Here is a 72,089-nt window from a genome sequence, read left to right as displayed (position 1 = left end):
CGATTTTTATAATTAATTAGTAAAATAATCGAAGAATTATTAATTTTTGAAGAAATTAATTTATTATTTAAACCCTTTAAAGTCTAACCTTTTTTTACTCTCCCTTTTTTCTCCTCTTTTCTTCCCTCTAAAACCACCTTTAATAGTAGAAACTTCTAAATATAATAATACTAAACTTTCGTTAATCGAAAATCAACTATCTAGATTTTTATCTAGATTTTTATCCCACCCTCCCTCTTATTATCTGAATATCGATTATCTAAATATCTATATCCTATAACTAAAATACAGATTAAGGAATTATTCTAACCCCTCCCTTATAGTTCTTAGGACTATTATTTATTAAATTAAGAGATAATTAGGAATATTAAACTTATTTACTACTAGATCTATTTTCTTTTAGTTTATCTTCTCCTACTTATTAATATCTGTTGCAAAATGGTGACTCAGAACACTATTAGAAAGTATACTAAGTACCGACAGTGGCGTATAAGGCGTTGCAGAATAAAACAAAAAGCTGGTTAAAGATTTAAAGCGCATAAGAGGTTGACCAGAGCAAAGATGTTAGGGAAATCTGATTCTAATTGTTGGTGACTATTCTAGCTAGAAAGAGGGAATTTTGGGCATATTTCTACCATCTTGAAAAAGTGGTTGAAAATAATGAAAAACCGCAAAAATAGCGAAAAACCCGACGAAAAGTCGGTCTGCCCAACCGTGCCCAGTCTGTGCCCAATATCCTACCCAGTGCATACCCAACCAAGCCCAGTGGCTTATAGCGGTGTGCCGGATGCCCTATAACAGCCTGCCGTACGGGCCGGAAGCCCTATATCGGTCTGCCGTAAATGACCGGTATAGCGGGTGACTGTATATAGAAGGCCGAAAGTGCTAGTATTAGCAAGGTTTGCCCATTTGGTAATCCCGTAGAAATGCGCCGCCTGTTGTGGGCCCTGTGGCCTACTGTGACCGGCCGCTGTGGCCGGATTGTGGGTCGCTGTACCGGTGCCGTGACCGGCGCTGTGGCCTACTGTAATCGGCGTTATAGGGCGCTATGCCCCACTATAGCGCCTGGTATAGCTACCGCAATATCTCAACATAGAGACATCGTACGGTAGCGAGACTAGTACTAAAATACAGCTAAAAAGGCGCTGATTTTAATACCCCCTCTGATTAGCAATATGGCTAATCCTAGCGTTAGAATAAAAGAAAGAGACCCTGTAAAAATCAGAAAAAAAGATGATAATGCTATAGGGATTGCAGCCCTAATAGCTGACGAAATATAGGGAATTTCGGGCTTGGAAGTGGTTTGGTAAGTCTATCCGCAGGTATATCTGTCGTAAGTAAATAAGATATTTTTACTAGGCTACTGTGGGCCTTCTTATGTATATACCGGAATTTAAGTAAGGTATGCTTAGTGCGGGTATGCTGATTTGGGTTATTTGCATTAGAAATAGACCTTTAGTTATCGCAGTATAGTGGTATCGGGCGTTAAATATCGACTTGGATTTCTTTAAATAAATTAGATATCTACTCTACTTTGCGAATCGCCTTAAGCATTACATTAGACTCGGCTTTAAGCGTTAATAAAACTATAGTCGAAGATCGTTTTGACCTCTAGCTAATAGGCCTACTATTTAAGGTAGTAAGATAACTACTAGTAGACTTCGAAGTCAGCCGGCACCTAGCAAAATCGCTATTAGAAAATGCAGCTAATACTATGGTAGCTTTAGCAGCTCGGTAATAAATGGCTATATTTGCCGTACTAGCTAAGTAGCGAAAAGCGCTTTTAGCAGTATTAAGCTGTATAGTAGAAGCCTATTGCATATATCGTGATAGGTATTGCGTTAGAAAGGCAAGGTTAGGTCTTGATATTATTATCAACTATATTGATATCCCTACTAGCTGCTGGAATAAATATTAATTATTAGTATCTAGCGGCGTATCGTTAGCCTTAGCAAGTATACTAGGCTATAGCGGGATTAGATACGGTCGTACGTCCTTAAGGTTAAACTTCTTAAGGACTTCCGCAATAAATTGCGATCAGTGCAGCTATAATAGGCCCTTTTCTCTATCCCTAATAATCTGCACTCCTAGAAAGAAAGAGGCAGGTCTTCGGTCTTCTATAGTATATACCTTATGGAATTTAGCCTTAAGCTAGTTAATATAACTAAGGTCTAGACCGATAATTAAGTAGTCATCCATATAGGTTATAATAAAGGTATGCATTCCTTTATTATAGAAGACGGCAGCATTAGAAAGTAGCGGCGTAAAACCCTCTTATACTAAAAGGTCTTTTAACCGTAACTGCCACTCGCAAAGGCCTTATTTTAGCCTATATAAGGCTTTCTTTAATAGTATGACCTATAATGCAGAGGGGTTATATCCAACCTTAGTAAGCAAGGCTAGAAGTCGTTAACGCTACTGGTCAGACCATAAGGCTGGGTTAGGTAAGAGTAAGCTTTCTGTAAATTTTAGAAAACCAGCTGGAATCTCCATATAAATCGTCTCCAGTAGTTTACTATTTAGAAAGGCACTAATAAAGTCGATTTACTTTATTTCCCAGTTATTTGCAGTAGTAAGAGTAAGGATAATCCTCTATATTAGTGGGATCGAAGTAGAGGTATAGGTCTCCGTAAAGTCTTGCCTAGATACCTGCATAAAGCCTTTAATAACTAATCGTGCCTTATATTTAACCGGGTTATTATTTGCATCTTTCTTAATATAAAAAATAGGCCGGTTGCATAATATCTTCCTACTAGTAAGAATACTAGCCTTTAGTATAAATTAGAAGATATTTAAGTCGATTAATTACTCGAATTCTGAAAATAAGGCCTTAACCCAGCTATCCTTATGTGGGTTATATAAGACTTCCTTCTAGCTATTAGGCATACCTTTTGGGGCCCGTTTTGCAGCCTTAATCTTAGCTATATAGTATATATCGTATATTTGCTGGTAGAAAGCATAGGAAGGGGGGAAATCTTATATGGGAGCCTCTAGGGGGCTGCCTAGGTATCTAAAAATTCTGTTGTTTTTCGGCTGGGTGGGTAGGAACCCGAAAATACTATTATTTTCCGGCTGGGTGGGTAGAAAAATGCCATTATTTTCCGGTTGTATAGGTGGGAAAAAACCCTATTAGTCCGCTTATAGGCCAGAAAGTGACCTATAGTATCCGTAATTTAGGATACCTTATACATCTTATATCTATATATGCGTTCTTCTTTTACCCCTAGTGGCTGTAATAGGCCTATTTTCTAGTATTCGAAATATTTTCTCCTATAGTCTCTTATTTGAGGCGATATTTAGACTCTCGAATTTCAGATATTTTAGTATAGGCAGCGTTTTACTATAGCGAAATACTATATTTACTAGGAAGCCAGGCGAAAAGGTAGAATTTATTATATCGGAAAGTCGCAGAAAATCAGTATGTGTAGGGCTTTAAGATTCGGACTATTGAAAATTTGCTATATAGGGCGAGTTAGAATTTTTATATGTATGGGGTATGCCTACTTTTGTGACGGATTCGGAAAATCTTAGTAGTTAAGATTCCTAGTGACGAAAGCTTTCTGTATTTCTTAGTATTTGCAGCCTTTTTATATAGGAAAAGGCTATATTTTCCTTAGCTGGTGAAAAAGGACCGTCTTGCCTAAGCTAAAAAGCTAAATTAGGCTGAAGCAATTTAGAATCGAAAGACAGCGAATTGCTAAGAAATATTGCAGAGTGCTGTGGCGGGCCAATTAGTGGTAGGCCCACTGGTTATGGTGGATCTGTATGCTGTATTAGGCCTATTAGTTGTAGTGGGCCTGTAGGCTGTATAGGATCTAAGGCCTATAGTAGGCCTATGCCTTCGATTAGGCCTATACTGTTAGTCTTAGACGAAATAGGTATATTTAGGCGAGGCGACTTCTAAATAGGCTCTTCTAAAGTGATTTAGTCGGCATTTACCCCCTCTAAAATGGAAGATGGTAGGAAGTCGAATTTGCCCTTTAGGCTATTTAAAATAGGGCCTATTCCTTTATTTTGGTAGGTAAAGGTAATAAAAGAGGTCTTAGTAACAATCCAGCGATATGGGATATAGACGAGGTAGGTGCTATTACCTAGCGTAGCTAGTAACCTATCTGACTCGGTCCGGGGGGCCAGCTTATGGCTGATAACCCGTTTTTCTAGAGGGATTAGCACCTCTATAGCCGCACTAATAGCCCTAAAGCTAGTAAGGTCGGGTAGGTAGTAGTACGTAATTTCCGGAAAGTCCTTTTTTAATTCCTCAAAAGGTAATAAGGAATAGTTTATAACTACTATTAGATTTACTAAGGTAGTAATACTAAGAATTATTGCAGACTAAAGGTAAGAAGGTAATTAAGACTAAAGCATAATAGCTCTAAATCGGTTAACGATAACCCGTATAAAGCGTTCTGCTAACCCATTTTGCTTATAAATATAAGGAGAAGAAGTTAAAAAATCTATACCCTTAAGAGCTAGCTAGGCTATAATAATATTATTGATTTCCTTGCTACTATTATAGTGGAATTTAATAGCTGATTTGCCGTAGCGATTCCTAAGACTTTAGAAGAACCCCTATAATACTGGGAATACCGTAGGTCTTTCCTTATTGGGTAGTAAGTGCACCTAATGGAAGCGTGATTTCTGGTCTACTAAGATAAGGCAAATGGGGCGTTTATTGTATAGTAGAGGGTTAATTTAGAAGATATCACCCTCTATAATATCCAAATAATGCATAGGGTCTAGTATAGCCCCTGATATAAAACGCCGAACTGACTTTACCCTTTTATAGGCGATGCAGTTAAAATCAGAATCCTTTACTTTACTAAGATCAGGTAACCCTGTAGTTGATATATAGGTTTTCTTTAGAAGTTGGATTCCGATATGCCTAAGCCGGATATACTAAAGTCCGGCTAGTAATAGCAGCTTTTGATACTTAGTATTAGCTGCTGGTACTGGGGTAGGGTTAAGGGCGACCGGGGTCCTCTATAGTAGTTGAGCTGTATTAGGAATAGCAGCCTCTATTAGTACTACCGAAAAACTAGGACTAGCTGGTCGGTCAGCTTGCGAATTAGCTAGTAGGTTAGCTAGTGGGGTAGGTAAATCCTCTAGTAGGGGATATTCCTTATATTCTTTTAGGTTAGCTAGGGCAGGTATTTCGACCGAGATATTATATATAGCCGGGTGATTTTAGCTAATATAGTGTAAAAACGGCGAATCTACTCCTTTTTATTGTAAAAAGAAGCTATACTTCTTAAAATTAAGAAGCCTAATGCACTTATTGTTGCTATTAACTAGGCTTTAGCCCTAAATACTGCTACGATTTAGATAGTATTTAACGCTGCTAAAGATATTAATATTAAAAGCTAGTATAAAAAGGGCGTTAGTTAGCTCTAAGGTGCCCTACTAAGGTGGGTTAGTGCCCTATAGTATAGTAAAACGCGCTATGCCCTACCTACTAGGCTTAATTAGGCTACTACCTATGCTAATGACTAGTCTATTTCCGGTATAGTATTGGAAGTAGGTGAAGTGCTTTTTATCGTTAATGATATACACCATAGAACTAGTATTATAGAGTAAAGAATCTATTGGCGTTTTCCCACCGGATTATGCACTATAGCTAGTAGCTAAAAATTGTATATATTCGCGGTCCTAGAAAGAAGAATAGGCTGTTTTACTAGGTATAAGACTTAGAGTATTATAATTCCTTAGTACGAAGGAATTAATAGTCTTTTCCTTTTCGTCGGTCTTTTATAGGGTATCTGCTTTATTAGCTAAATCTTTCTTTTCTTTCTTCTTTTTATTTTCCGGCTTACTTTATATAGCTAAAGAAGACCCTTATTGGGTAGAAGACCCCTGTTTCTTTTTATTGGCGTTAGTAGTAGTATTTTTACCATCCTTGCTAGTGTTATTACTAGCTGGCTTGCTACTGTTATTAGTAGCGGCACCTTTAACCTTTGCGAGGTGGGTGGTAGCCCTTACTACTAATGACCCTTTAATGCGTTATTCTTCTAGTAAATTAACTATATAAAATTGCAGGTTAATATTTGATATATTTCCCTGAGTATAGGCGATTCTTATTATTGTGCGGTGCTGTTCTGCCTACTGAAAAAAGACCCCTTCTATAGTATATAAATACTAGCTAATTTAGTCGAAAGGTTGTATATAGGAGCCTAAAATTTGCAGCCTGGATAGGTAGCTATTAAAGGAGGCGTTAAAAGATTCTAAGGTACCCTTATAGCCTATAAAATTTAGTTGATGGAAGGCAGGATATAGGTGGGTCCGCTATACGTCTGATAAGTGAGAATACTATTTAGTGAGTAATATAAAGGCTGACTCTAGGTTAGTGCACTAGTTAATAGCGGCAGCTAGTCCTTCTATGTAAATATTTTTAATAAGTAATAGTAAAAGTGTTTACTCTAAATCGTTGAAACTATTGGCAATAGAAGGATTTTCGATAAATTTGGCGATATTAAGTGCCCTAAGTTGAATTATAAGGGCCTATTTCTATTGGTTGAAGTTAGATGCCCCTTTTAGCTTTTAGGATTTTTAGAATCTGTTGGCTGTTTTGGCTAGTTCCTTGATAGCTATAGCGCTAACTTGGCTGCTAATGCTGGATGGAACCGGCAGGGGTTGCTAGGCTTTAGGTAGTGATGGTAGGTTATTTCCTTTACCTATAGGGGTTTAGAAGGTATCTATATTTATTATATCTTAGGATGGTAGGCTAGTAGTAGGCTTGATTAGTCTGTCCACTAAGGTGCCCACCTTATTAGCTAAAAAATCGATTTTAAAGTTTATTTAATTAAATTTATAACTAAATTCTTTTCTTATTTCCTGTTAGTCTTCCTTGAGCTGGGCAATTTCCTAGTTATTATTAGATTCTTCTACCTCTACCGTATTAGGGACTTAGTAGCCTGGGTTATTATAGCCTAGGTTATTATGGCCTAGGTTATTAGTAGGAATGTTCTGACTGGCCATTATAGGAAGAGAAAAGGTGCTAGAATATCTTAAAAATGCGAAGAAAATTAAGATAGAAAATCTAGATAAAACTAGAAGAAAGCTGCATTAAGGAATAACTTTAGAAAATCCTATTACAAGGATGTATTGCAGCTTAGTGTGGTAGTTGGGTTCTTAAATCTAGGATGATCAGTCCCTTACTGCAGATTAGTAATATCGTTAGTTAGATTTCTAGAAGGTTAGCTGCTAAATGCGTTAAAATCCTAAATTAGTATAAAAAAGTCTTAAGCTAGAAGCCTTAAGACACCGGGCTTATAACCTATTGCAAAATGGTGACTCAGAACACTATTAGAAAGTATACTAAGTACCGATAGTAGCGTATAAAGTATTATAGAATAAAATAAAGAGCTGGTTAAAGATTTAAAGCGTACAAAAGGTTGACCAGAGCAAAGATATTAGGGAAATCTGATTCTAATTATTGGTGACTATTCTAGCTAGAAAGAGGGAATTTTAGGTATATTTTTACCATCTTGAAAAAGTGGTTGAAAATAATGAAAAACCGCAAAAATAGCGAAAAAACCTGATGAAAAGTCGGTCTGCCCAATCGTGCCCAGTCTATACCCAATATCCTACCTAGTGCATACCCAACCAAGCCTAATGGCTTATAGCGGTGTGCCGGATGCCCTATAATAGCCTGCTGTACGGGCCGGAAGCCCTATATCGGTCTGCCGTAAATGACCGGTGTAGCGGGTGACTATATGTAGAAGGCCGAAAGTGCTGGTATTAGCAAGGTTTGCCTATTTAGTAATCCCGTAGAAATGCGCCGCCTGTTGTGGGCCCTATGGCCCATTGTGACCGGCCGCTGTGGCCGGATTGTGGGTCGCTATACCGGTGCCGTGACCGGCGCTGTGGCCTACTGTAATCGGCGTTGTAGGGCGCTATGCCCCACCATAGCGCCTGGTATAGCCACCGCGATATCTCAACGTAGAGACGTCGTACGGTAGCGAGACCAGTACCAAAATACAGCTAAAAAGGCGCTGATTTCAACAATATCTTTATTTAGTTCTTCTAAAAATAAAATTTAATAGAGAATTAGCAAAAGAATCCGAATTAATAAAAGAATCCGATTTAATAAACGAATCCGAATTAATATAATAACCGGCAACTATATAGAATATAATACCTTCCCCTTTCCCTATAGCTATAGGAATAGGCGTAACTTTATTCGCTAGATATCCTAAGAATAGACTACCGCAGGATTATATCGATAATTATTTAGTAATATCTACTATAGTAGGCGGCTATATAACCGCTTACTATAATATTATTATAAAGAATATTTTTATTACCGGCCTAAGAGGAAAGGCCCTTACTTAGTATAAAAACTTAGATTATAATAAACGAAAATAGTCTAATTTAATAACGAATTTTATTAAGAAATTTAAAGCTCCGGACCCTTATATTAAGGTAATAATTTAAAAAGAAGTTTTCGATTTCTATCGAAAGAAGGGTAAAATATTAAAAGCGTATATAACCTATATAAATAAGCTTTCTGCAAAGGTTAAGTCTATTAATAAATAACTACTATTTACTAATATGGTTCTTAGTATACCTAATAGAGAGGTTAATTAACGCTTATATAAAAGAGTCGCTAATTGCCTTTATAATAGAGGACTTTAAAAAGGCACTATAGCAATAACTGATTTAATAATATTAGATTTAAAAAGTATTATTTATAGATACTGTTGAAATCAGCGCCTTTTTAGCTGTATTTTGGTACTGGTCTCGCTACCGTACGACGTCTCTGCGTTGAGATATCGCGGTGGCTATACCAGGCGCTATGGTGGGGCACAGCGCCCCACAACGCCGATTATAATGGGCCACAGCGCCGATTACAGTGGACCACAGCGCCGGTCACGGCACCGGCACAGCGACCCACATCCGGCCACAGCGGCCGGTCACAGTGGGCCACAGGGCCCACAACAGGCGGCGCATTTCTACGGGATTACCAAATGGGCAAACCAGCACTTTCGGCCTTCTACATACAGTCACCCGCTACACCGGTCATTTACGGCAGACCGATATAGGGCTTCCGGCCCGTACGGCAGGCTGTTATAGGGCATCCGGCACACCGCTATAAGCCACTGGGCTTGGTTGGGTATGCACTGGGTAGGATATTGGGCACAGACTGGGCACGGTTGGGCAGACCGACTTTTCGTCGGATTTTTCGCTATTTTTGCGGTTTTTCATTATTTTCAACCACTTCTTCAAGATGGTAGAAATATGCCCAAAATTCCCTCTTTCTAGCTAGAATAGTCACCAACAATTAGAATCAGATTTCCCTGACATCTTTGCTCTGGTCAACCTCTTGTGCGCTTTAAATCTTTAACCAGCTCTTTGTTTTATTCTGCAACGCCTTGTACGCCACTGTCGGTATCCAGTACATTTCCAACAGTGTTCTGAATCACCATTTTGCAACAGATACTAAGTATTATTTAGTAAGAAATTACTTCCTTTAGAAGATAACGATAAACCAGCCTTAAGCTTAGACCCCCTTCGAATAATACTAAATTAGTAGGCTAAAAGAGATAAAAAAATAATATATTAAATAGAATAAAATATAAAGATAGAAGAAAGGATATTCGACTTTATCTAATGACTAAAAGCCTTTAATATAATACTGTAAAGGACTGGCCCTAGGGCTATTGCGAATAGGCGTCGAATAAATATATTAAATAGACTAAGGAGGAAAAAAAGAAGACCCGAATAGGGGCCTCTAAGTAGTCTATTTATGCCCGTATATAGCACGGGCCGAGTCCTTAGCGAGCCCTTATGACCCCATGCCGATACTCCTTAGGCTAGTCGCGGGCGTAGCCCGAGTCCTAGCCATATTATGGCGCAGGTATAGCCTAAGCCCGTAATATACCCCCCTCCTCCGCCTTAGAGTTAGAAAAATCGCCTTCCATCGTTAATAGGTATAGGAAGGATTCGTCTGTAAGCGTAGTGGATATAGCCATACAATTGATAGGAGTTGTATAGTCGTTAATTAGGAATAATATGGTAGAAGCGTATAGAAGTTCGTCGTCGCGCTATTAGCTGGAGGTTGATTGGTATAGCTAGGAATATTATAAAAAATTTTTCGCTAGCTGCCGGCTAGAAATCTCCCTATAGTCTTTATTATTTTTCGCTAGGGGCTTTTTTCCTTCTTCCCTTCTTCCTATTAAGGCTATTATTAAGTATTGAAGGTCCCTATTATCGTAAGTTTTTATCCCGCGTTAAGCCTATATTGCATGCTAATCGGTTGAAGCATTATTTCCGCCCCTTCTGTATTAGTATTCCTTACCGAATTCTATTTTTATTGTAATTAGCTGCTAACTCTTTTCGTAGTGAGACCCGATCTAGCCTATATATAAAGCCTATTAGTAAGTCTTAAGTCCCTACCTATATTGCGAGCGTCTTGTGCTGATCTTATTTAAAACCCGAATATATCTTCGTCTGCTGCTAATAGTGCCTTTACTAGGGGGGAATTAGGTCTTACTCGTCCTTAGAAGCTATACCGCGCTACTAGTAATTATCTTCTAGAGGGGGACTCCTTAGATAAGGAGTATTAATATACAAAAGATAAAGAATTCCTATACGATAGATGTATTAAACATATATAAGCGACCGGAGAGCTACCTATTTATAAGTATTATAGAAGAGTAAAAGGGTGTAAAAGCTATACTAATTCCTATGCATCCTATATATAGTTTAATTAATATCTTATAGGGAACCCTATACTATAATATATCCTATGCAATTAGATTAAGGCAGTAAAGGAGGGGAGGGCCGTTATAGAGCCCGCCTATCTTAAGATAGATATATAGAAAGTGCGTACTACTATCCTAACCCTTAAGTTTTAGGCTTTAAATAATTAATAGCGTTATGCTTTTACTGCCGAGTAGGTAGCCCCCCATGCCCTATATTTGGCATTTAGGCTATAAAATGCCTCTAGTGTGGTTTCTACTATATCTGCGGTATTAATGCCCTCCTAGCGCTAGGTTGGGTCTATTATAGATCTCGCCCCTATGCTGAATATTATAAGGGAAATATAAGTAGAAGCCTGGGAATATTATGCTAAAATAGAGTAGTATTAGGTTAGAGCTTAATATCCCTAGCTACCTTTGCCCCTATTTTATCCCGCCCTCCCTATATATTATATAAAGGGGGAACTATTGTATAATTAAGGCGGCTAATATTATATAGAGGCTCTACTGCCGCTAGCGTAAGGTTATTTATTATAACCCCTATAATAGTAGGCAGAACCCGCTTTATAGCCCCTTATGCCCTCGCTATCTTTATCGTAGCTACTGCTGTAGATACCGTATCGCTTGGCCCTATCTTATTAAAGGGTTTTATTATCTCTTAGTGCGCCCCTGCCGTATTCGCCTTATAGTAGCCTATAGATTCTATTACGTTATAGATATATAGGGAATTATCCCTGTCTAATATATAGTCTGTATATATATCCTGCCCTACGAGGACCCCTATTGCTACTGGCCTATATACTATTATAAGGATAAGAGGAGGCTTAAGGAGATAAAGAATAGCCCTAAGAGGGGGCATATTAAGGGTAAGCCTATATCGGCTCTAGTTTAATTTATTATGTTTTTTTTTTTTTTTTAAAGTATTTTTGTTGTTTTATATTTTGCTTATAGTAGTAGGCGTTTGGCGTTATTTACTGGTCTAATAGACCCTATTTTGAGACCCGGCTAGGCCTATTATAAGTCCTAATATCCCCCTATTTGGCTTTAAATATTTCTCGTGCGGTAGTATCCTTAAAGTTTTTTAGGGGTTCTTATATTAGTAAGTTATACCCTTTCTACTTTATAAGTATATTATATTTCCGTCCCTAGCCTTATATATTCTTCGTTATAAGTATCTCCTTAATTTTATACTTTTTATATAGGTTTGTAAAGTCTTAAGGAAGGACAAATAGGGGCCTAGGTTATATATCAGTTATTACCTAATTAGGTAATAGATCGGAAGCAGCTTATTCGATTAAATTAATATAGAAAACTAAATAGATACTTTATAGGATATTAAGCTAGATATTAAGCGGTAATAGGATAGCAATAATAATATATTTAGTAGAGACCTAATCGAGCTTTTTATATAGGCGGTTCGTTTTAATATTCTAGAAGTTTAATTATACCTAATTACTAACCTAGAAGCACTTAGCTAGGCGTTATAAATAGTTAGTAGTATTTTACTATCGTTATTATGCGAAAGCGATAGCGGCTTAGGTTAATTCCTATCCCTCTTTAAGGTTACTAAAAAAGAGGGCTATATGCCCTTTCGGGGTAGTTAAGCTTAGGGTTACCTCTAAAGGTAGGGCGATAATTAGAATATTAAACCTATTAAGCAGCCGGTTTAGGCTAAACCCGGTAATAGATAATATCTAGTTATTTAACGCGAGTTAATATACCGCGAGATAGTATGGCTAATTGTATTAATCAAAGGAAACTATAATATAGAGGACTGCCTATACCTTTTAGTTTATTTGCTTTATGCCGCTATTAGTTTAGGGGTGGTATACTATTAATAGAAGTTGCTTAGTCCTAATTAATTTATATAGTATAGACTAAAATTAGCCTACCTAATCTGAACCTCAATCGCTAATAATCTCCTTAGGGAAGCTATAAAAGTGCTATTAGTACTATTAGAAGTATTCTATATAGTCTTTTACTTTCATTAAGTATATAGCCTTAAGCTAGATATATTTCGATAAGCGATCTATAATAACTATAAGGAATCGCGGGTCGGAGGCATTATAGGCAGGAAGGTCGGTTATAAAGTCGACCGATATCTACAACTAAAAGTAGTCCGCAATTAGTAGCGGTTATAATAACCTTTAGTATAATTAGCGGCTTTTATACACCCCGCGGTATTAGCAATTCCGAATATATCTCGCTACCTTAGATAATATATTATTAAAGTAAAAATCCTATTGCAATAGTTAGAAAGTAATGTTTTTCCCTAGGTGGCCTATAATAGGCGAGTTATAATAGCATTAAATTACCGTAGTAGTTAAAGGCTCAAACGATAGAAGCTATACCTATGCCCGGTAAAGGAGTATGCTATATATATTTAGGGTATAGTCGGCAATTTATTCTTATATTGCTGCCTCTACTAGAAATTATCGTTCTTTATTTGCGATTACTATCTATTAGGCCTAATATATGCTATCTTTAGATATTATTTAGTCTTAAATAGCTTAAAGGTAGGAGTCGGTAAAGATATATAGGCTATAAGGTAGGGTAGTCTATAGGGCTAAAGTCGGTATCGTCTCGCCTTTTATTTTATCTATATTAAGTGCTAAAATAGATAGCGGTTTTAGGATCTAACTGATTTATAGCTTTGCCCTATCTGCCTTTTATTCCTATCGAGAAAGCGTATTAGGGCATTAGGCTTATAACCTTAGCCTATACTAAAGATAGAAATTAAAGAGTACTAAAGTCTCGGCCTATTAGGCTTATCGCTTAGATATTTCTTATAGTCGGGCGAAATACTTTAGGTTTTTATAGTCGGTAAGGATAATAAAAAGGGAGGCTATTAAGCAGAGTTCTATTAACTATACCTTAAGGCAAAAGATAATAGTAAGGAGTTCCTTATTATATATAATATAATTCTATTCTATATCTAATAAGCGAGTAGAATAGTATGCGATAGGGTAGAATATATTATCTTCCCCGATTTACGATAGATAGCTACTAAAGGCTATACTAGAACTATCTACCTTAAGGACCGTCTTTTTATTAGGGTCCTATTAGGCGAGAACTAAAGATAATATAAAATACTACTTAAATGCTTAGAATGCCGCCTCTTCTTTATCTAGCTATTAGAATAAGACCCCTTTTTTTATTAACCTAACTAAAGGGTCGATAAGGCGGGAAAAGTCTAGGATAAAGTTGTAGTAAAAATTAGTAAAACCGAGGAAACTATAAATATCTTTTAATTTTATAAGTGCTTCTTAGTTCTAAATAGCCTTAATCTTTTTAGGGACTAAATAGATTTCCTTTCCGGCTATTACAATATATCCTAGGTATTAGACCTCTTTTATTACGAAATCGCACTTATTAAGATCTAAATTTAAGCCGGCTTTTTGCAATTATTAAAAGACTTCTTTAATACGCCCCATATAGTCTGCCTTTAATCCCCCAATATAGATCAAAATATTATCGAGGTAGGCAGTTATAAAGTCTCTTAGTATATTCCCTAAGGCCCTATTAATATATCTTTAAAAGGTTATAAGGGCCCTAATCAGGCTAAATAGCATAATAAGCTATTTAAATAGTCTGAATTATATATAGAATGCAATTAAGTATTTATCGCCCTCTATAATATATATCTTATAGAATGCTATGCGTATATTAATCTTAGTAAACCATTTCGCCTAGGATAGGGATTATAAGGTCTCTTTAATTAAGGGGAGGGGGTATTAATCTTAGATTATAACTTTATTAAAGGCCTAGTAGTTAATGCAAAAATACTACCTACTATTCCCCTTTCTAGCTAGTAGGACTAGTGCTACTACTAATAAGGAGCTCGCTTAGATCTATCCTTTATCTATTAGGTTAGTTACTTATCTCCGAACCTTAAGTAACTAGTCTTATAGCATATTATATAATAGGCCCTAAGATAGGTCTAGCTGGCTCCTATCTGCAGTCTTTTTAAGCTGGATATAGTAGTCTAATATACCCTAATACAGAGGGAGACTAGAAGCCTTCTTTTTATTAAAGAGGTTAATAAATTCCTATAATTCTATTAGGAGTACCTACGGCTCCTGCGATTATAGGGTAGAGTCTTAATAAGGTAGCAGTATAACGCAGAAGATATATATTATCTCCTATAAGCTTATTGTAATAAAAGAAGTCGACCGGTCCCTAAAGCGTTTTGCCTGCTTTAGTATACTATAGAAGACCGAGCTAAAGATATTTACTATAATCAGACCCTATCGCCTTCTTATCGATTTTTTAATAATAAGGCTATCTATCGATCCAATCTTTAATTAGTGCTACTTCGCCTATAGTATAATATTATAGTGCTCTATCTAAAGCATTCTAAGGATAATATCGTAGGTAAGGCCTAGGATAATATAAAGTATAACTATAAATAGCTATCTATCGATATCGATTGCTATACAGACGATATAGGTAATAGAGGAATATATTACCTTATATTCTCCTAAACGGCTCTAAATATCTACTACCGTTCCGATTTCCCTATATTATAGCAGGCGGATAAGTTAGAGGCCTAACTATTATACTATCTTTTCGCTTATAGCGCTATAACAGTTACATCCTGAGTCGATTAAGGTATTAATAAAGATATAGGATTTATATAAAATTAGTACTAAAAAAGGGTATTTATTTATTTATTTTACGATCTCCTTTAATTCCTTTTATAATTAGGCCGGGGTCTATATGCATATCTAAAGCCTTCTAATAAGATTAGGTTTAAAGGCTATTCTTTTTCTTAATCTTTATTACTACTTTTAACCTCTATAACTTATAAGTTAAGTAAGGCTACTTTAGCTCCTTTGGGTCGGATTACCAGCAGTAGGTAGTATATAAACATCCAATAATTAGGAGAGCTATACTAAAGATAAAGGCCTTTCTTTTTATAATCTTTATGCCATTCTTTAGAGACCTATATCGCCTTAGGTATATACTAATTACCCTTCGAGTCTAGCTTATTAATACCTAATATTTATATATCGCCCTTAGAATCCTAGGTATATATTAATTGGGAATAGGTCGAACCCATATAGTAATTAATAGTTAAGCTAGTCTTAATATCGATAGTAATTTATTGGTAACGGTCTACCGCTAAATAGTAGTTGTAATAGGAGACCCTAAGGCTAATAATTTTATTAGCTATACGAGTATTAAGCGCTAATCAGAGGTATTTAAGCTTAACTTCCTTAGGCTAACTAAGACTGCTAATAAGCATAAGTTTTTCTTTAAATTATATAAAAAAGGCGGCAAAAGGTTCCTTAGGGCCCTAGCATAAGGAGTGCTTAAGCTTAATAATAGCGCGATCCTATTGGTATAGGTCCTTAAAAAGATATTAGAGGTATTCAAAGAACTTTATTATATTATAATCGTAAGCCGTATTATTCTTAAAGAAGGCCGCGACCTATAATTAGACTATAGACAAAAGGTTCTAAAAGATAAATATCTATTAGGTCTTCTTGTCCCTAATAAAGTCCTTATCGACTTTAAGCTTATATTGCATAAAGGTCCGCTAGGCTGTAAATATAGCCTTTTTGCCATTAAAGGGGTCCCCTATCGGGATCGGCTTATATTTTAGCTAGGTATCCTAAGCCGTAGGGAGGGGGGCATTCTATTATACAACCGGGGCTAGTTAGGGAGCAGCCTAAGAGCTATTTAACTAATTCGCGAAGAGGGTCTACAGCAAGGCAGTAACGGTAGTAAGGTATTACGTATTAGTCTGCATCTGCGCCTCTATCTATTATAACCCTAATACAAGCTGCTCTACTTAGGTATATATATTACATTGGGGGCGTTGTAGTCTCGGGTTGTCTATATCCGTTTCTCTAGGTATACTTATCTCGATATCTTATATAGCCTGCATCATCGGCTCTATAATATAAGGTTATAATAGTAAGGCTGAGAGAGTCTATTTAAATATAAAGGACTGGCCCTAGGGCTATTGCGAATAGGCGTCGAATAAATATATTAAATAGACTAAGGAGGAAAGGAAGAAGACCCAAATAGGGGCCTCTAAGTAGTCTATTTATGCCTATACGTAGCACGGGCCGAGTCCTTAGCGAGCCCTCGTGACCCTATGCCGATACTCCTTAGGCTAATTGCGGGCGCAGCCCGAGTCCTAGCCACATTATAGCGCGGGCATAGCCCGAGCCCGTGACAAATACGACTAGCTAAAGGCATAAAACCATATAGTTAATATGGAAAATCTAAATACGATAATATACTATCGACTAGTAAATTAAGTCCAAGACCTAATATAAGTGCTTATGCTAGGAATACTAAATTTCGACTAAATATAGATTATTATTAGTACTTTAACTGCAGAGAATAAGGCTATATAGGCTACTAATATTCCTTAAAGAATCGTACTAATTTAATTAAATTTAATAGATATCGACAATAGTAGATAGAAACTAGTGAATAAATAAAACGTAATAGACGAAAGGAACTAGATTTAGTAAAAAACTAATAGACCCCTTTAGTTGCTAATTTAGTGCAAATAGTTAAAGATGCGATAGATATTCTACTAAGCGGCTTCGAAAAATATCTAGCTTATATAGCCTATACTATCGGAACCATTCTATATCGATCTCTATATTATATTAAGATTAATAATAAAAGCAATAAGAAAATTATAGCCGCTATAAGAGGAAAGGAAAGTCACCCGGTAATAACTAGGGGCCTAAATAAAGTAATATATAAGAATATACTAAAGGCGATAATAAATTTCAAGGGCATTAACCGATATCGCATTAAAGAACTTTTAAACCTAAAGGATGAACTAGAAATATAGATATAGACCGTACGATAATCTATTCTAATTTATCTTTTATTAATTATCCTAATTAATTATAGATAGGCTCTAGCTCAGGCATAGATAATACTAAAAATTATAACGGAATAATTCTAATAAATACTCCTATTACTACAACTATATTTAGAGTATATATATATAAAAAAACTCTTCGTGATTTCGCCCGCACCTAGGTAGCGGCACGGAACCGCCTCTAAAATCAATTCTGATAATCCTAATCGCTTCCTCTTGTCCGTTTACCCCCCTCGCCTATAGCGTATCGCGTCTAGGGAGTAGGCGCGGCGGGCGCGAATGAAGTAATAGATGTCGACGGAGGGAATAGGGGCGATATTGCATACAGCCGCTATAATCCTACCACCACGATCGCGAATAGCACGCAGTATAACCAGACCGAAACCGAGCCTGCCTAGGAGCGGAAGCGACCCGCTGCTATTATAATTAAAGAATCGATGAAAGAGCTTTAGGATTATATCCCCCTAGCGGTACTAAGACGAGTGCAAGAAATTATAGAAACCGTAGCTAATATAGCCCGCAGTAAGGCCACCCCAGACCCTATTGGCATCCTTACCGATATAATTTTAAAGACTATCGAAAAAGCTATTAAATCGGCCCTCTAGGATATCCTAAAATAGGCGCTGGCTACTACCTAGGCAAATATTGCGGTACGAGGACACGCCGCTACTGCTATACCACCCTAATATACTATCGCTCCCCTTTTAGTCCCGCTATATATCCATAGGGAAATTTTGATCAAAAGCAATAGTATCAGTAAGGTCCTATGCAACTAAATACCGGTCGAAATTATAGATGCCGTCAATAGAGCTACCACTAGGAACGCTATAGTCGCGGCACATAGGCTATACAGCAGCGATACTATTATTACCTTTATAGAAGAAGTAGTAAAAAGTCTTATCGCCGATACGACCTAGGTCCGACCTGCCTTTAGGTAAAAGGCAGAATTAAACTAACGCTCATTCAGTCTTATTATTAAGAATTTCCCTACTAGCTATATAGCGAATATCGCAACTAAAGAAATCTGCCGAAACCTTACTAAAGTAAATAAAAAAGGCTTCATTAGAGCCTCCCCCTGCTGCCTATATAAGACCGTTATATATACGCCCCTAATTATAGGCGTAAACTCTATTAACCTCGCTAATAAGCTTTATAAGTCTAGTATTATTTACTAGGTAGAGATATTCGAAACTAAACCTTATAATAACGCCCTATACCCTAAATAGTGCTATAACTGCTTTAAGTTTAGATATATCGCGGCCTATTGTGTAGTGGCCTTATGGTGCGGCTGATATAGTACGGAAAGGCACCCGGAAGGGGAGTAGGCCTGCCTAATAGTCTCCTATAGATAAAGGGAGTTATATTTTAACTATAAAAGCCTATACCTAGTATAGTCCCGCCTCTATAGAACCTTAAATAAGCAATAGGAGTTAGCTAGGAATTCTTATGCTAGCCAACCTAGGCTCTTTATAGCGCCTCCTATAATATCTATAAATACTACTCTTATCGCAGAATAGAACTATCGCAAAGCAGCTAGCGCCTTGCCCCTAAGGGAACTAATTAAGCGTATTATCTTAAAAGGATCCTCTCTATATAAATATAGCCGCCGCCTTAACTAAGGGGGCTCTATCTCTAGAGGAATATTTAATGCTAGACTAAACTATACCTTTACTGCGTTTTTATAACCGGTCCCGATATTAGGACAGACTAGGACCCTATCGGCCCTAGAGCCTATACCTACCCCGGCCCCGACCTCTACCTCTACTATAACTACCGATATACCGCCGCTACCAACCCCTATATACTTATCCGTATAATATTAGTCCTCTACTAGAATATATAGAAGAAAACCTCTTTTATACGAATAGCACTCTACTACTAAAGCGAACCTAATATTATAGCGATCTAAAAACCTATTATGCCTGGCTGCGCCCCGCCGAGCCCGAGCCTTAGTAAATATATATTAGCAGCCTATAGCAGATAAGCGGCGATATATATCTATAAGCGGTATAGTCCCGGCATATAGACTACCGAGAAAGGATCTAATTAGTATAAGGTCCGCCTCTTTAAAACTAATATTTACTCTATCTACTCCCCAGGCTATAAATACAATTAGACTACCCCCCTTATAGACCTTATAAAGCTCCCGCCCCGACCCTAAAGTGTATTTATTAGGGACTTTAATATATATTATCCCTTATAGGATAGCCTGGATAGAACCTTATTTAGTATTAATACCCTCTTTAACCTTATAATATAGTAGAGACTCAGCCTAGCAACCCCTTATAGCGAAATTATATGGCGAGCGCTAAATAAAAGAAATAGCACTATAGATTATACCTAGGTTATATAAGACCTTACTATTAAGTACCTCGGCAATATAGACCTCGCTAGGTCTGATTATATCCTATAGCTTATCTATATCGATACTAGTAACTTATAAGCCGCTAAAGCCTACCCGAAAAACAGCTAGAAATCCCTCGACTAATACCTTACTTAGGTAGAAGCTAAAAACCGCCTTATGCTTGCCGCTACTGCGGCCCTATTTAGCTCTCCTAAAGAAATAGATATATATACCGAATAGCTTACTTGCTAACTCTAAGAAATTATGGATATTATAGCCCTAAAAAAAACCCCTAGAGCCCCTACTATAGAACTATAGTAGAATAACCGTATAAAAATAGCCGCTGCTGCCGCAAAGAAAGCATACTAAAAATAGGTAGTACGCTGTACCCCTAAAAACTATAGGGCCGCCTAAGATGTAAAAGCTACTTAAACCTAGGTTGTATAAGAAGAGCGATAATACTCCTAAAGAGAGGCATTAAGGAAAGCTATAGTATAAAATACAGACCTCTAGTCCTTAGAACGATAGGCCAGACTATATAGTAGCCTCCCCCCTAAGTTTAAGGAGATCCTATTATTCGAATACGCTAGCCCCGGCCACCTTTTAGCAACTATATATAGCGAAAAAGCATAGGTCCTCGCTTAATATTTCTTCCCCTAATCCTATATAATATTTAAGGATATACTAGACCTAACCTTCCCCTAATTTACTAATATAGAATTCCTGCCGTATAAGAGATTTATATATAAAGAAGTCTATACCGCCCTTTATTATATAGCTAGCTAGAAGGCCCCTAGATCAGATAGGCTACCTATAGGATTCCTTAAGGTATATAGCCCCTCTTTAATTATAACTCTTACCTATTTTCTTAATAAGTCCTACTGTACTAGGTATTACCCGGCTTAATTCTAAGAGGCCTATGTAATTATACTAAGAAAGCCGGGAAAGAAACTAGAGGAATACTCTAAAGTGGGAGGCTAGAGACTAATATCCTTATTTAATTTAACCGGTAAAGTCCTAAAAGCCGCGGTAGCGCGTTAGCTTACTGCCGCCCTCGAGGAAGGCAACTTACTCCTAGACCTTTAGATAGGAAATAGAGCTAATCGTTCTATAGATATAGCCTTTAGTACTCTCATAAAAATAGTTTATACGGTATAGCACTATAGCGGGATCGCCTCGCTCTTCTAGCTTAATATATCTGCAGCCTTTAATATAGTAAATTATATTCGATTTACCTACTTATTCTTAGAAAAAGGATTGCCGCTATAGATTGCAATATAGGTCTATAGCTTTACTAACTCTTATATAGTGCGAATTCATTTTAAGGGCAAATTAACTAATAACCTACTTATTACTGCTGGGGTCTTATAAGGGTCCCCCTTCTCTTTTATCCTTTTTTTAGTCTATATTATACTACTCTATAAGAGGCTTAAAGAAGTAGCCTCTATTATTACCCTAGGGTTCGTAGATAATACTAATATTATAGCGTATAAGAGGAGTATAGGGGAGACCTAGACCCTATTCGAAAAGGCATAGATAATCTATAAAGAGTAGTCTAAGTAAGCTAGGCTTAATTTTAACCTAGGGAAAAGTAAACTTATCTATTTTATATATACCTATAAGGTAGATAAGATACCAATCTAATTTAAGACTATAACGATTTAGCTAAAGTAGTATGCCTGTTTCCTAAGGGTTAAGATCTACTGAAAACTTTAGTAGTATAAATACCGCGTAAAAATAGCTAAAAAGCTTGAGTAATAGCGACTCGCCCTTATAGCGATAGCAGCCTCTATATAGGGATATTAATATAGGAAGGCCCGATTGGTCTATATATAGGTTATTTATACTACTATTGCTTTTGGCGCGGGAGTTTAATATACCCTTACTGCCCCCGGCGGGGTAGTAAAAGGTATCGTAAAATTACTAATTATAGAATAATTATCTTACCTTCGAACTGTTATTAGGGCCTTTAAGGTTATACTAATAGATATCCTTAAGACTGAGGCGGCTATACTACCTATCGACTTATACCTAAATTATATTTGCTAGCGATTTTTAGAAAGGATGGTAAAGATTGGGATAGCTAAGCGAATTAACCGCGCTTCTACTATAGTAGTAGTAATACTTTAATACTATCGGCGGAGCGATTATAAAAGACCCTAGATATATATCCTATTTTTAGAACTCGACTTATAGCAGCTGATAGCTGAGGAATGCTTAATAAAAAAGTGGCTTATTAGGTAGTCTAAATACTAAGCTGCTATAAGAGCGAGATAGCGGCGGCATAGGCTTATAGCGGTAGAGAGGGCCCTAGACTTCTAATCTATAACTATAATAATTTAGCTTTATAATAGCCTCCTTAAATATAAATTGGCTATATTTACCTAGCTTCGTATAGAAAAGATTAGACTAAACTCCTTCCTCTATTAGCGCTAAGTCCTTACTGTGCCTTCGCCTCTCTACCGATATAAAAAGGCCCCTAAAGACTATTATTATTTAATCCTCTTTTGCCTAAAATATAGACGATAGCGCTAATAGCTATATAGGACCGGCCTAAGCCTCTTCTGAGACCGCTAAAGGATCTCTATTGCCTTTAATAAGCTAAGCCTCGCCTGCCGATTTATACGCTAGATCCTTAGCCTTAACCGCCTCGATTAATTCTAGCTTGCTTAGTCGCTCTAGCGACCCGCCCTTATAAAGGCATTAGGCCGACCCCGACCGCTTAATACTGCCCTTAATATCTAATAATAATATCCCGATGTAGGAGAGAGGAGATATAGTAGGCGGATAAACGCGATATAATATTAATATTAAAGCCCCTTTTCCCCCCCCCCCTCCCCCTCCCCTGCCGGCCCTTATAGTAGCCCCCCCTCCCTCTCCCCCCTCTCCCTCTCCCTTTCTGCCGCCCTCTTCTGCCCCTAAGAAATAAGCAACTCTAATACGGCCCAGATGCCCTCTAATACTTCTACTTTATGCTCCTTAAGGTCCAACGCCTCTTAGGTCACCCTAGGAGCGATACTCCCCCCTACTATTACCGCTGCTGCCGCTACCTTCCCCTTATTGCAGGCAATCGATACCTACCGCGCCTTTAACTAGAGGGCGTAGTAGTTATCGACCTATCTATATTAGTACCTATTCTATATAGTCCCTACACTTCGTATATACCTCCCCTTTTATGGCTAGTACCTCCTAGGCACCTAAGAGGGCGTGAATAGACTCCCGGTTTTTAGAAATCCGTTTAAAGGGTTAGTAGGTCTTCCCTATTATAGTATATGCGAAATACGCCGCCTTAGGCCCTATACGGCACTATACTATATTATTATTATTTAAATGCTAGTCGGATTAGGGTTCGGTTAGTTAGGTCTTACCTTTTTAAGAGTAGTAACAATATTCAGGGTCTTTAGCTTATATTAGGTAAGGGTTATAAGGCCAGCCTTATAGCTCGCCGGGCTAGTAATAATAGGTCAGCAATACCAGCACAGTAGGAGTAAGTAGCACCTACCCCTTTATCTAAAGATGCCGACTTTTTCGGCATACTACTACTATTATTATTATTACTGTTGCTGTGGCTATTACTGCTGTTGCTTTTGCTACTGCTGATGCTATTACTGCCGCTGTCGCTAATGCTAATACTACTACTATTATTACCGCCCTACTGTATAGGTTAGCGTTATCCCTATAGCGCTAGAGAATGGGGCTTAAAGGGATTATATATAGAAAAATAACGGCTATATAGAAAGGAAGAAAAAGGGATTAAGAAGTCGGGGGGCACTTATACCTTTATATTTTCGCCCGATTGGAGGCCCCTATACCCTCTCTTTATACTCGGCTTACCTTAACCCCCGACCCGATACTACTTGCCTTCTACTAAGCACCCCCCCTATAGCCGATGCGCCGCTGATGTGGCCCTAATAATAGAAAATTCCCTTACTTTTGCTTTAATACCCCCGCGCGATACGCACGCCGTATAGCCGGTGTGCGTACTGTATAGCCGGTGCTGCCCTGCTCGTATAACCTCTACTTTACTTTCGATTTATAGTATACCGACCTGGGACCACCCCTCCCCTATAGATACTGGACCTACCTTTTTCTGGATTTACTTTCTCTGGATCGCTCTCGCACTCTTCCTAGTACTGCTGCTAGGTATGATCCTAAGCGATAGCGCACCTATCTTCCCTATATGCTGGAAACCCGTTGGCCCCCCCGGGGGCCTGACTCCCTAGTCGTTATAATTATACTAGTAGGAAGGGTTTTCCCCCTAGACCTTGGGTTTTTCCCTTCCGGATTATTTGCCGGAGTACTAGATAGGCAATTCTAGCTTAAAATAGCCCCCTAGAGTAATTTAATAATAATATTTAGAGTATATTTTAGGAACCTCTAATATGCCCTCTTCAAATCTATAAGTTCTGCCACCAACTCTAGCTATATTAATTTATCTTCTACTAATTATTCTATATTAGATATAAGACGAGGATATAGTTATATAAGAACTATCTCGAAAGGAATTACTATAATTATATCGATAATTAGAATTAGAAAAAATTCAAGCAATAGAAGAATATAATATCCCACCATTCGACTTAAGGCAATATTTAAAAAATATAATTATACCGATCAATATATTATAACTCCTCTAAGTCGTACTAATTATTAAATACTAACTTTCACACCTTATATAGTATAGGTATTGTTGAAATCAGCGCCTTTTTAGCTGTATTTTGGTACTGGTCTCGCTACCGTACGACGTCTCTACGTTAAGATATCGCGGTGGCTATACCAGGCGCTATAGTGGGGCATAGCGCCCTACAACGCCGATTACAGTGGGCCACAGCGCCGGTCACGGCACCGGTACAGCGACCCACAATCCGGCCACAGCGGCCGGTCACAGTAGGCCACAGGGCCTACAACAGGCGGCGCATTTCTACGGGATTACCAAATAGGCAAACCTTACTAATACCAGCACTTTCGGCCTTCTATATACAGTCACCCGCTATACCGGTCATTTACGGCAGACCGATATAGGGCTTCCGGCCCGTACAGCAGGCTGTTATAGGGCATCCGGCATACCGCTATAAGCCACTAGGCTTGGTTGGGTATGCATTGGGTAGGATATTGGGCACAGACTGGGCACGGTTGGGCAGACCGACTTTTCGTCGGGTTTTTCGCTATTTTTGCGGTTTTTTATTATTTTCAACCACTTTTTCAAGATGGTAGAAATATACCCAAAATTCCCTCTTTCTAGCTAGAATAGTCACTAATAATTAGAATCAGATTTTCCTGACATCTTTGCTCTAGTCAACCTCTTGTGCGCTTTAAATCTTTAACCAGCTCTTTATTTTATTCTGCAACGCCTTATACGCTACTGTCGGTACTTAGTATACTTTCTAATAGTGTTCTGAGTCACCATTTTGTAATAGGTTATAATCCCGGTGTCTTAAGGCTTCCAGCTTAAGACTTTTTTATGCTAATTTAGGATTTTAACGCATTTGGCAGCTAACCTTCCAGAAATCTAACTAACGATATTACTAATCTGCAGTAAGGGACTGATCATCCTAGATTTAAGAACCCAGCTACCATACTAAGCTGCAATACATCCTTGCAATAGGATTTTCTAAGGTTATTCCTTAACGCAGCTTTTTTTTAGTTTTATTTAGATTTTCTATTTTGATTTTCTTCGCATTTTTAAGATATTTCGGCACCTTTTCTCTTCCTACAATAGCTAGTCAGAACGTTCCTGCTAATAACCTAGGCCACAATAACCTAGGCCACAATAACCTAGGCTACTAAGTCCCTGATACGGCAGAGGTAGAAGAATCTAATAATGACTAGGAAATTGCCTAGCTTAGGGAAGACTAATAGGAAATAAGAAAAGAATTTAGTTATAAATTTAATCGAATAAACTCTAAAATCGATTTTTTGGCTAATAAGGTAGGCACTTTAGTAGATAGACTAATTACGCCTACTACTAGCTTACTATCCTAGGATATAATAGATGTAGATACCTTCTAAACCCCTATGGGTAAAGGAAATAACCTACTATCACTACCTAAAGCCTAGCAACCCCTGCCGGTTCCATCTAGCATTAGCAGCCAAATTAGCGCTATAGCTATTAAGGAACTAGCTAAAACAGCCAATAGATTCTAGGAATCCTAAAAGCTAAGGGGGGCATCTAACTTCGACCAATAGAAACAGGCCCTTATAATTTAACTTAGGGCACTTAATATCGCCAAATTCATCGAAAATCCTTCTATTGCTAGCAGTTTTAACGATTTAGAGCAAGCACTTTTACTATTACTTATTAAGAATAGTTGCTGTTGCAAAATGGTGATTCAGAATACTGTTGGAAATGTACTGGATACCGACAGTGGCGTACAAGGCGTTGCAGAATAAAACAAAGAGCTGGTTAAAGATTTAAAGCACACAAGAGGTTGACCAGAGCAAAGATATTAGGGAAATCTGATTCTAATTGTTGGTGACTATTCTAGCTAGAAAGAGGGAATTTTGGGCATATTTCTACCATCTTGAAAAAGTGGTTGAAAATAATGAAAAACCGCAAAAATAGCGAAAAACCCGACGAAAAGTCGGTCTGCCCAACCGTGCCCAATATCCTACCCAATGCCTACCCAACCAAGCCCAGTGGCTTATAGCGGTGTGCCGGATGCCCTATAACAGCCTGCCGTACGGGCCGGAAGCCCTATATCGGTCTGCCGTAAATGACCGGTATAGCGGGTGACTGTATGTAGAAGGCCGAAAGTGCTGGTTTGCCCATTTGGTAATCCCGTAGAAATGCGCCGCCTGTTGTGGGCCCTGTGGCCCGCTGTGACCGGCCGCTGTGGCCGGCTGTGGGGCGCTGTGCCGGTGCCGTGACCGGCGCTGTGGCCCACTGTAATCGGCGTTGTGGGGCGCTGTGCCCCACCAAAGCGCCTGGTATAGCCACCGCGATATCTTAACGTAGAGACGTCGTACGGTAGCGAGACCAGTACCAAAATACAGCTAAAAAGGCGCTGATTTCAATACCCCCTCTGATTAGCAACATGGCTAATCCTAGCGTTAGAATAAAAGAAAGAAACCCTGTAAAAAATCAGAAAAAAAAAGATGATGATGCTATAGGGATTGCAGCCCTAATAGCTGCCGAAATATAGGGAATTTCGGGCTTAGAAGTGGTTTGGTAAGTCCATCCGCAGGTATATCTGTCGTAGGTAAATAAGATATTTTTACCAGGCCACCGTAAGCCTTCTCACGTATATACCGGAATTTAAGTAAGGTGTGCTTAGTGCGGGTATGCTGATTTAGGTCATTTGCATTTAAAATAGACCCTTAGTTATCGCAATATAGTGGTATTAGGCATTAAATATCGACCTGGATTTCTTTAAACAAATTAGATATCTATTCTACTTCGCGAAACGCCTTAAGTATTGCATCAGACTCGGCTTCAAGCGTTGACAAAACCATAATTGAAGACCGTTTTGACCTCCAGCTAATAGGCCCACCATTTAAAGTAGTAAGATAACCACCAGTGGACTTAGAAGTCAGCCGGCATCCAGCAAAATCGCTATCAGAAAATACAGCTAATACTACAGTAGCTTTAGCGGCTCGGTAATAAATGGCTATATTAGCCGTACCAGCTAAGTAGCGAAAAGCGCCCTTAGCAGCATTAAGCTGTATAGTGGAAGCCTATTGCATATATTATGATAGGTATTGCGTTGGAAAGGCAAGGTCAGGTCTTGATATCATCATCAACCACATCGATATCCCTACTAGCTACTAGAATAAGTATTGATTACTAGCATCCAGCGGCATATTATCAGCCTCAGACTTAGTAAGTATACCGGGCTATAGTAGGATTAGATGCGGTCATGCATCCTTAAGGTTGAATTTCTCAAAGACTTCCGCAATAAATTGCGATTAGTGTAGCTATAATAGGCCCTTTTCTCTATTCCTAATAATCTGCACTCTAAGAAAGAAGGAGGCAGATCCTCGGTCTTCTATAGCATAAACCTTATGGAATTTAGCCTTAAGCTGGTCAATATAGCTAAGGTCTAGACCGATAATTAAGCAATCATCCACATAAGTTATAATAAAGGTATACGTTCCTTTATTATAGAAGACGGCAGCATTAGAAAGTAACGGCTTAAAACCCTCTTACACTAGAAGGTCTTTTAACCGTAACTGCCACTCGCGAGGGCCTTATTTAAGCCTATATAAGGCTTTCTTCAACAGTATGACCTATGATATAGAGGGGTTATATCCAACCTTAGTAAGCAAGGCTAGAAGTCGATGACGCTATTAGTCAGACCATAAGGCTGGGTTAGGTAAGAGTAGGCTTTCTGCAAATTCTAGAAAACCAGCTGGAATCTCTATATAAATCGTCTCCAGCAGTTCACTATTTAGAAAGGCACCAATAAAGTCGATCTGCTCTATTTCCTAATTATTTGCAGCAGCAAGAGCAAGGATAATCCTCCATATTGGTGGGATCGAAGTAGAGGCATAGGTCTCCGTAAAGTCTTGCCCAGATACTTGCATAAAGCTTTTGATAACTAATCGTGCCTTATATTTAACCGGGTTATTATTCGCATCTTTCTTTACACGAAAAACAGGTCGGTTGCGCAATATTTTCCTACTAGTAGGAACACTAGTCTTAGGAATAAATTGGAAGATATTTAAATCGATTAATTACTCGAATTCCGAAAATAAGGCTTTTACCCAGCTATCCTTATATAGGCTGTATAAGACTTCCTTCTAGCTATTAGGCACACCTTCTAGGGCCCGTTTTGCAGCCTTAATCTTTACTACACAGTAAATATCGTATATTTGCTGGTAAAAAGCATAGGAAGGGGGGAAATCCTATGTAGGAGCCTCTAGGGGGCTGCCTAGGTATCTAAAAATCTAGTCGTTTTTCGGCTGGGTAGGTAGGAAAGCACCCCATTAGTCAATCTATAGGTCAGACTATTAGTCAGGCTATTAGTCAGCCTATAGGTCTAAAAGTGACCTATAGTATCCATAACCTAGGATACCTTGCACGTCTTATATTCGTGGCTGTATTCTTCCTCGAATTCTACCCCTAGTAGCCCTAACCTAGTATGGCTAAATAGGCACCTTTTCTAATACTCGAAACATTTTCTCCTACGGTCTCTTATTTAAGGCGATATCTAGACTCTCGAATTTCAGATATTCTAATATAGGCAGCGTTTTACTATAGCGAAATGCTGCATTTACTAAGAAGCCGGGCGAAAAGGCAGAATCTATTATATCGGAAAGTCGCAGAAAATCAGTATATGTAGGGCTTTGAGATTCAGACCATTAAAAATTTATTATATAGGGCAAGTCAGAATTTTCACTTATGTGGGTCATGCCCACTTTTGTGACGGATTTGGAAAATCTCTAAGATTGAGATTCCTAGTGATAAGAGCTTTCTACATTTCCTAGCATTTGCAGCCTTTTTATATAGGAAAAGGGCATAAATTCCTTAGCCGGTGAAAAAGGACCGTCTTGCCTAAGCTGAAAAGCTGAGTTAGGCTGAAGCGATTTGGAATTAAAAGACGGCGAATTGCTGGGAAATATTGCAGAATGCTGTGGCGGGCCAATTAGTGGTAGGCCCACTAGTTATGGCAGGCCCATTGGTTATAGTAGGCCCGCTAATTATAGTGGATCCGTATGCTGTATTAGGCCCATTAGTTGTAGTGGGCCCGTAGGCTGTATTAGATCCGTGGCCTATAGTAGGCCTATGCCTTCGACTAGGCCTGAAATAGGCATATTTAGGCGAGGCGACTTCTAAATAGGCTCTTCTAAAGCAATTTAGTCGATATTTACCCCCTCTAAATTAGAAGGCGGTTAGAAATCAAAAATACCCTCTAGGCCACTTAAAATAGGGCCTATACCTTTATTTTAGTAAGTAAAAGTAATAAAAGAGGTCTTAATAACGACCCGGCGATATGGGATGTAGACCAGGTAGGTGCTATTACCTAGCGTAGCTAGTAACCTACCTAACTCGGTCCGGGGGGCCAGCTTATAGCTAATAACCCGTTTTTCTAGAGGGATTAGCACCTCTATAGCCGCACTAATAGCCCTGAAGCTAGTAAGGTCGGGTAGGTAGTAGTGCATAATTTCCAGAAAGTCCTTTTTTAATTCCTCGAAAGGTGACAAGGAACGGTTTAAGACTGCTATTAGATTTACTAAGGTAGTAATACTAAGAATCACTATAGACCAAAGGTAAAAAGGTAACCGAGACCAAAGTATAGTAGCTTTAAGTCAGTCAACGATAACCCATATAAAGCGTTCTGTTAACCCATTTTGCTTATAAATGTAAAAGGAAGAGGTTAAAAAATCTATACCCTTAAGAGCTAGCCAGGCTGTAATAACGTCGTTGATTTCCTTGCCACTATTATAGTGGAATTTAATAGCTGATTTGCCGTAGCGATTCCTAAGACTTTGGAAGAACCCTTATAATACTAAGAATACCATGGGCCCTTCCTTATTGGGTAGTAAATACACCTAACGGAAGCGTAATTTCCGGTCAACTAAGATAAGGCAAATAGGGCGTTTATTGTATAGAAGAGGATTAATTTGGAAAATATCACCCTCTATAATATCCAAATAATACATCGGGTCTGGTATAGCCCCTAATATAAAACGCCGAACTGACTTTACCCTTTTACAGGCGATACAGTTAAAATCAGAATCCTTTACCTTACTGAGATTAGGTAACCCTATAGTTAATACACAGGTTTTCTTTAAAAGTTGGATTCCGATATACCCAAGCCGGATATGCCAAAGTCCGGCTAATAATAGCAGCTTTTAATATTCTGTATTAGCAGCTAGTATTGGGGCAGGGTTAAGGGCGACCGGGGCCCTCTATAGTGGTTAAGCTGTATTAGGAATAGCAGCCTCTATTGGTACCACCGAAAAACCAGGACTAGCTAGTGGGTCAGCTGGTAAGTTAGCTGGTAGGTTAGCTTGCGAATTAGCTGGTAGAAGTGGAAGATCCGAGTCAGCTAGTAGGGTAGGTAAATCCTCTAGCAGGGGATATTCCTTATATTCTTCTAAGTTAGCTGGGGCGGGTATTTCGACCGAGATATTATATAAAGCCGGGTGATTCTGGCTGGTATAATGTAAAAACGGCGAATCTACCCCTTTTTATTGTAAAAAGAAGCCATACTTCTTAAAATTAAGAAGCCTAATGCACTTATTATTGCTATTAACTAGGCTTTGGCCCTGAATACTACTACGATTCAGATAGTATTTAACGCCGCTAAAGATATTAATATCAAAAGCTGGTATGAAGAGGGCGTTGGTAAGCTCTAAGGTGCCCCACTAAGGTGGGTTGGTAGCCTATAGCACGGTAAAACGCGCTATGCCCCACCTACTAGGCTTGATTAGGCCACTACCTATGCTGATGACTGGTCTATTTCCGGTATAGTGTTGGAAATAGGTAAAGTGCTTTTTATCGTTGATGATATACACTATAGAACCAGTATCGTAGAGTAAAGAATCTATTAGCGTTTTCCCACCGGATTATACACTATAGCTAGTAGCTAGAAATTGCACACATTCGCAGTCCTAAAAGGAAGAATAGGCTGTCTCACTAGGTATAAGACTTAGAGTGTTATAATTCCCTAGTACGAAGGAATCAACAGTCTTTTCCTTTTCGTTAGTCTTTTATAGGGTATCTACTTTATTAGCTGAATCTTTCTTTTCTTTATTCTTCTTCTTATTTTCCAGCTTGCCTTATGTAGCTAAAGAAGACCCTTATTATTAGTTAGAAGAAGACCCCTATTTCTTTTTATTAGCATTAGTAGTAGTATTTTTACTACCTTTGCTAGTATTGTTATTAGCTGGCTTGCTACTATTGTTAGTATTAGTAGCGGCACCCTTGACCTTTACGAGGTAGGTAGTAGCCCTTGCTACTAATAATCCTTTAATGCATTATTCTTCTAGTAAATCAACCATATAAAATTGCAGGTTAATATTTAATGTATTTCCCTAAGTATAGGCGATTCTCATCATTATGCGGTACCGTTCTGCCTACTGAAAAAAGATCCCTTCTACAGTATGTAAATACTGGCTGATTTAATCGAAAGGTTATATATAGGAGCCTAAAATTTGCAGCCTAGATAGGTAGCTATTAAAGGAGGCGTTAAAAGATTCTAAGGTACCCTTGTAGCCTGTAAAATTTAGTTAATAGAAGGCAGGGTATAGGTGGGTCCGCTATACGTCTAATAAGTGAGAATACTATTTAGTGAGTAACGTAAAGGCTGATTCTAGGTCAGTGCACCAATTGATAGCGGCAGCTAGTCCTTCTGTGCAACTATTCTTGATAAGTAATAGTAAAAGTGCTTGCTCTGAGTCGTTAAAACTACTAGCAATAGAAGGATTTTCGATGAATTTAGCGATATTAAATGCCCTAAGTTGAATCATAAGGGCCTATTTCTATTGGTCGAAGTTAGATGCCCCTCTTAGCTTTTGGGATTCTTGGAATCCGTTGGCTGTTTTAGCTAGTTCCTTAATAGCTATAGCGCTGACTTGGCTGCTAATACTAGATGGAACCGGCAGGGGTTGCTGCTGGGCTTTAGGTAGTGATGGTGGGTTATTTCCTTTACCCACAGGGGTTTGGAAGGTATCCATATCCATTATATCCTAGGATGGTGGGCTAGCAGTAGGCTTAATTAGTCTATCTACTAAGGTGCCTACCTTATCAGCCAAAAAATCGATTTTAGAGTTCATTCGATTAAATTTATAACTAAATTCTTTTCTTATTTCCTATTAGTCTTCCCTAAGCTGGGCAATTTCCTGGTCATTATTAGATTCTTCTACCTCTGCCGTATCAGGGACTTGGTAGCCTGGGTTATTGGCGGTAGGAACGTTCTGACTGGCCATTATAGGAAGAGAAAAGGTGCCGGAAAGTCTTAAAAATGCAAAGAAAATCAAGACTGAAAATCTAGATAAAAAAATCTAGAAGAAAGCTGCATTAAGGAATAACCTTAGAAAATCCTATTGCAAGGATGTGTTGCAGCTTAGTGTGGTAGTTGGGTTCCTAAATCTGGGATAATTAGTCCCTTACTGCAGATTAGTAATATCGTTAGTTAGATTTCTGGGAGGTTAGCTGCCAAATGCGTTAAAATCCTAAGTTAGTGTAAAAAAAAGTCTTAAGCTGGAAGCCTTAAGATACCGGGCTCATAGCCTGTTGCAAAATGGTGATTCAGAACACTGTTGGAAATGTACTGGATACCGATAGTGGCGTACAAGGCGTTGCAGAATAAAACAAAGAGCTGGTTAAAGATTTAAAGCGCATAAGAGGTTGACCAGAGCAAAAATATTAGGGAAATCTAATTCTAATTGTTGGTGATTATTCTAGCTAGAAAGAGGGAATTTTGGGCATATTTCTACCATCTTGAAAAAGTGGTTAAAAATAATGAAAAACCGCAAAAATAGCGAAAAACCCGACGAAAAGTCGGTCTGCCCAACCGTGCCTAATATCCTACCTAATGCCTACCCAACCAAGCCCAGTGGCTTATAGCGGTGTGCCGGATGCCCTATAACAGCCTGCCGTACGGGCCGGAAGCCCTATATCGGTCTGCCGTAAATGACCGGTGTAGCGGGTGACTGTATGTAGAAGGCCGAAAGTGCTGGTTTGCCCATTTGGTAATCCCGTAGAAATGCGCCGCCTGTTGTGGGCCCTGTGGCCCGCTGTGACCGGCCGCTGTGGCCGGCTGTGGGGCGCTGTGCCGGTGCCGTGACCGGCGCTGTGGCCCACTGTAATCGGCGTTGTGGGGCGCTGTGCCCCACCAAAGCGCCTGGTATAGCCACCGCGATATCTCAACGTAGAGACGTCGTACGGTAGCGAGACCAGTACCAAAATACAGCTAAAAAGGCGCTGATTTCAACAGTTGCATAAAAGGACTAGCTGCCGCTATTAACTAGTGCACTGACCTAGAGTCAGCCTTTACGTTACTTACTAAATAGTATTCTCACTTATTAGACGTATAGCGGACCCACCTATACCCTGCCTTCCATTAACTAAATTTTACAGGCTATAAGGGTACCTTAGAATCTTTTAACGCCTCCTTTAATAGCTACCTATCTAGGCTGTAAATTTTAGGCTCCTATATATAACCTTTCGACCAAATCAGCTAGTATTTATATACTATAGAAGGGGTCTTTTTTTAGTGGGCAGAACGGCACTATATAATAATGAGAATCGCCTATATTTAGGGAAATACATTAAATATTAACCTATAATTTTATATAGTTGATTTACTAGAAGAATAACGCATTAAAGGGTCATTAGTAGTAAGGGCTACTACCCACCTCGCAAAGGTCAAGGGTGCCGCTACTAATAATAGTAGCAAGCCAGCTAGTAATAATACTAGCAAAGGTAGTAAAAATACTACCACCAACGCCAACAAAAAGAAATAGGGGTCTTCTACCTAATAAGGGTCTTCTTCAGCTATATAAGGTAAGCCGGAAAATAAGAAGAAGAAAGAAAAGAAAGATTCAGCTAATAAAGCAGATACCCTATAAAAGACCGACGAAAAGGAAAAAACTATTAATTCCTTCGTACTAGGGAATTATAATACTCTAAGTCTTATACCTAGTAAGACAGCCTATTCTTCCTTCTAGGACCGCAAATATATGCAATTTTTAGCTACCAGCTATAGTGCATAATCCGGTAGGAAAACGCCAATAGATTTTTTACTCTACGATACTAATTCTATGGTGTATATCATTAACGATAAAAAGCACTTCACCTACTTCCAATACTATACCGGAAATAGACTAATCATCAGTATAGGTAGTAGCCCAATCAAGCCCAGTAGGTGGGGCATAGCGCGTTTTACTATGCTATAGGGCACCAACCCACCTTAGTAGGGCACCTTAGAGCTAACCAACGCCCTTTTCATACCAGCTTTTGATATTAATATCTTTAGCGGCGTTAAATACTATCTAAATCGTGGTAGTATTTAGGGCCAAAGCCTAGTTAATAGCAACAACAAGTGCATTAGGCTTCTTAATTTTAAGAAGTATAGCTTCTTTTTACAATAAAAAGGAGTAGATTCGCCGTTTTTATACTATACCAGCTAAAATCACCCGGCTATATATAATATCTCGGTCGAAATACCTGCTTTAGCTAACCTAAAAGAATATAAGGAATATCCCCTGCTAGAGGATTTACCTACCCTACTAGCTAACCCACTAGCTGATTCGCAAGCTAACCGACCAATTAGTCCTAGTTTTTCGGTAGTACTAATAGAGGCTGCTATTCCTAATATAGCTCAACCACTACAGAGGACCCCGGTCGCCCTCAACCCTACCCTAATACCAGCAGCTAATACTGAGTATCAAAAGCTATTATTACTAGCCGGACTTTAGCATATCCGGCTTAGGTATATTAGAATCTAACTTCTAAAGAAAACCTATACATCAACTATAGGGTTACCTGATCTCAGTAAGGTAAAGGATTCTGATTTCAATTGCATCGCCTATAAAAGGGCAAAATCAGTTCGGCGTTTTATATTAGGGGCTATACCAGACCCTATGCATTATTTAGATATTATAGAGGGTGATATCTTCTAAATTAACCCTCTACTATATAATAAACGCCCTATTTGCCTTATCTTAGTAGACCGGAAATTACACTTCCATTGGGTGCACTTACTACCCAATAAGGAAGGACCCACGGTATTCCTAGTATTATAGGGGTTCTTCCAAGGTTTTAGGAATCGCTACGGCAAATCAGCTATTAAATTCCACTATAATAGTAGCAAGGAAATCAACGACATTATTATAGCCTGGCTAGCTCTTAAGGGTATAGATTTTTTAACTTCTTCCCCTTATATTTATAAGCAAAATGGGTTAGCAGAATGCTCTATACGGGTTATCGTTAACCGACTTAGAGCTACTATGCTTTAGTCTTAGTTACCTTCTTACCTTTAGTCTATAGTGATTCTTAGTATTACTACCTTGGTAAATCTAATAGCAGTTACAAACTATTCCTTATTACCTTTTGAGGAATTAAAAAAGGACTTTCTGGAAATTACGCACTACTACCTACCCGATCTTACTAGCTTTAGGGCTATTAGTGCGGCTGTAGAGGTGCTAATCCCTCCAGAAAAACGGGTCATTAGCTATAAGCTGGCCCCCCAGACCGAGTCAGGTAGGTTACTAGCTACACTAGGTAACGGCACCTACCTTATCTATATCCCATATCGCCGGGTCGTCACTAAGACCTCTTTCATTACCTTTACCTACCAAAATAAAGGAATAGGCCCTATTTTAAATAGCCTAGAGGGCAAATTCGACTTCCTATTATCTTCTATTTTAGAGGGGGTAAACGCCAACCAAATTACCTTAGAAGAGCCTATTTAGAAGTCGCCTCGCCTAAATATGCCTATTTCGTCTAAAACCAATAGTATAGGCCTAGTCGAAGGTATAGGCCTACCATAGGCCTTAGATCCTATACAGCCTACAGGCCCACCACAACTAATGGGCCTAATATAGCACACGGATCCACCACAACCAGTGGGCCTACCACTAATTAGCCCGCTATAGCACTCTACAATATTTCTTAGCAATTCGCCGTCTTTCGATTCTAAATCGCTTCAGCCTAACTCAGCTTTTCAGCTTAGGCAAGACGGTCCTTTTTCACCAGCTAAAGAAAATACAGCCTTTTCCCATACAAAAAGGCTGTAAATACTAAGAAATATAAAAAGCTTTTATCACTAGGAATCTCAACCACCGAGATTTTCCGAATTTATCATAAAAGTAGGCATACCCCGCATATATGAAAATTCTGACTCGCCCTATATAGCAAATTTTCAATAGTCCGAATCTTAAAGCCCTATACACACTAATTTTCTGCGACTTTCCGATATAATAGATTCTGCCTTTTCGCCCGGCTTCCTAATAAATATAGCATTTCGCTATAGTAAAACACTGCCTATATTAGAATATCTGAAATTCGAGAGTCTAGATATCGCCTTAAATAAAAGACTATAGGAGAAAATATTTCGAGTACCAGAAAATAGGCTTATTACGGCCACTAGGGGTAGAAGAAGAACGCATATACGGATACGAGATATATAAGGTATCCTAAATTACAGATACCATAGGTCACTTTCTGGCCCATAAGCGGACTAATAGGGTTTTTTCCTACCCATATAACCGGAAAACAACAGTATTTTTCTACCCACCCAGCCGGAAAATAACGGCATTTTTAGGTTCCTACCTACCTAGCCGAAAAATAATAGAATTTTCGGATACCTAGGCAGCCCCCTAGAGGCTCCCACATAAGATTTCCCCCCTTCTTATGCTTTCTACCAGCAAATATACGATATATACTATGCAGCTAAGATTAAGGCTGCAAAACGGGCCCTAGAAGGTATGCCTAATAGCTAGAAGGAAGTCTTATATAACCCATATAAAGATAGCTGGGTTAAGGCCTTATTTTCAGAATTTAAGCAATTAATCGACTTAAATATCTTCCAATTTATACTAAAGGCTAGTATTCCTATTAGTAGAAAGATATTGCGCAACTGGCCTATTTTTCGTATTAAGAAAGATGCGAATAATAACCCGGTTAAATATAAGGCACGATTAGTTATTAAAGGCTTTATGTAGGTATTTAGGCAAGACTTTACGGAGACCTATGCTTCTACTTCGATCCTACCAATATAGAGGATTATCCTTGCTCTTACTACTATAAATCATTGGGAAATAGAGCAAATCGACTTTATTAGTGCCTTTCTAAATAGTGAACTACTAGAGACGATTTATATAGAGATTCCAGCTAGTTTTCTAGAATTTGTAGAAAGCCTACTCTCACCTAACCCAGCCTTATAGTCTGACTAGCAGCGTCAACGACTTCTAGCCTTGCTTATTAAGGTTGGATATAACCCCTCTGCATTATAGGTCATACTATTAAAGAAAGCCTTATATAGGCTAAAATAAGGCCCTCGCGAGTAGTAGTTACGGTTAAAAGACCTTCTAGTATAAGAGGGTTTTACGCCGCTACTTTCTAATACTGCCGTCTTCTATAATAAAGGAATGCATACCTTTATTATGACCTATATAGATAACTACTTAATTATCGGTCCGGACTTTAGCTATATTAACCAGCTTAAGGCTAAGTTCTATAAGGTATATACTATAAAAGACCGAAGACCTGCCTCTTTCTTTCTAGGAGTGCAGATTATTAGGGATAGAGAAAAGGGCCTGTTATAGCTGCACCAATTGCAATTTATTGCGGAAGTCCTTGAGAAGTTCAATCTTAAGGACGCATAACCGCATCTAATCCCACTATAGCCCGGTATACTTACTAAGGCTGACGATATACCGCTAGATGCTAGTAATTAATACTTATTCTAGCAGCTAGTAGGGACATCGATATAGTTAATAATAATATTAAGACCTGACCTTACCTTTCTAACGTAATACCTATCACGATATATGTAACAGGCTTCCACTATATAGCTTAATACTGCTAAGGTCGCTTTTCGCTATTTAGCTAGTATAGTAAATACAGCTATTTATTACCGAGCCGCTAAAGCTACCGTAGTATTAGCTGCATTTTCTAACAGCGATTTTGCTAGGTGCCGGCTGATTTTGAAGTCTACTGGTGGTTATTTTACTACCTTAAATAGTAGGCCTATTAGCTAGAGGTCAAAACGATCTTCAATTATAGTTTTATTAACGCTTAAAGCCGAATCTAATATAATGCTTAAGGCGATTCGCAAAGTAGAATAGATATCTAATTTATTTAAAGAAATCTAGGTCGATATTTAACGCCCGATACTACTATACTGCGATAACTAAGGGTCTATTTCTAATGCAAATGACCCAAATCAGTATGCCTGCATTAAGCATACCTTACTTAAATTCCGGTATATACGTGAGAAGGCCAACGGTGGCCTAGTAAAAATATCTTATTTACCTACGATAGATATGCCTGCGGATAGACTTACTAAACCACTTCTAAGCCCGAAATTCCCTATATTTCGGCAGCTATTAGGGCTGTAATCCCTATAGCATTATCATCTTTTTTTCTGATTTTTATAGGGTCTCTTTCTTTTATTCTAATGCTAGGATTAGCCATATTGCTAATCAGAGGGGGTGTTAAAATCAGCGCCTTTTTAGCTATATTTTGGTACTGGTCTTGCTACCGTACGACGTCTCTATGTTGAGATATCGCGGTGGCTATACCAGGCGTTATAGTGGGGCATAGCGCCCTATAACGCCGATTACAGTGGGCCATAGCGCCGGTCACGGCACCGGTACAGCGACCCACAATCCGGCCACAGCGGCCGGTCACAGTGGGCCACAGGGCCCACAATAGGCGGCGCATTTCTACGGGATTACCAAATGGGCAAACCTTGCTAATACCAGCACTTTCGGCCTTCTACATACAGTCACCCGCTACACCGGTCATTTACGGCAGACCGATATAGGGCTTCCGGCCCGTACGGCAGGCTATTATAGGGCATCCGGCACACCGCTATTATTGCAATTCTCAAGGTCACTATAAAAGCAGAGCCTTACTAGCTAGCTAGATGGCACAAGACTGTCTGCGACCTGTGAACTAATCTTAGTATAATACTAGATTTTTCACCAAGTCCTAAGACTATACAAGTGCTATAAAGCAGGGCAAGTGTAAAGGCAAGGCAAATATAAGATAACCAGAAAACGCAGGGAAGGTAAAAAGTTAAGAGGCATATAGTGCATTAACAGACTCGATTGTGCTGCCCTTCTACTATCTAGAAAGAAAGGGAAAAGCTATCCTATATATACACGAAGGAGGGGTGGGCCCAGGCATCCAAGGTAGCCAGTAAGAAAGCTCCCCGTAATGCTCGCTATGCTACGTATATAATACGTCAGCAGCCCTACTATATCCAGCCTTTCCAACCACCCTAACCACCGCACTAGTAATTAGCCACCACGCTAGTGACTAACCACCACGCTAGTGACTACCCACCACACTAGTGGACTAGCCACCACACTAGTAGGCCGCCACCACACTAGTAGGCCCACCACGCTAATTTAGCAATGCCACACCTTTTTTAATAAGGCCTACCTTACTTGATATACAGTAAATAATCCACTGAAAATCCTAAGGTAAAAGGCAAAGGCCTAAGGTTGGTAAGACTACCGTAAGTCCAAGAGGCGGTATAAGGACTAGAAGGTCAGTAAGCCAGTAGGGCATTAGGCCAGCAGCCTAGTAGGCTACTATAGGATTTTAACACCCCCTCTGATTAGCTACTGTAGTAGCAAGCTAATCGTGTAAAGGATAGGGAAAGAAAATGCAGTAAAAAGTGCTAAGGAAAAACATAAGAAAAACCTTAGTAAAAGTATGTTAGTATAAGTTAGCAGGCCCTAAGACCTAGTAACTCGCGGAACCTAGTAAATTTAGGGCCCGGCAGTGGCTTAGTAAGGCCGTCAGCAGGCATACTATTAGTAGGTAAGTAGGTAATTTTAACCAAGCCTAGCTGGGCTTGCTCCCTAATATACCGGAATTTTAATAGCGTATGCTTAGTGCGAGCATGAATATCAATTTCCAGCTCCTTACAAAGGTTAAAAAGCCACTGTACTTCACGGATAGTCTCAAGTAATGCATCGGATTCAGCTTCTAAAGTAGATAGTACTACTAAAGAGGCTCGCTTAGAACGCCAGCTAATAGGACCACTATTAATAGTAGTAAGGAAGCCTCCAGTAGATTTAGAGGTTTCTTTACAGCCAGCAAAATCGCTATTAGAATAAGCGGTTATAATAGGCTGTTGATTGCTTTTAGTAAAGCAAATAGCTAGGTTCTCAGTGCCTTTAAGGTAGCTAAAGCTGCCTTTCGCAGCATTTAAATGCACATTAGTTGCCTTAGATATAAACCGAGAGAGGTATTGGGTAGGAAATGCTAGGTCGGGCCTAGTCATCATCATAAGCCACATTATAGTGCCAGTAAGGCTCTGATAAAGGCTCTGATCAGTAGGGCTGAGGTCTTTTCCACTAGATTCATTTAGAATCCCTGGTTGAAGTGGAATTAGCTGAGGTTTAGTATCCTGTAAGCCGAATTTAGCTAAGACCTCTGCTATAAATTGGGCTTGGTGTAGCCACAATAGACCTTCCTTCCTATTTCGTATAATCTGTACGCCTAGGAAGAAGGAAGCCGGACCGCGGTCTTCTATAGCATAGACCTTATGGAATTTCCTTTTTAGCTGGTTAATATAAGTTATATTTGGACCAACTAATAGGCAATCGTCAATATAGGTGACGATAAAGGTGCTGGTTTGCTTATTATAAAAGACGGCAGCATCAGAAGCTAAAGGTAAAAAACCTTCACTAGAAATCAGGTCTTTTAGCCGGTGTTGCCATTTGCGGGGTGCTTGTTTTAGCCCGTATAGGGCCTTCTTTAGCAAGATAGCTTGCTTAATAGAAGGGTTAAATACAGCTTCTTTAAGCAAAGTTAGTAGCCGTTGGCGCTGTATATTAGACCAAAGCTTGCTATCAGTTAGTAAACTTTCCGTAAATTCAAGGAATCCATCAGGAATATCTATATAAATAGTCTCAGAAAGTTCGCTATTTAGAAAGGCGCCTATAAAGTCTTCTGACTTAGGAAGGTAATCCACGGTGGCATTAGTATTAGTAATATCATCCGGGGTAGCATTAGTAATACTAGTAAAATTAGTAGGGTCCGGCATGCTTTCTAGGTCATCCGGTATAGCATTAGTGCTAGTAATGCTAGTAAGGTTAGCAGAGTTAGTAGGGTCAGGAATGCTTTCTAGGTCATCCAGTAAAATAGTAGGTTCTTTACTGCTAAATACCCCCTCTGAACCTGTATTTTGCCCTTTGTGAAAGTCTCCTTCTAGGCCACTAGAAATAGGGCCTATACCTTTATTTTGATGGATAAAGGTAATAAAGGTTATTTTAGTAACAACCTTCTTATTTAGAAGGTAGACTAGGTAAGTATTATTACCTAGAGTGGCAAGGAGCCTACCAGGCTCGGTATGGGGCGCTAATTTGCGGCTTTTTACACGCTTTTCGTATGGTATAAGCACTTCAATAGCTGCTCTAATAGCCCTAAGGTTAATAAGGTTAGGGTAGTGCTCTGGTGTTATCTGGTCGTAATCCTTTAGTAGCTCCTGATAGGGGCTAGAAGGTCTGTTAGTAACAGCTGTTATATTTACTAGCATAATAACGCTAGTAATTACAGCAGACTAGAGGTTAGATGGTAGCCTTGAACAGGCTATAGTAGTATGTAGCCTATTAGCTATAACCCTAATGGACCGCTCAGCTAGGCCGTTTTGTTCGTGAATATAGGGGCAAGATGTATTAAAAGTTATACCCTGTTCGATAAGCCAATCACTAAGCATTTTGTTGATTTTATTTCCACCATCATAGTGGAATTCAACAGGCGTTTTACCATATCTGACCTGTAGGCTCTGTATAAAGCTCTGTAATGCTTTAAAAACAACAGTGCCTTCCCTATTAGGCAGTAAGTAAAGCCAACGGAATCGGGATTTTCTATCCACTAATATAAGGGCAACAGGTCGTTTGTTGTATGGCATAGGTGATATAGCAAAAGTATCACCTTCTATAATATCCAGGCATTTAGCTGGATTAGGTATCGCATCCTTAGAAGGTTTTCTAACCTTCTTAGCTTGAATACAAGCTAGGCAGCGAAAATCAGCATCTTTAACCTTATTAAGGTTAGGAAGACTAGGGGTATTAGCACAGGTCTTTTTAAGTAGCTGAATACCTATATGCCCTAGCCGTATATGCCAAATGCCGGCTAACTGTAATAGCTTCTGATATTCTGTATTAGCAGCTATAGGGGCAGGAGTAGGGCTAGTAGCCACTACGGGATTTTCGCTAGTCGTAATAGCGGGCTCTTCGCTAGTCGTAATAGCGGGAGAGTTGGTAGTAGGGCTAGTAGCCTCTACAGGTTCCTTACCAGTTGCAATAGCAGAAGGTTGGATAGTAGGGCTAGTAGCCTCTATAGGGTCCTTGCTAGTCGTAATAGCAGAAGGTTGGATAGTAGGGCTAGTAGCCTCTATAGGGTCCTTACTGTTCATATTAGTAGGACCGGAGATAGTAGGGCTAGTAGCCTCTACTAGTTCCTTGCTAATTGTAATAGTAGGAACGTTACTATTTTGCCTACTAACTAAGCCTTGTATAAGGGTAGTTAGGGTATTCATCTGGGACTTTATATAGTCTATATCTAGCTGTAGTCGTGCAGTAAGATCAGCTTTAGAGTTGGAATCCAAAGTGGCCTTATAAGTGGAAGGCCTAGACTGTGCCATTATAGTGGTTAAAAGTCGTTAAAAATGGTGCCAATAGCTGTAGGAACAGATGAATAACCAGCTAAATAGCTGGCAAAATAGTCGAGTAACTAGCTGGACAGCTAGTAAATATAGTGGCTAGTAGCCTACTATAAAAGGTAACCGCAGAATATAGCGGTAGGTCTCAGTATAAAAGCACAGATGCCGTAGGCGTTGTGCAAGTCCAGAATATAGCGTTAGTATATAAGGTGCTTATGTGGTGCCGTAATATAAAGGTGCCGTAAGTGCCGTAGGTGCCGTAGGTGCCGTAGGTGCCGTAGGTGCCGTAGGTGCCGTAGGTGCTATAGGTGCCGTAATATAAAAGGTGCCGTAAGTGCCGTACCAAAAGTGCTATAAGTGGAAGAGTATAACAGGTGCCGTATAGTGCAGTAGGTGTCGTGTACTAGGTGTAAAGATGTTATACAGTAGTATAGTGTGATAGATATCACACTATAAAATCCGTAGGTGCCGTAGGTTACTCCGAAAATAACGTAAGGTTACGCTAAAAATGCCGTGAGGTTACGCCGTAAGTTGCCGTAGGGGTACGCCGTTGATTGCCGCAGGGTAATGCCGTAGGTAACAAAGGGTAAGCCAAAGGTGATAAGGGTAAGCCAAGGATACCAAAGGATAGCTATATTAGTAGTACTAATAAGCAAGAGAGACCAAGGGGTGAACACAAAAGAGGTAGGGTAAAAACAAAGAAGTAAAAACCCGGGCTCATAACCTATTGCAATTCTCAAGGTCACTATAAAAGCAGAGCCTTACTAGCTAGCTAGATGGCACAAGACTGTCTGCGACCTGTGAACTAATCTTAGTATAATACTAGATTTTTCACCAAGTCCTAAGACTATACAAGTGCTATAAAGCAGGGCAAGTGTAAAGGCAAGGCAAATATAAGATAACCAGAAAACGCAGGGAAGGTAAAAAGTTAAGAGGCATATAGTGCATTAACAGACTCGATTGTGCTGCCCTTCTACTATCTAGAAAGAAAGGGAAAAGCTATCCTATATATACACGAAGGAGGGGTGGGCCCAGGCATCCAAGGTAGCCAGTAAGAAAGCTCCCCGTAATGCTCGCTATGCTACGTATATAATACGTCAGCAGCCCTACTATATCCAGCCTTTCCAACCACCCTAACCACCGCACTAGTAATTAGCCACCACGCTAGTGACTAACCACCACGCTAGTGACTACCCACCACACTAGTGGACTAGCCACCACACTAGTAGGCCGCCACCACACTAGTAGGCCCACCACGCTAATTTAGCAATGCCACACCTTTTTTAATAAGGCCTACCTTACTTGATATACAGTAAATAATCCACTGAAAATCCTAAGGTAAAAGGCAAAGGCCTAAGGTTGGTAAGACTACCGTAAGTCCAAGAGGCGGTATAAGGACTAGAAGGTCAGTAAGCCAGTAGGGCATTAGGCCAGCAGCCTAGTAGGCTACTATAGGATTTTAACAGCTATAAGCCACTGGGCTTGGTTGGGTATACACTGGGTAGGATATTGGGCACAGACTGGGCACGGTTGGGCAGACCGACTTTTCGTCGGGTTTTTCGCTATTTTTGCGGTTTTTCATTATTTTTAACCACTTTTTCAAGATGGTAGAAATATGCCCAAAATTCCCTCTTTCTAGCTAGAATAGTCACCAACAATTAGAATTAGATTTCCCTGACATCTTTGCTTTGGTTAACCTCTTATGCGCTTTAAATCTTTAACCAGCTCTTTGTTTTATTCTGCAACGCCTTGTACGCTACTGTCGGTACTTAGTATACTTTCTAATAGTGTTCTGAGTCACCATTTTGCAACAGGTATAAGCTTAAAAGTAATACTGCAAAAGCTATTATTTTATACTTAATAATACTATTTTATAATAATAAGGAGAATAGGAAAAGATAAATAGTAAGTAGAATAAACTATATTATTGCTTTTAATAATATTGCGAAACCTAAGGGTTAGGTGGCAACTACTCTAGGATATATTACCGCCTATATTGAAGGAGTATAATACGATTCTATCCTAGTAGATAGTAGATCGAATATTAATTTAATTAACAATACTTTCTTAATAAGATATAAAATTCCACAATTGCAACTATAAAAACTAATAAAGGTTAAGATAGCAAACAATAATAAATATACTATTACTACTTGCATATACATTTAAGTAGTAGTAAATAGCATTCTAGTATTAGTATACTTCTATATTATGCCAGCTTAAGAGGAATAGGATGTTTTATTAGAAAAGGTTTAATTATAAAGAATAAGTGCAGTAGAATACTATAGAGAAGATAAACTTACCCTTAAAGGCACTAAAGGAGTCTTATAGGTTCTGCCGATATACCTATACCTAGACCTATTTTAATAAATTAAAGTCCGATATTTAGCTTCTCTAAAATAGGCCCTATCTAATAATAAGATTAAATTTATTAATAATAACTAAAAAATTCTAGAAGAAGTTAAAAAGACTCTATAAAATATAAATAAAGAAGCTTATAAACTAGCATTAATCGCTGGGGATATATATACTACTTTATCGAAAAAATAATTACTATAGATAATAATACTAGCGATTATTCGCAGATTTTTACTTTATAGTATTAATAAAAGCTGGCTATAGAAGAACTTAAAATAGTATTAGGTATAAAAGGGATTAATAGAAAGAATAGAAAAACTAATAATTCGAAAGCCTTAGTATTATAGAAACTATTATTAATAAACTTATTACTTTACTACTTAGTGTCTCTTAAACTAATTCTTAGTAATTAGAAACTTATATAGAGTTAATTTAACCGATAGAGTATAGGGAGATACTCTTATATTAAGAAGGATATTATTCCTATAATAATTACAGAAAGAGAAAATAAATATTCAGAATTTAAGTAGGCGATTAAATAAAAAGAGGAAAATAACCTAAAAAGATAGGAGGATTAAGAATTAGATTTATTCGAAATTTTTCGTATATCTACTAATAACGATCGATAGTATTTAAAATAAAAGGATAAAATATACCTTTCTAACATAAAACCGATAAAGCATTTATTTAGTTTAAAAATATTTAACTTCTTAAAGCTATATAGAAGCAAAATAGAATATATAATGCCGATAGATAAAGTTAGACAACTAACCTTACTAATTTATATAGGAAAACCACTTTTAAAGGGGTACCCCTTTTGATTTCGAAATTTATATATAAATCGACTATTAATAACTATACTAAATAAAACAGTCTATTTATAGTTTAAATAGTCTAGTATTTCGTTAGGAAATAGGGCGGGGTTAATAACTTAATAAATACTTATTAAACGGCTATACTATATATATAAAGACTGTTTTATTAATAAACTAGAGGATATTCGCACTATAGACTTAATATAATACTATATCCCTCTTATACTAAATGCTAAGCTAAAGAAAATAAAACAGTTTCGCTATACGATAGCTTATTAATAATTCTCTAAGAAGGTTTTCCTAGCAATAGAGAAAGCAGTAGTAATATATCGAGATATTTCTAAATAGATAGTATTAATGCTTTTTATTAATAAACTAAAATAAGAGAAAGTCCTACTATCCGAAAAGGTTTTTTATATAGTTTATAACTTTTAAGATATAAATAATAATTTAATTAAACCCGCTTATTTATATTATAATATAGAGGCAGATATAGATTCGGTTTACTGCGGCAGGTTAATAATTTTCTTACAAATAGATACTTTAAATGGGTTTTAGGCTATAGAAGTATACCCACTAGATAAATACAAAATAGCATTTTCCTGCCCTAATAGTATATATATTTACAATAATATACTATAGGGTTTAATAGGGTCACCTGCGATATATACCCGATTTAGGGATATAATATTTAGATACCTTTTCTTTTAGGATAGAATAGAATCGGAATTAATTTTAAGTTATATAAAAGATATTAAAATATCGTTCTCTATCTATATAGACGACTACTATATTATATTAAGAACTTAGGAAGACTACTTTAACTTCTTATAGAAGAGGTATTTTTTAAGAGTTATATAAGCTCCGATCGGCTTAAATAGGAAAAAGACTATTTTCTTTACATTAGAAGTTAATTATATTAGCTTTTCTATTAAAAATAGAAGGATATAATTAGCAAAAAAATATAGGGAGAGATTTATTCGAATAGCGGAATACTTTAATAAATATCTACTAAAGATATAGGATAAGGTTCTAATCTTTATATATTTAACTCTATTCTTATGTAAATTTATTCTAGGAAGGTTAGATCTAATTCGAATAATTAAATTAGTATTCTTTTATACTAATTATAAAATAATAAAAATAGGCAGATAATCTATATAGGAAGAGGAGATACTTTAAGACTAACTAGTATAGATAACTAAAGCAAATTTGGCACTCTTAGCTATCTATTATAGTATTTAGGTAAATACTACTTTTGGTGCCCGGCTAAGAACCTAATTCTACCTTATAATAGATGCCTTAGATATTAATATAGGGGGTATTTTATTTCAGTTAGAAGATACTAAACCTAGAACACTAATAGATGATTCGAATTAGATAAAGGTTAGAATTATTATATAGCTATCATATAAGTTAGGAAATGCTGAGAAATATTATACTATACTAGAAAAAGAGATATTAGCTATTATAATAAGACTGAAAGAAGTTAAATAGCTAATAGAAGGATCCCTATACCCGATTAAGGTCTATACTAACTATAAGGGGATTATAGATTCTATAGCAAACTTAGGAGAAACTTATAGGAAAATTGTAAGATAGATTAATTTACTATAAAAATCTAATATCGAATATATTTATCGGCTAAATATAATAAAAATTATAAAAATTATAAATAGAATATCTAGACTATTGGATGTATTAAGATCGGAACCTATAGAATTAAAACTGTTAAAATCTTATAGTAGCCTACTAGGCTGCTGGCCTAATGCCCTACTGGCATACTAACCTTCTGGCCCTTATACCGCCTCTTGGACTTATGGTAGTCTTACCTTAGGCCTTTGCCTTTTACCTCAAGGATTTTCAGTGGATTATTTACTGTATATCAAGTAAGGTAGGCCTTATTGAAAAGGTGTGGCATTGCTAAATTAGCGTGGTTGCCCACTAGCGTGGTGGCGGCCTACTAGCGTGGTGTGGCATTGCTAAATTAGCGTGGTGGCCTACTAGCGTGGTGGCTAGTTTACTAGCGTAGTGGTTGCCCACTAGCGTGGTGGTTAGTCACTAGCGTGGTGGTTGGGGTGGCTGGATATAGCGGGGTTAGTCGGATTTAGCGGAATTACTGACGAGCATTACGGGGAGCTCTCTTACTGGCTACCCTAGATGCCTGGGCCCACCCCTTCTTTATGTATATATAGGATAGCTTTCCCCCTTCTTTCTAGATAGTAGAAAGGCAGCACAATCGAGTCTATTAATGCACTATATGCCTCTTAACTTCCACCTTCCCTGCGTTTCTGGTTATCTTATATTTGCCTTGCCTTTACACTTGCCCTGCTTTATAGCACTTGTATAGTCTTAGGACTTAGTGAAAAATCTAGTATTTATACTAAGATTAGTTCACAGGTCGCAGACAGTCTTGTGCCATCTAGCTAGCTAGTAAGGCTTTGCTTTTATAGTGACCTTGAGAATTGCAATAAAAACGGAGAATAGGAATAAAAGTTAAATTAAGACTAATAAAACTAATAGTAAATATCGTAATAGAATCCGAATTAATACTATTAGAAGGAAGAATATTAGATCGAAATGCTATTAAGAAATTATCTATTAAATTTCGCCTATAGCTTAAGTTAGCCTAGTATAGAGAGATACTTACGGCAATAATATACAGCTATAATATTATTACCCTAGACCGAAAAAGATTTATATAGAGATGTTCGCTAAAGTACCGATTTATCGATCGAAAGTTATACTAGCTAGAAATAGATAAATCTTTAGCTAAATATATTTTAGAAGGTGGGGTATTAACTAAACTATAAGCCTTCTATAATGTAAAGGGATACTTTAGTCTAGTAATTATATTATAGGCTATTCGAGGGAAATTCTATTAACCTTTAAGAACTAGGGATATTAAGATATATTATCGGTTATATTTAGTATATTAATAAATAGGACCTAGGATCATAAAAGCTGATCTAAAATCTATTATAGTTTTAAAACCATAGGAGATAGTCGCAATAGACTATTTAGGCCCTATTATACTAAAAATAAAAGAGGGAGAAATATATATTCTAGTAGTAGTAGACTATATTACTAGATTTCTTTTAATGTAGATTTATATTAAGGCAATAGGAATCGCAATAATAGAAGCTTAGGGAAAATACTAGGGATTAATATTTAGATAGCTAAAAAGGATCTATTATAATAATAGATCCTATTTTAAAAATCAACTTTTTTAAGCTATAGGAGAAAAGTATAGAATATAGGTAATTTTCAGACTAGTCTTATACCTAGCTTCTATAGGATTAGCCGAAAAAAATATACAACTTATAAAGAATTAACTAATAAAATAGGCTATAGAAAGGAATAGAATATTATTAGAATCGTAGAATTAGGCTATCCCTTCTATTATAATAGTGCTAAATAATCGATATATAACTATAGTTAGAATATCTCTAGCTATATTGATATTCGGTTTCAAATTATTTTCCTAGTATAATAGTATAATTAAGTAGGATTAGGATAAGGCTGATAAGCTAAAAATAACCAATAATAAGCTTATTCGAGATATAAATTTATTAATAATTAACCAAAGAGAAGAGAAATAGGAAAAAGTGCGAGACTAAAAAGTATCTCTTCTATCTAATAAAATTAATAAAGTTCTATATAACTTTAAAGTTAGCGATAGAGTTTAGGAGAAAATAAATAAGGAAAGTAAGTAGAAGGGAAAATTTTATAAAACTTAGGGAAACCTATTAAGAGTCGTCGAAGTTCTATTATCGGTTATTTATATAATAGAGCCGATCTAGAGAGGAATAAAAAGAAAGATATATATAGATGATTTAAAAGGTATTATCGACCGGCTGGAATATTTATAACCTTTACGACTAAATATATAGGATTTGGCAGAATAATTAGATAAAAGAGAGGCTGAAAATCTAGAAGAATAATATAGAGAATTAAAAGTTGCAGCTAGGGATAGCTGCAATAGCTTCCCTTACTTTATCTTTACCTCTATAGGATAGGGCGGATAATACCTATATATTATATATCTGCCTTTTTTTCCCTTTCTTTCCTTTTCTCCCTTTATATTTCCTTAATATAACTTTCGGTCCTAGTAGTAGTAGTTTCCTTTTGTTTTTTTTTCTTTCTCCTAATAGCAATAGTTTCCTTTTTATTTACCTCTCCTAGTAGTAATAGTTCTTCCTTTTATATTTCTTTACTATAGAATTCAGACCTTATAATAGTAGCACGACGTACCTTTGCTTTTTGCAATAATAGCATGGTATTTTTTTTTACCTTAAAGATGAATCTAGAAATATTTAAGGGTAGTGCTATATTTACTAAAATAGGAAAGGTTCTTTTTTCGAATGAGGACTATATCGAGTAAATAAGAGAAAAAGCTATAACTAACGATACTACTATACCTAATGATACCGCCGATAAAGGTATATAGGAAAATATAGAGGAAGTAAGGAATTACTCCCCTAGAAGGCTATATACTGAATTTGCGCATCATTTTCGAGAATAACTTAAGTACCTCCCCCTACTATTAAGAAAAATCGAAGTATAGTAAGTTTTTAATATAATATTATTCGCTCCTTTGTTAAAAATCCCTATAAAGAACAAATTAATTATAGGGATGAAGTCGCCAAATAGGATATATAACCTGGATATAATAATTCGGTCTGCTATTATAAAGATTCTATAGAAGGAAGATATCCTTATTTAATGCAATAAATAGGATAAATCGAATGCGATTAAATATTATACAAAAGTATTAGAAGAGATCCACTACTATAGAATAGACTTATTTAATTTGCTATAAGAACCGAGGGAGGCTATAATAGTGCGGTTAAAGAAAAGAAAAACGAATAAAATAATAGAAGAAGGCGTAAATACTGCGAAAAAAATGAGATATACGAATAATAAGGAAGATAATATAATTAGAGCAGCTATTATTATTGCAGAGGCAATAAAAATAGGGCTCGAAAAGATCGCTGACGTATTAAGGGAGTGAATTTGCTATTGATAATGGTTTTTATTTTTTTTTTTTTTGCTTGTATTTGCTAGAAGGAATATTATTCTTTTGTATTGGTAATATTATGGGTAATACTATAAAAGAAAAGGGGGATCCTATTGAAGGGATAAATAGTGGGGGTTCTAGATTAGATTAGCTCGAAAAGAAAGCAACCCTCCTATACAATACATTTTTGGCCCCATGGTCAGTGGAAAGGAATTCACCCCCCCAACCCTACTAGTTTGCTAGTCATGAACCGCAAAGGCCCGTGTTTCCAGCTGGCAAGGCAAAGCGAAAAGCAAAGCAAGCGATTGGCCGGAACTCGGGGCGGAAGCCTTCTCGCGGCCGGCCAAAACAAGGCTGACAAGGGGGGAGGGGAGGGACGATGGCTACCGTACCTGTCGGCTCGGGTTGTGACAGACAACTTGGCGCTAGGCAACATGGGTAAAATCTTCCCGGTTGTCCTTGGAAGAGGGGGTCGACGGTCGACAGCGGATGATGTCTGCTTCGCTCTGCCGTTGACCGGGCTTGCTGGTCTCAATGAAAACGACCGACCACGCAGTGCTGAGCGGAACAAGTGCAAGAGGCTAGACGCCGAGACTCGGGCAACAAAACCACACAGTACATAGGTACCTAGGTAGGTACAGTAGGTGCCCGTGTATTTTTGGCGTGTCAGTTGGCCCTGTGGGCTCAACCGAGCACCGACGTCGGCCTGGGTCCTGGCACGTTTAGCACCAAAGCATCAAGCATCACGCATCAAGCATCACGCATCAAGCATCGAGCGTCAAGCATCACATGCCAGCGCTTGACAGATGCTCCCAGGCCCTTTGACTTTTCCACCAAGCTTGTCTCATTTGCCAGGGGCACGCACCCCCATCCCCCCCCCCCCCCCCCCCAACAACCGTCCACGTCGGGCCAGCTTCACAAGCAAAAACTCAACTGTCTGGTAGTGGACAGCACGCACTGTGTGTACAGGGCTCCCGCTCCCCGCGCGGCGTCCAACAATGCAAATGCGGGACCCGACGTACGCTTGCGATAAACTCCCCGGATGACAAGACAGGCCGTCTCGGTGACGTGTTCGTAATGGGCAGGAAGCTGCTTGCAAGCACGTGTTAGTCTCCAGCCAATCGTCCGTCTCCTGATGCACCTGTGGGGGGAGGGGGGTGGCGGGTCGTGATGCCTGCTCGGATGCGGGCGCGCATTTCACGACGGGAAAGGCTGATTGTGTTGGGCTTTCATGGGGCGTTTACAGTACGAAAGGAGATGGCACCAGCAAACTTCCAGACGGAACCACCCCCAGCCCAGCTTGTGATGTGATGCTGCCAACGCACTGGGGCACCTTGGCTTTCTGGCTTTCAGCCAGGACTCTCATCCATCTGCTGAGGCACGTTTCCAACCCCCCCCCCCCCCCCGTCCCTCAGGGTAAGAAGATCACTTCTTCTTGCTCAAGCGTTGTGTTGTGGCTCATCCCGGCCCAAGGATCGAATATCTTAACCAGCTCGTCATCTCCGAACCGGGCCACTCACGATCAAGCAACCTGAAGCTGAGGTCGAGGGATCTGCAAATCCTCAACCATTGGCAAAAGCCTCATTGGCAAAGGGTCCCCCGTCGCTTTGCTCCGTCCTTTCCGCAAGGGTACAAAATGTATGTTGTAACTCGTGCTCGCCACCGGACAGTCGAGTAGTCGAGGCTCATCAAGCTACAGTGGGGGTGTTCAATTTCTTCCATCCCCAGAGAGGCAAGACGTTGTGCCACGGCCACTGCTCCCGAGCTATTTCCACAAGGTCAGCCAGTGCTAGCAAGCAGTTGAGGATTGCAATACTGGTGCGATGCGTCCGCCCATGCAGGTGCATCACATGAAGACTCCCCGCCCAAAGGGTCACATGAAAGTTGTTCCAGGACTCTCGTTCAACACATGATCTCTCCTCCATGCTCTCCGCAAGCAAGTGCAACGTTCTAGACATCCACCCGGCTATTGGCAAGTATCATGGCTTGAGTCAGACCTCGCGTCACAATTACCTTAGGTACCTAACAGCATCGTGACCATGTGCTCAGTGCATACCGTACTGACAGCAACAGAGGGGGGAAACGCCGTCTCCTTTTCACAATACCAGTGCGGTTTCGTTGGAAGCACCAACATTGGCAGCTCAGGCCCATTTGTCTGGTTGACTTTCCTCCGATATGCCCTGGATATGCCCTAGATATATATGCCCTCATATCCGGCAACGATGTCCGGCTCCTCTGACGCCGCCCAAGCCACGGGAAAAGCTTGTACTCGGGCAGCTCTTATGGAACCATCTGTGTGTCCTTCTCCGCACCGCGAAATCGCAGCTGCCATCCACGGCACCGCAGAACAACAAGACAGAATGTCGCGTCGCACACGGGCTGAACAATGGGCTGCACTGTCTAAAGGGCGCGTTGGATGGAGAAGGGAAGACCAGAGGCTCGAGAAACAAAAAAAAAAAAAAGGTTTTTGAAGTGGGCGAAACTGGGCCCAGGTCCGCACGTGACCCGTTCGACTTCTTCCCAGACCAGAGGCGGCTGGGCACCCCAGCTTTAGCCGTGATTCAGCCGATTGGCGACGCAACGCAACGCAAGCAACAACTCACCCGCAACAACCAGCTACTCCGTACGGAGGAACCTCGCAGCCAAGACAGCAAGACAGCGGCTCACTCAATGTGACAGCCAAGCCCCATCACGACCACTCGAGAGCCATGACCACGGAAGGCTACAGCTAAGGCGGGCAGCTCAGACATCACCCATCGCTGCATGTGCACGACGACATACTGTCGCGTGCAGCCTAGTCACCTCCATCATCACCTTTGGCCGCTGTGCCAATTGAACCTTCTACCCCCTCGCCTCGCTGGCCCATTCCGTTGCTCCACGCGCCTGAGCACCCCCCCCGCCACCCCCCGGACGAGCCAGCCAGGCAACCATGGCATCAGCAATCTTTTTCCTGGATCTCAAGGGCAAGGTGAGCGTTTGCCCTGGTGTCTCTCGGTCCCCCTTCTTTGAAGGAAAAGACAAATACGCTACAAGTGAATCAGGTCCATATACACGTACTAACGGCTATAGACCCTCCTTGCCCGCAACTACAGAGGTGACATTCCCATGTCCGCGGTCGAAAAGTTTCCCATACTCCTCTCCGATGCCGAAGAAGAATCATCCGCCGTACCGCCTTGCTTCTCTCACGAAGGCATCAACGTATGTTTTTTGGGCATGATGTTTCCGGGCGGGGATTGCGTCAAAACCTCCGTCCACCGTGACGAAGCAGGCTAATGCCCCCGACAGTACCTTTACATCCGCCACAACAATCTCTACCTCCTCGCACTTACCAAGCGCAACACCAACGCTGCCGAGATTCTCCTTTTTCTGCACAAGATTGTCGAAGTGTTCACCGAGTATTTCAAGGTGCTCGAGGAGGAGTCCATCAGGGACAACTTTGTCATCATCTACGAACTCCTCGACGAGATGATGGACTTTGGCTACCCACAAACCACCGAGTCGAAAATTCTGCAAGAATACATCACCCAAGAATCGCACAAGCTCGAAGTCCAGGCTCGTCCCCCCATCGCCGTCACCAACTCGGTATCGTGGCGTTCAGAGGGCATACGGTATCGCAAGAACGAGGTGTTTCTGGACGTCGTTGAGAGCCTGAACCTGCTGGTCAGCGCGGACGGCAATGTACTGCGGAGCGAGATCCTGGGCGCAATTAAGATGAAGTGCTATCTTAGCGGTATGCCGGAGCTGCGGCTGGGGCTCAACGACAAGGTCATGTTTGAGACGACGGGGCGGACGACGCGAGGCAAGGCCATCGAGATGGAGGACGTCAAGTTCCACCAATGCGTGCGGCTGTCGCGGTTCGAAAACGACCGCACCATCAGCTTCATCCCCCCGGACGGCGAGTTCGAGCTCATGTCGTACAGATTAAACACCCAGGTCAAGCCGCTGATTTGGGTGGAATGCGTCGTCGAGTCGCACTCGGGCTCGCGGATCGAGTACATGCTCAAAGCGCGCGCGCAGTTCAAGCGCCGCAGCACGGCCAACAACGTCGAGGTCATCATCCCCGTGCCCGACGACGCAGACTCGCCCCGGTTCAGAACCAACATAGGCTCCGTCCACTACGCTCCCGAGCAGAGCGCCATTGTCTGGAAGATCAGGCAGTTTGGCGGCCAAAAGGAGTTTCTAATGCGTGCCGAGCTGGGTCTCCCCAGCGTACGGGGCGATGACGAACACGGCGGAGGCATGACGGGCGGGTTCGGAGGTAGCATGGGCGGCGTCGGTGGTATGGGCAAAGGAGCAAAGAGGCCTATCCAAGTCAAGTTTGAGATTCCCTACTTTACGACCAGTGGCATTCAGGTGCGATATCTCAAGATAACGGAACCCAAGGTTAGCCAACGCCCAACGCCCGAAGCACCTGCTCTGTTCTCTATTCGCCCCCCCCCGCCCCCCGGCTTCCTTTCTCCCTTTCTTCCTTTGTTACTTTCTTTTTCCCGCCGTCGCCAAGGACAAGACAACAAGCAAACACTGATGAGAATTCCCTTTTTAGCTTCAGTACCCGTCGCTGCCCTGGGTACGGTACATTACTCAGTCGGGCGACATCGCGGTTCGACTACCAGATGTTGTGTGATTGACTCGGGGCCAACTCACGCATCCCAGCCATAAAACGCCTCGTCGCTTTCTTTGCCATCTTTTTTCACGGTTGAATAAAATGGGCACGACAAATTCTCGGAGTCTCGCACCCTTTTGCGAGGGCCACCCTTGTGGACTTTGAGCCAAGGTGGCCAGTGTCATGTTTTGCATTTGCGGGTGATGAGCAAGTCAGGGGAGCTGGGCTTGGTATATAGAGACGGATCAGGCGCGGAAGAAGAGAAGAGGACAAACGACCCCCAAACAAGTTCCCCATAGTAAGGAATTTACCAATTGCGGGGGCGAGCCAAGCCATCAGCACCAGCTGCGTATGCGACATTGATCTATCCCAGTATATCCATTCATTTGCCGTGGAAATCGCTGGCCGGCTTGGATGGCGTAGCCGCCTTGCAGTGCCCTTTGCAGAGCCCCAAGCCCATGCTGGCACGCGACGCCGCGACCGAGGAAAAAACCAATGTTCACCTGGCAGCGTATATTGGGCCGCCAGTATCAGCAAGGACCCCCCTTTCCCCCTGTCCGAAGTTTGGCACAGCGGCAGCCGGCCTTGCTTGGTTTGTCGCTGATCGAGGAACACGCTGCGCGTAGATACTCCATCCACGCTTCACGAAGCCTCTGGGCTGCACGGCCAGCAGCGCATGAAAAGCAGCCAGCTCTGTGGGCTCGATCCTTGACCGGTGGTACAGCTCGCGGGGATTTGTTCTTGCTGCTGCTGCGCAGCTAACCTCGTCCCCGCGGCCTGCCGGATCGCTCATGGAAGCCTGGATTGATGTCGCTGGCATGGTTTGCGCCGGCCGCGTACAAAACTTTCGCCCACGTCTCGTCTCGTCTCGTTAATAGACGAAAGAAGCTCATGGGTGAAAAAGGCCGGACTCGCCCGGCTCGCATGCTTGTCAACAGCAGTTCCTTTTGCGTCATATCATCACATCTGGGGAATGTTTGTGTCGTCTATTGTTCTTGCCTGCTTTCTCCGCCACCCCTTCCGCGCATGCTCAGGTGGCATCAGGGTTAGTCGCCCCTCCTTGCCCTTTTCGATGCCGAGGGGTCTGTCTCGGGCGATTGCGCAGGGGCTTCTGAAAGCTGATTGAAAGCCTCTTGCATCAGCAGCTTTTCCCCTAGCCTGACCGTGATGGCCATTCGCTGGCGGTGTGGAAGATCGTCCCGCTTCAGCAGCTCTTGGTCCTCTGCCACGGTGGTTGTATATCGGGATGCTATGGACCGAAGCGCTCCAGTCACTATGGATTGCAGGACGTCATTTCTCTTTCTCTTGTCTGGTATCAGGCCCTGGTTCATCTTTTGCAGCTGCTTCACGACAGTCTTTAACTGCTCTTTCAGATCCGCAGGCATGCCCTCCACTCTGGCCACGCCATCCAGCGTTCCGTCCGGGTTAGGCTCGCCAGATTCTCGTTCCAGGACGAAAACATCCTCCAAGTCTTCTGGGTCAATTTGCTCCATCTGCCAGAAGGGTCAGCGTATGTTTTTTTTTCTTCTTTTTTTCCCAAGACGAGTCGCCGTCGTCGGAGTGTTAGCTCACCGCTCTGGCCAGGACCTCCCGCGACACGTTCAACTCGGACATGAGCGCGTCCTGGACCGCCTCCCAAGGAATTTCCACCACGTCGTACCGGGAATGCTGGCTCGTGACGTAGCCGTATCGACGTAATAGTTCGGAATTGGGGTGAGGTCCGTAGCAGTTGAGGATCTCATCACCTGCCTTGACGTCGCGCAACGTCGTGATTGTCAACTCGTCGTCGCCGTGGTTAACGTGAGCCTGCATTCACACGTGGCGGTCAATCTCTCACGACACTGCAACCATGATTCCCTGCTGCATGCTGCGCCTTACGTTGAACTCGGCATCTGCGTTGAGCATATCCGCCATGGCAACCATGCCCATCATGGACTTCCCTTCCTGGTCCTCCACCCAGCCGTCCGCCTCGTCATCATCTGCCGCCGCTCCGTCATTCTCCAGGTCAAAGGCAAATGCCATGACGGTGCTCCCCATCCGGTGAGCCAACTTGATCAAATCGTGGTCGCCATAATCTCGGCTTGCGGCGAATACATCTGGGTTCTGTCGGATAGCCGGGATCAGGCGGGTGCGAAACATGTCCTCTGCACTAGCCTTGCCGATTCTATTCACCACGGCGCTAGCTTGAAGATGCGACAGTTCTTCATCGGACCAAAACATTGGAGTATCGAAACTGTCCGGCAAGACATCCAAGTATGGCTTCCACTTGGACTGGTCACCAAGGAAAAACTCGTACATCATGACGAGGACTAGGGCGCTCCAAGAGTCTAAAGCTTGTTCATCGTCTTCATCACCGTGACTTTCGAACAAGGCCGGCAGAATGTTCTTCAGTTCAGACGTTTCCGAGGAGATGATGGCATTCCTGGGTATCGAGACGATTTCGGTATCGGCGGGGATGTCCTGAGTAGCAACTGTCCAATCCTTTTATTAATCATGCAAATGGTCAGCAGGTTGATCGGTGGTATCCATACTTATTCCACGGCCAGCATGGCGGAAGCGAAGATCCACAATTTCAATTGCATCCGAGAATGAGGCGCCAGGCAACTTGTTGAACCATTCCAAGAATGAGGCAGATTTGCGGTCAAAGTCGGCCGACGACATTCTGGGTTGGTTGTCCAGGGAGATTGGCGGGATGACGAGGGAAAACACCTGCCTCCTTTCTCACCTACTGTGACGCTGTGACGCTCCCTCAGGTTTGCCTTTGTGCGAGTCGTGGTCGTGCCTGGTTGTGGGTCTTTGCAGTGCGCAGTGGCCAGTGAGTGGCCCAGTGCTCAGGGCCTCCTCTCCTTGCCATGTATGTACGAAGCAATGATTGCTTGCTGTCAGCCCACAGCCTCATGCCTTGACGATTTACGAGGTCAGCGTCAATAGGTCTTGCGTTATCATCAACCTGGGAAACATGCTTATGTAGTGTACCCCCCCGAGTTCCAGTCGTCGCCCTGTTTGTTGACTGGGCGTGGTTCAGGGTAGGTTGCATCATGCGACAAGTCTACTCGAAAAACAGCCATAAAATACAATTAATCCAAAGTGAATCGGCGTGTTTTCGCCAAATATTACATTACAAAATGCCGAGTTACAAATGATATAAATCGAGGGAAAAAAAAAAAAAAAAAAAAAAGACAAAAAAGAGAGAGAGACCAAAAAAGAAAAGTATGCCCCAGTGCACCGATTCGTCGCCGTGGCCCCTGCTACTCTACTCCTCGTCAATCTTGATGCATTTCTTGGCCACGTCTCTCTTCTTTGGCTTCAACCACTCTTCCATCCCCTCTGGCCAGTAAACCCTCCCCTCAGCGCCGCCCATGCTGACATCTTCCGGGGCGACAACCTGCTCCGGAGTTTCAATTTCTTCCTCTGCAAGGCTCCCGTCCTCTCCGGTCCTGGTTCTGACGCCTTTCCTCGCCTTCTTCTTCTTCTTCTTCTTCACCGCCTTTCTGGGCTGGTCGTCCCGCTCGTACGGGATGATGTTGTTGAACAACTGCCAGCCGCGAAGTTTGAAGTTGCGCATGAGGTCGAACACAGCTTGCTCCTTGTCTTTGGCTTCAATCATGAGATCCATGTCGGCAGGGCATGGCGGCAGAGTCTTCACACGAGGAGAGTGTTTCCGTCGGTCGCGAGGTGTGATGGCCGAGGGCGTCGGCTCACTGTAGTGCATCTTCTGCGTTATGTTTTTCCTGGTCCACGTCGCCTTGATCCGGTCGTACAAGCTCATAATGTCCAGGGTGCCTTCTCGCATGCTGGAATCAAACACGATGTTGTGGTGATGAAAGTCCAGAACCAACGGTATGTCGAGCTCCTCGCAGATGGGGAGCAGATCGTGCACGCTCCAGGACACGTCGTCGTTTTCCAAAACCAGTCTCTTCCTGACCCCCGCTGAGAGGTTCCTGTAGTTCTCCCGGAATCGATCCAGGGTTGCTTCTTTGTCGCCGTAAGTCCCACCCATGTGAAGAATCATGACGGCGTCGCGGTCCAACTGTTCAGAGAGACACAGGCGCGAGAGCATCTCGTCGTGATACTCCAAGTCACGTATAGACGCAGCCACCACCTCCCTTCTGGGACTTCCAATCTGGGTGAACTGCCCTGGGTGCGTTGTCAATCTGTGGTTCAACTCCGTGGCAACCTTTCCCGCCCTAGCCAACACCTCGGCCGCGAAGGCTAGATTGTACCCGTACTCCTCGTGGCTGGCAAATGGGAACATCTCGCTACTCAACCTCATAAACTTGATGCCATACCTCTCGTTCCATCGAATCATTTTCTCAATGTCTCGGGCGTTGGCCAGGCCAAGGTCTTGGACATATTTCAGACCTCTTTCCACATCGGGCTCCTTGGTTTTGTCGCGCCGGTTTTTGGTCGGATGCTCAGGCTGTGTGGGATCTTGCAAAGGATAGCGATGGTCAAGAATGGAGCTTATGCGACAAGTTCTCGACGAGAAAACGGGAGGATTGGCATTGCGAAGGTACGTGTTTAAACATGCCTATCTGCGGTTAGTAAAGGACACTCCAGGCAACCCTCGCAGCTTTCTCAGCCTCGGCATGAAGTGAAGAGAGAGCTAGGCCATTGATATATACCCAGGGTCCATTTGGATTTGTTGAAACGCTCGACAAAGAGAAGAATGTTCCTTACATAACCGAGTCGCCCTGCCCATGGCAATGGCAATATGTTACTATTCAGTGGTGGCGGGCGTCGGGGCCCGCGATCACCTACCTCGTCATCCAACAGGTCAGCATCAGCTTGGCTGTCAGGCTCAGCTTCGACCGTTTTCACGCTCATGGATGATCCGTTGGTGCCATTGCGAAGAGGGGGGCGCTTCTTGGAGGAATTCAACATGACAATCCTTGCAGCTGCAGCCTCCTCTGCATCTTGCGTTGCTTCCAGCTTTGCTTCTCGCCTGAATCCCTGCCTTGCTTCCGGCCTTGCATTTTGCTTTGCAACTTGCTTTTCATCTTGTTTTGCTACCTCCTTTGCCGTCACGTCCCACAGATCCGAGGACTCGATAGCCAAGCGCTGTTTTTTCGCGTCTTCCAGGAGCCGGTGCTCCATTTCCGAGAGCGTGTGCATGGCGCGCTCCACTGCCTCCCTGGAACATAACACTCCGCCTCGCGGGCTACGATTCCGACTGGCAGCATCGTCTTCCTTGGTTCGCCTGCTGCTCCTCCTGAGACGCTCTGGCGGCGGCGGCGGCGGCGGAGGAGGAGTTGGATGCTGCTCGATGCGTTTCCTCTTGGGCGGCATCGTGGGATAACAACGAGCCAGGGCTTTGCAAAAGGGTTTGCGGCTTGCGCTCAGTGACGCGGACAGCACCGAGACCGAGCCGCGGACAGTCGACATGCAGTTTGAAAACTGGCCAGAGGTGTTGAGAGTTCCAGCGGGCTGCGAGAACAGAGGCTAGCTACCAGCTTCACTTGATAAGCTGCCTGCCGTTTGGCTGGTGTACCCTGACCGGTGAAGCCTGCCCGGACAAGCCATCTGCAAGCTCTCTCTCTCTCTCTCTCTCTCTCTCTCTCGCCTCTAACTTTCGGACGGACCAATGTTTTGTTTATGAAAGCGGCAAAGGGAGTTGGGAAGGGGTGGGTGGCTGCTTGTCTGTTCGGAGGGTTGATGCTCGCCTCCACCGGCAGCGTGGAAATAGGCTCGTGTCGACGCAACCACCAGACATGATTTCGTCCTGGACGGCATCTAATGATATCACCATCCAAATGCCGGAGTGACAGCTCCGCCAGGGCAGCAGTGGTGGCAGCGTAACCGGAGGTGCGGTTGCGTCATGAATTCGGCCGTCTCTGAAATTGCACCAATCCAGCAGCGCTGTGGGTCAATGCGGCTCGATCGCTGGCAGAAAACCCCGATTTCGATAATGCAATCCCATGAAGTCATCCCGCCACGATTCCCCCTTTCGACGAGTGCCCCAGTCGTGCGTAAGTCGTGTTGTCGACTGACCTCGAACCAATCAACGTCTTTTGAATCCAAGCAACGCATCTCTTTGGCTGTTGTCAAGGTGCAGCTTTTGTACCGGACCCCCACTCTTTGCTAAATACCTTAGGTACCTTACCTAGGTACCTACTAGGTTCCTTCTTGGCGACCGGCCTAGTCACCAAACCTTTTATCACTAAAATCCTTATACTAGGCATTCTGGCATTTCTCATAGAGCTAATAAGTGACATTTTAAGAGGTATTGATGACGCCTTTTTTGTCTGCCTTTGTTACTGCTAAATTGACAGCCTAATAGTAGGAATAACCTCACAGCGCTATGTGCCGGGCCCTACAGGTGCGACAAGCGCGATGTGGCTCCTTGTAAATCTGGAAACTGCCAATACTTATACTATTGTGCCATTATTTTCTAGTCTGCTAATGTACCCTTTAATTTACGGTTTTCTACTGGCGTAAACCCTGGTCTACTAGGTCCGACGTGCCGAATTTATCGGCAACGTAGGAGATGCAAAGCTGTGGTAGCCCTATGCAAGAAATGATTGGCCGGCCTAGCCCCACTTAAAAAAAAAAAAACATAGGGCATACATAGGATTCGAATGCATAACCTTTTAAGGTGCGCGAGCTATTGACGCGCAATAGTAATAGATTCCTCATTTCACGTGCGATATATTAGAGATATTTTGCACTTATATTCGCAATAGAGAATCTATTCTCTGCAGACTATCTATACTGATATAATGTGATTAAAGGGTTACTATTATAAAAAAAAGTGGCTACTCTCACTAGGTTGTGTGATATATTAATTAGGCGGCTAGCCAGGACTTGATGCTGTATTGCTATAACCGCCTTAGGCACTAGTCTGACGACCTAAAGACAATACATCATACAACCTAGATTACTATATAACCGAAAGCCCTAGTACGCATAGAACATTAATTAGGTTAGTAGAATAGTTTTAATTATTTCGGTCGGTTGGTTTAGTCGGTCGGTCGGTCGGTCGGTTAGTAATAGTCGGTATAGGGCGTTAGGCGTTAGTTAGCGTTTATTATTATTAGTTGTATCGTTAGTCGTTATCAATCGTTATTGGTTATTATCGGTTATTGTTGGTTATTATCGGTCGTTATTAGTTGTTATCGGTCGTATTCTATTATATATTAGTATTATAGCGGAAGGCATATTTAATTACTATCTAAGCTAATCTAATTATATATAATACCCTATTATTACTAATCTAATCTATTATCCTTAATTTCTAATTATGGCGGGGGGGGGTTTCTTCTTTTTGAACTAGGTAAGGAAGCAGCCTTAATCCTTATATACTTATAAAGAGGTCTACTATATAAGGGCCGGTCTTATGTAGTATTTATTAGCGAATTGGTAATACCGGCCTTACTACTAATTGTATTAAAATACGACCTCTTTACTTGTGGCTTGGGTTAAATACCAATTTACCAATTCTAGTATATAACACATTAATACTAATTGGAATAGAGGGAGGGGAAGGGGGTAAAGGGGGGGGATGCAAATAAGGTTATCGCGATACCACATTATACTATATATATATCACGATATATCGAGATATAATAATAATTAAGTACTCTATAATTGACTGTATAGCTTAATCCTATATTGATTTTGATTGTCTCCTAGATATTTATTATCTACCCCTTCTGTTGAAGAAGAAATAATATACCGCCTAGATGGCGCAGTCGCTTATTATTACGATGCCTAACTCCTAGATACCTATTATCTACCCCTTCTATTGAAGAAGAAATAATATACCGTCTAAATAGCGCAGTCGCTTATTAATATAATGCCCGAGCGATATACTACCCCTTCTATTGAAGAAGAAATAATATACTGCCTAGATGGCGTAGTCGCTTTATATTAATTCTATTAAAGAAGAAATAATATACCGCCTAGATAGCGTAATTGCTTACTATAATATCTAGTTAATATAATACTTATAATCCTTTTGCCTATCGCTACTATAGGCGCTTCCCTTAATATTAGAATAATCGAAAGCAGTATTAAATATAATGCCCTAAAGAGATATAATGTGTGAAATAGCGATATATAAGAGTCCGGCTTAGAAGTCCTGCTATAAGATATCGATTACTACTCTCTCAAGTATAGCACCCTATAATTTATATATAGTAATACTATATGCAATAGTTAAAGGGAACTGCAAGCGTGAATATAGTGCTATACCCTTAAGGAAATCGCAAGTAGAATAAAAGATAGGAACTATATTAGCAAGACCTAGGTCTTTAAAGTATTAGGGTCTATTATATCGCTTAAATTAGACCAATATAAATATAGGCTGCTCTATATGTGGATCGGTAACTATAGCATCCTATATAATATCGTGAATAATACTAATTACTCTATTAACGAAACTAATAGCAATCTAAATATTCTCTATCAGTATAATATAAGCTCCAATACACAAAGGAATGCATTAATATAAATTACTAGCAGTTATTAAATCAATATCGGCCGCACCTAGGCTAATATTAGTTGCTATAGCTAGTATATATAGCACGTATAGTCGCTCTATATATTTGAGGTTATATTCCTTAACCTATGTATTTATTGGATAGATGCGTATAGCCTTATCAAATTTAGCGATCTTATTATCCGGAAGAAGAGCTTAAATATAAGTATAGAGCAGCTTTTAATCCTTAGTAATTAGACTATTATATTAGAGTCCTTCTAAGGCTTAACAAAAAGCAGCCTACTTGTCTCCCTACTGCTAAATAACCTAATTTAGAATAATAGTCTTATTAAAAGCGCGATAAGTATTACGCCTTAGAAGCTCAATCGGGCTCTTAAGTGCAATTATACTATAAAATAGCTTTTCTATAACAGGCAAAAGCTAGTAAAAGTCGCCAAGAAGTAGCATACTAAGGCCACCGAAATAATAGTCCTAATAGCATAAAAAGACCTAACGCAATCGTGAATTAATATAGCTAAAAGTCTTAAGGCCGATTATTGACTTCTTATCGAGAATTAGATATTAAATGTAGCGAAGCTTGGCCTAAAGGTTAGATAGATCACTACCTTATAGGGGCGATATAATTAAAGTATTTCTTAAGACTAGTAGATAAAAAAGAGTGTATATTATAGACCTATTAATAGTATTCGTAGCTACGCTAGTTAGCGCTACTCGAATAATATACTCTAGCTTTAGTTATTCTAGTCGTTAATATAAGGCATAAATTATAAACGACTTTTTAGTCCCTCTTTATCTATCAACCTATACTAATAGTTAAGCAGGAGTTAATATTATTTCGTCTAAGGCATCCGTAAAATAATTAATAAAAAGATTGAATACTAAGCGCTATTTTATATTCAATCGATTATAAATATTATTAGATAAGTTATATTCTAAAATATCGATATAGTCTCGCTTTATAACGCGCTAAAACTTACGGCCAATTGATATAATATCTAGATACCTTCTAATATAAGCAACCTAGGATGCTTATAGGTTAATATTATAGTTTCCTAGTAGCTTAATATCTTCAGTTTTAGGACTATATTAGGGAAGCTATATAGTAAGCTCTTCCTATTTAGCATTCGTAATACTATAGTTATTATAAGGGCTATCCTTAAACTTATTTAGCTCTACCTTAGGAAGGTCTTAATAGTAATCATTAGGGTGAAGACTATTATATACAGTATAATAGTAACTATACGTATTAGTATACGTATTAAACTTAGTACCTTTAACCTCCTTTAGCTTATCTAGATATCGATATTTATAGTAGAAAAGCAGCTTTATGCGATAAAAGTTTTTATAGTCTATATAACTAGGAATAGCCTTATACTAAGGGAAATAGGCCAGCACCCGATCAGGCGCATTATTAAAATATCGCTAGGTTAAAGGAGTAAAATTAACTTTAGTTAAGAACTTAAAGTATATTAGATCCTCCTATTTAGTATTGCGATATAAATACTTCTAATATAGGTTTTTTATCGCTTAAACCTTATCGCTATTAATCTTTATACTATAAAACTATTCATTAAAAGGGCGATAGTTAATATTACGTATAGTTCGAGTACTAACTTATAAAGGTAAGTTAAGCAGCAAATAATATACTTCTATTATTAGCTAATCTCTCTTAGCTATATTATTATTATTAAATTACGCTAGAGGCTATTTTAGAGCTAAATAACCTATCTAGTACTTCTGTAGAGATGATTCGGAAAGGAAAAACCCGGTAGCCGGGAGGAAAACCCTTCCTGTAGTCTTGATTTCTGCTTTATGTCGCCCTGCAGCGGGGGCGGCGGGTATCCGGTGCGTAAAAGAGTAGGGTGCGCAACCGCTTAGGACTATATCTAGCGGTATTGCTTAGGAAGAGTGCGAGTATAAGTTCCGGGAGTGTCGGGCCTGGGTCGGAGTACTATTAGGTACGAAATAAGGGGAAGGTAAGGTTAAGGGGGTGGGATTAATAGTATTCTCGTCGGGCGCGCGCCTATAGGGGCCTGGACGTATCTTGAGCGCGTTGGTCTATAGTATATAGGCAAAGGTAAGCCGGATTTAAAGATAGGAGCGGCTGGCCTTAGGCACTATATTAGTATATAGGTCTGCAATGCCCTCCGACTTAGTGCTTTTTCTTCTTTTTCTTTTTTTCCTTTATAGCGCCAATTCTAAGGTATATAATGACCCCTTTATCGCGGTATAGGGCCGATACTAACCCTATTGGCAGAACAGCAGCAGCAGCAACGATAGCAACAGCAATAGCTATAATAACAATAATAAGAATAAGAATAATAGCAGCAGAAGCAATAATGCCTAAACGGTCGGCGATACTAGATAAAGGGGTGAGTATGGGTCTTATGCGCTGTAGAACCGCTACTAACCTTTATGTGGTAGCCCGGAGAACTACGCATATAGCTATACGGGCTATATTTAATGCGCTTAGAGGACCCTAAGCATCGATGCCGCAATTAGTAAGGTATAGGCCGGGTTGTACCCGCTCTCTAGCGAGGCTAATATAGGTAGGGACTAGAGCGGCCTACTACCCTTATGCCCTTATGGGCAAGATATGCATACCCTTAGAGAGGACCCCTAGGAATTAAGTCCCGGTTTAAAAACTCCTAGATATATAGGAGACTATTACTAGGGGGATAGAGGTATATTTTCGATTCGTATATAGTATAGGTTACCGGCTAACTATCTTTAGCTTTAGGTAGACGACTATAAGGCCCTCTAGTAGAGGGCTAAATAGGCGTCTGCTTTTCGGGGGTATAGCCGGGCAGTAGTAGTAGCGGCGGCGGCGGCGGTAGGGGGCCTTAGCGCTCCCGGGGCAACCTAAGAGATACTAGACCTTAAAGAGAGGAAGGTCCTCACTTTAGAACGATAAGCCTATACCTAAAAGGATATTACCGTATTATTACGGGTTTTCCTAGCCTAAAAGGGAGGGGAGGGGGCTTTAAAGGGGGGGCAGACTAAAAATAAGGGGGGGGAGAGTAGTAAAGAGGGCGAGGGGGGGGAAGGGGGGGAGAATGCCCCTATTGCTAATATAATAATTATTGACTAGTTTCAGCCTATAAGGCCTAAAAGATTTGCTTATTCCTAATGCTCTTCGTTCCTACTATAGAATTGCTATGAATATTATATAGGGGCTACATAGGGGTAATCGGTAGCGCTTTTAGCTATATTGGCTTAGAGGGATTAAATAAGCCGGAATTAATCGAATCGATTGGTATTAAATATCTAGCGAGCAATCGTCTATATAAAGTGTGGTTTATCTAGTATAATAAATATACCGAATCGGTCGTAAAATAGGCTAAGGCTGGGACCAAACCTAAAAAGTATATACCTTTGCCTATAGTACTTTAGGCAGAAGAGGATAATATAGTAGAGGTCTTCTAGGCTTTCCCTATAATAGCAGAAAGGTAATAGCACTAAGGGAACTTATTAGAGGTAGAAGAAGGAGTTAAAGCCGATTTTTTCTATATAGAGTTAGGTAAATATCGCCGATTTATACTTCTATAGACCTTTATATAATCGGGTTATTTTCGCTATAGATTAGAAGTCTAGTGCCTTTTCGGCCGCTAGGATCCCACGCTAGGGGCGTTTTGCCTTTACTACTACCCGATTATTCTGCTATTAGTTATATTAGTCTTTTGCTAATTGCTTTTCGGCCGGGAGCTAGCTAAGGTCGGGATTAGGGAATAGTATATAGGCTAGGGGTCTTTAGTAGCCTTTCCTTCATCGGCATTAGAATATTACTGCTACCGCTACTAATATACAGTTAATCCTATCGGTTATACCTATTTTATCTATTCTTTTAAAGAACTACTAGTGGATATAATTAAGGTAGAGGTTAATCGGGGGCATAGCTGCCTCAGTCTTAAGGGTATTTAGCAATATAGCCTTATAGGCCCCGGTAATTATATAGAGGCAGGCTAACTATTCTATAGCTAAGGATTTTATAATATCTTTCGCTACCCCTCTAGGGGTAATAGGGGTATACTATATCCCCGCGCCGAAGGCGATAGAGGTCTAGATAACCTATATATAGATTAGGCATACTTCTTAGTATTAGCAACCCTAAGTTAAGGCCGTTATTACTATAAGTGCGAGTCGCTACCGCTTAAGTTTCTTTACGATTTTAATATAGTATTCCCGCTATTTTAGCTTATAGTAGATTTCGACTCTTAGGAATCTGGCATACTGCTTTAGCTGGATTATTACGGTCCTAAGCTGTACTTTGGTCTCGTCCGCCTTATGTGCGTAGGTAAAGTAGATAAGCTCGCTTTTGCTAAAATTAAAGTTAAGTCTAGCTTGCTTAGACTAATTATTATAGATAAGCTATACTTTCTTAAATAGTACCTTCGTCTCCCCTATATCTCTCCTATAGGTTATAATATTTATATCGTTAGTAAAGCCTAATATAATAGTTAAGGCTACCTTTTATAGCCTCTCGTAAAGCAATATAATATAAATAAGGAAGAGGATAAAAGAGAGGGGGGACCCTTATAGTACCCTAGTAGTAATCGGTAATTTCTCTATAAGCTATCCCTTAAAGTGGATTCATACTATTCGCGAATCGGTAAAGCTATATACCTATACTGCGAGCTATAGTAGGAGCCCTTTATTAAAGAGTAGGTAGATTAAGCAGGTATAATTAACTATATTAAATGCTATTAATATATCTAGTTGAAGAAGCGAGGCGATCCCGCTATAATGCTAGGTCGTACGAATAATCTCTACTAATGTGCTTAGTATTATATTAGTTAATTAGTTAGCCCTATTATCTATTTAAAGATCTAGGAGGAGGTTACCCTTTTTAAGGGCGGTAGTAAGCCGCCTTACGACTGCAGCTTCTATAACCTTTCCTATTAGATTGAGTAATAATATTAGTCTCTATCCTCCTGCCTTTAAATATTCCTTAGGCCTTTTCCTAGGCTTTTATAGTATTACTACTTTAGCCTCCTGGAATTGGGCTAGGTAGTACCTAATGCGGCATATTTCGTTAAGGAGGTATATAAAGGTTTAAATGAGTAGGGGGCTATATACTTTAAGGAATCCTGCCGGGAGCCTATTAGGGCCTAATGCTTTCCAGCCTACTATATTGCATAATGCGGTATATACCTTTTTATAGGTAAAGGAGTCTATAGAGGGGAATATAGCAGTAGTAAGCTGGGGGAATATTAGGTTGGGGATATCGTTATAAGTAGCTTAAGAGGTAGGGAAGAACTATTAGGCGAGTATTTATGCCTTTTCTTTATGCGTTATTGCTTTCGGGCCTAGGCTGCTTTATTTTAATAGGGGGATCTCTTTTAATTCGGGCGGGAGGCTGCTATATAAGCAAGCCTATTTCTCTAGGGACTATAGGTCGGCATTTTAGGCGGTTGCTTTATTAAGGGCCTCTTGCTATAATTAGTGCTATTCCTCCTAGATAATATAGGACTAGGTCGCTCCCGCTTCTTAGGCGGCACTAAGGTTCTCTAGGGTATAGCGTGCTGCCTATTTTCGGTAGGCCTTTTTTGCTGCTATTTAGGCCATCTTAGCGCAGGGGTTCTACTAAGGCTCTGCACTAGGAGCTTTAGGTGCCCTCTTTAGTACTACGATATTAGCGATACTCTAGAGTTAGCCAGTAAGCCATTCGGCGTATATATTTATCTTAGCGGGGGAGTAGAGCGGGGCCTTAATATAGTAGGTAGTAAGTCGGTTTTTTACTTTAGCTTAAGCGAGGTATTAGTCGAGGGATTTCTAGCTATTCTTTAAGGGGGGGGCTTTTACGTAATAATTATTAGTCTCGATATATATAAGCTAAGGGATATAATCGGACCTAATAAGGTCGGCATTTCTAAAATATTCGACTATAATATCCAGTATAACCTATATATAGTCGATAGTACTATTTTTTTTTCTTAGGGCCCTCCTTATTACCTTACTATAAGGAGTGACTAGCCTGAGCCGCTATTATATTATAAGTTTAAAGAGAGTATCGATATTAGGCGAGGTCTAGTTTAAGCTATCCTAAAGAGGGTAGTATATATTAAAGTCTCTAATAAAGGTATTATAGGGGCGGGGTAGGAGCTTAGTAAGTATGGTAAGGGGGGTTATCTAATTTAGCTTATAGCCTAGGGAATAGATAGAATAGATATTAGTATTTAGTAGGGAAATCTTATACTAATCGGTCCCTTTATCGCTAGACTATATACCGGGCCTATATCGCTTATAGATATATATCGCTATTCTCCTGCTGTATGCTACTAATATATATCTTTTAAGGCTAGGGCTTAATAGGGTCTGATCGGGCGTGGCGGGTTCTTAAATCGCTATAATATCGGGCTCACACTAGTAATAGAGTGCCAGTCTTATAAGGGTGGTTTTCTTCTATATATTCCAATAGAGGATTATTATTATACAAATAGTCGCGAGGGGGTTAATAGCAGCAGTATATTAAAGGTAGCTATAGGTTAGGCGTTTAGGGTAGGCGCGGTCGTACTATAGTCTTATATAGGGGCGGCTTAGAGGAAAGTGGTAATACTGCTATTGGCCTTAATGCAGGGGGTTTTATTAATGCTTCCTATTGGTCGGCCTTATTTCTAGGGGGAGGGCTTGCATAAGGGAGATCCGCTAGCTGCTTAGCGGTAGCCCTACTTTACGATTAGGATAGTATTAGCGTCTAATGCTATATATAAGGCAAAAAGCCTCGGTCTATCGCTATAGGAGTTTCTAGCTTTTTCCTATTATTTATTCGCTACTTTACAGAGGCGGGACCACGCCGGGTAGGATCTATAGCAGTTAAGGCAGGATTTACATTAGTTCTATATAGTAGCTAGGCAGCTTTAATTGCTATCCGGGTGGTATTTGGATCCATACCGGCTGCAGTAGGCTGCCGCTATATAGTATGCAGCGATATAGCCGAATTTGAAGCAATTATAGCACTAGCGAGGGTGTATAGTATCGTTATAGGGTTCGGCTTCGAATATCTCCGCTTAGTATATAATACTAGCTTTATAAAGCTTATTTATAAGGTCGATAGAGTCTACTTTTATAATTAAGGGCGCCTGTATTATAGTCCCCTTAGGGCGATAAAAAAAGACCCTAGTAAAGCCCTCTCTATTAGCCTTAGTTAGGTTCGACTAGATATCCTCTATTACAGCATTTATAGTATAATAGGTCAGGAAGCTTTTAATAATAATACTAAATAAGTATTAGTTAGGCTCCACCTCTTAGCTAAAGGCAGGGCATACCTAGGTTATATCCGTGGCATACTTTGCTTTTTCTTTTTTAAAGGTGATAATCGTATCGCTACTATAAAGCCTATAGGCTGTAACCGCTACTCCCTCGGCAGTAGCCCTATTGACTATATTAATAATTTCGATTAGGGTGCGGTTCTAGAGGATTTCGCTAATAGTATTTCCTTTAATAAGGACTTCGCGGTAGATATAAGGGGGTACCATAAGGGGAGCTAGGCTGCATTAGGATAGTATAGCGGCTGCAAATCCTTATACAGCGATAGATGCCTATATAGTAGGGGCTATAGTAGGTTTTAGGAGATTCTATATAGCCTTATTAACTGCAGTCTCGATCGTCTGTATGAGGGTTCCGATGGGGGTGCAGATATTGCCTAAGTCGGCCTTTTGC

At 40.3% G+C, this 72,089-nt stretch overlaps 5 protein-coding genes across 5 annotated transcripts; 2 read left to right on the top strand and 3 right to left on the bottom strand.

The window, feature by feature from the left end:
* Positions 1 to 53,310: 53,310 nt before the first annotated feature.
* UV8b_06770 (uncharacterized protein) lies at positions 53,311 to 53,626 on the top strand (the record flags this gene model as incomplete). Its single annotated transcript, XM_043144267.1, has 2 exons — positions 53,311 to 53,405; positions 53,461 to 53,626. 2 exons carry the CDS (start codon positions 53,311 to 53,313, stop codon positions 53,624 to 53,626), a joined length of 261 nt encoding a protein of 86 aa, XP_043000202.1.
* Positions 53,627 to 54,316: 690 nt separating this feature from the next.
* Positions 54,317 to 56,011, top strand: UV8b_06769 (uncharacterized protein; the record flags this gene model as incomplete). The annotated part of the gene is made up of 4 exons (XM_043144266.1): positions 54,317 to 54,355; positions 54,457 to 54,585; positions 54,673 to 55,770; positions 55,931 to 56,011. The coding sequence occupies 4 exons, from the start codon at positions 54,317 to 54,319 to the stop codon at positions 56,009 to 56,011; spliced, it is 1,347 nt and encodes a 448-aa protein (XP_043000201.1).
* Positions 56,012 to 56,489: 478 nt separating this feature from the next.
* Positions 56,490 to 56,810, bottom strand: UV8b_06768 (uncharacterized protein; the record flags this gene model as incomplete). The annotated part of the gene is made up of 1 exon (XM_043144265.1): positions 56,490 to 56,810. One exon carries the CDS (start codon positions 56,808 to 56,810, stop codon positions 56,490 to 56,492), a length of 321 nt encoding a protein of 106 aa, XP_043000200.1.
* A 226-nt stretch (positions 56,811 to 57,036) lies between these two features.
* Positions 57,037 to 58,651, bottom strand: UV8b_06767 (uncharacterized protein; the record flags this gene model as incomplete). Its single annotated transcript, XM_043144264.1, has 4 exons — positions 57,037 to 57,483; positions 57,563 to 57,796; positions 57,869 to 58,461; positions 58,522 to 58,651. 4 exons carry the CDS (start codon positions 58,649 to 58,651, stop codon positions 57,037 to 57,039), a joined length of 1,404 nt encoding a protein of 467 aa, XP_043000199.1.
* A 592-nt stretch (positions 58,652 to 59,243) lies between these two features.
* Positions 59,244 to 61,279, bottom strand: UV8b_06766 (uncharacterized protein; the record flags this gene model as incomplete). The annotated part of the gene is made up of 2 exons (XM_043144263.1): positions 59,244 to 60,521; positions 60,671 to 61,279. 2 exons carry the CDS (start codon positions 61,277 to 61,279, stop codon positions 59,244 to 59,246), a joined length of 1,887 nt encoding a protein of 628 aa, XP_043000198.1.
* Between the last annotated feature and the right edge of the window lie 10,810 nt (positions 61,280 to 72,089).

Source organism: Ustilaginoidea virens, chromosome 5 (genome assembly GCF_000687475.1).
Source record: "Ustilaginoidea virens chromosome 5, complete sequence".
NCBI lineage: Eukaryota > Fungi > Ascomycota > Sordariomycetes > Hypocreales > Clavicipitaceae > Ustilaginoidea > Ustilaginoidea virens.
The sequence above is the reverse complement of the archived record's forward strand: the minus strand, read 5'-3'. Positions and strand labels throughout refer to the sequence as shown.